Consider the following 72,089-nt stretch of genomic DNA (forward strand, 5'->3'; position numbering starts at 1 on the left):
AAACTATCTTCTTTATTTGTAGGTAGTTAGGTCACCTGTGTTTTGGTGTTATTAGGTTTTAGTGCATTTCATGTAGGAGCGTTATTATTTTTTGGGTAACTGTCATTTACCGCCATGTTTCTACATAACAGTCCTACGTCACTTTACCAACTTGTACCTTTTGTGCAGTACCTCTCCTTCCCCCCACCCCCCCCTGCTGAACATATGGCTCCCTAGTGGTTACGTAACCCAAGATGGCGGATTTGTTTACCGTTTACGTTTCTTCGCCCTGATGGCAAGCAACGGTTAGTGTGTAGTTGAGGTAGATTGTGGCAGTTGACGTTTTTCAGTGTTGCTTTGCTTGCTTTGCATGAGTTTAGGGTAATATTTTGCCCGTCGGCTGCAGCCAAACTGTAATTTACCCTTGAGCTGTATGCGCCAGTGCAGGGGACCCACAGTACCGGTGTGCAGTCTTCGAGGGTCAATTACGCTTTAGTTACAGCCGACCGACAAAATTTTACTTGAAATTCTTGTTCAGCAGGTCAAGTTCTATAGAAAAACGTCAACTGCCATAGGCTACCTCACCGCGGACAGCGGGCTTACAATTACCGCCTAAGCTTAGAGCTTATGATGATTGTACCAGTGGGAGTAAGCCACTACAGTACCTGTCAATGTACAGATTTAGTATAGTACTAAGTACCTCAGAAACTTTACAGTTCATAAGTAACATCTAGGCTAGTGATTACTTGGCTAACCTAGAGTAACCTACCTATTCTAATGTGTTCATTCACCACTGAATGAATAGTTCTGCTAGCCCAACATCACTTGTTGGATGAATGATCAGTCTTATGTTCTGTAGCTTGCAGTTAAAGGGTGGTTGTAGACTGATTCAATACAGGGTGATAGCAAGCACCACTGGAAGCAGTTGTTTAGCCTAGTAGATTGTATTCACCACATGGCCCATCCCAAGACCCAGGGGAACCTCCTCCTACAGCTCCTTCTCCAAAGAACTCCTTAAGCATTCCCTTCATCATTTCCTGCATCCTACTTACTGCAGACTCTAACTTCTTATCCATTGTTTCTTCAGACTCTTTCACCCCCTCTTTCATCTCCTCTTTCATTTCTTCTTTTGCACTCCTTAGCATTCCCCCCACCTCCTCCAACTCACTCCTCAACTCCTCATTCTCACTCCTCAGTCTCCCATTCTCCTCCTCCAGCCGATTACAGTCTGTTAGTCCGAAGGTCCGATAGTCGTAGGTCTAAGCCGGCATTCCGACGTGTTTACTGGTTACAATTTTGCCGTATTAGCTATGGAGGGGTGGGGGGCTGATTACAGTCCGTCGGACTATCGGGCCTTCTGATTTTCGGACTATCGGACCTGCTGACTTTCGGACTATCGGACCTTCGGACTATAGGGCGGTCACCCTCCAGCCTACCCTGGAGTTCCCTAGACACCCGGAGTTCCTCTCTCAGTTTCTCTATCTCACGCATCCTGACCTCTTACTCTCACTCTACCCACCACAAAACAATCCTAACAGTAAATACACAACAGCCCCACGTTGGGCGCCAAATAATGTGGCGGGATTTCACAGCCACACACTCACCCTAACAAAAAACAGCACATACACTCACCTCGTACTAGGCTAGGCCTACGAATTCCGGACGGGAACTTTTGCCAAAGCAGGAGGAGGTCACGGAGTCACCACAACCGCCGATGATGCCAACGCTCACCACCACCAACAACAGTCCACAACCAAGAAAACAACAAACCAACCAGTACACAAACACGACCCAAAACAAGACTCAACAACGAAGATTCAAACTCACCTCACTAGGAACACAGCTGAAAAAAAAACAACCAGGCTATTACACGACACCGATCACGCAACCAAAACCCAAAACCCGCCCAAAGTACAAACACTCCAACCACAAAGCCTCCAAACACCAAATCACACAAACTGAACATAAAAAAATGCAACCGAACTCCGATCAACTACTGGGAAAACCATCCTTTTTGCACAATATCTCTGTCAAGACTCCCGCCACGATCACGATCACAGTCCCGCGCACTCCCAAAACAACGGAACACGACACCTCACGGACAATCAAAACGTAAACAAAAGAAAACTACACTCTCTAACGATATCATTCACCAATTATGTACGCCGTTGTTCTTTCTCTCTCTCTCTCTCACACACAAGCCGTCGTCAAATGCAATAACCTCATTCCTCCATAGCATGCGAACATTTGCGAACACTGAGAAACCCTGCAAAAGTGTTTGTTTAATTTTTTTATGTAATTTATAAGTTTTCAAGCTTTTATGTGTAAATTAAATAACATTAAATATTATTAAAAGTAATAATTTCTCTCTCTCTCTCTCCCTCTTTTAGTGAGATGAATTTTTATGGTGCATGTATACAGGTATGTTTATTGGTATGATAAATAAACTTTTTACCTAATAATAAGTACTGATTTTCAAATACTATTAAGATTAATAAATTAAATAATAATAATAATAATAATAATAATAATAATAATAATAATAAAAACTGTAGTTACAAAATTTGTATTATTTTGAACAAACAAATTCTTCCCTCGTCTTTTGTCGAAGGTAAAAGCTGTCAGACGTGTCATTTAACATGACAAGAAGGGGTGTTGCTAATCAGTGGTCAAATTTTTCTTGTAATTCTGTGTGTGTGTGTGTCCGTAATAATTCATAAAAAAATTTCTCTCTTAAGGACAACTTTTATCTCTCTCTCTCTCGTTTGAAGTTAGCCAACCAACGTATTACAGCACTGTTTCTCTGTATGTCTTTAACTGTACAGTAGATAATTTTGAATTGATCTAATTTTACCTGTACCGTTTACAAACTGTAAATTCGCCGTTCTAAAACATGGAGATGTAGAGCATTTTAGAACAAAGAGAAAGTGACAGAATAAAGAAGTTTTCAAAAACAAGGTTGTGAACACTTCTAAAAATAGATAGGTGGAATGGGGAGAGAGTCACACACTCCTATATTCTTAAGTCAACCATTTATTTCTTTTTTTAATGGTAATGTATTAAGCTAACTTTTAAATGAAAATACAGTAACTTTAATTTCATTTAAAAGTTTAATACTTAATTTCCATCTTTTGATACCTAACATAAGAATAACTTTCTCTCTCTCTGTAATAATTCATAAATAATATAACTTGATATTTCAAGTAAGGACACCATCTCTCTCTCTCGTGTTATTCTCTCAGTCTCCGTAATAATTGATAAATAATTTCACTCTCTTAAGTAAGGACAACCCTTATCTCTATCTCTCTCTATTGTTCATAGTTAGCGCTCACACATTTTTACATATTAATTCTCTGTACGTCTTTACCTGTACTGTAGATAGTTTAAATTGATCTAATTTGACCTGTATTGTCTACGAACTGTAAATGTGCTAGTGTTGCAAATACGTTCTAAAACATAAAGACATAATAACTAAGAGTTGTATTAGTCAAAATATAAAACACTGTTTGTTCATGAAAAAGCATTTCAGAACAAAGAGAAAGAGATGCAGAATAAAGAAGTTGTTAAAAAGAGGTTGAGAAGACTTCTAAAAATAGATCGGTTGGAAGGGGAGGGAGAGAGAGAGAGAGGGGAAAGAAATTCTCTTCCAGCTCTCAGTTTTTATGTCAACCATTTATTTATCTTTTTAAGGGTAATGGTTCTTCATTGGATGGGTCGATATTGTACTCGCCTAGCATTCGCCAAGGCCTGCGTTCGATTCTCCGGCTGGCCACTGAAGAATTAGAGGAATTTATTTCTGGTGTTAGAAATTCATTTCTCGGTATAATGTGGTTCGGATTCCACAATAAGCTGTAGGTCCCATTGCTAGGTAACCAATTGGTCCTTAGCCATGTAAAATAAGCCTAATCCTTCATGCCAGCCCTAGGAAAGCTGTTAATCAGCTCAGTGGTCTGATTAAACTAAGGTATACTTTTTAACTTTAAGGGTAATGTATTAAGCTAAATTTTAAATGGAATTAGTAACTTTAATTCCATTTAAAAGTTAACTTAATAATTTGGGAGCAGGATTAGGGTCATGTTTAGTGTTTAAACTTTAGAAATAAGCATTTATTAGCATGTTTTGAGACCATGCCAAACTTACGTGAAAATTCACCCTGCGCGAGGGGTTCTGGAACCTAACCTTGCGTAAGTTCGGAGTATGAATGTATAAATACGAGGTATGTTCAATAAATAATGAGAAAATGTCAGAAGAGACACTATTTATTTTCATAAGTTTACACAGCTTTGTCTCCTTCAAAATAATTGCCTCACGCAGCTACACACTTCTGCATGCGTCTCTCCCAATCCTGGAAGACCTCCTAAAAGTCCTTTTTCTGTAGTCCCTTCAGGTAACTTTCCGATGCCTCTTTCAGCTCCTCTGTTGACTGGAATCTGGTTCCCCTGGGGCTGTCTTTCATGCGTGGGAACAGGAAGAAGTCACAAGGGGCTAGGTCAGGGCTGCAGGGTGGGTGTTGTACCACTTTCATTCCCCTGTCGGCCATGCAGGTGGTCACCAGCGTTGACTTGTGGCATGGGGCATTGTTCTGGTGGAACCATCACTGACCACTCCTCCACTGCTGAGGCCTCTTCTTCCTCATCTTCTCCCTGAACCTTTTCAGAACAGTAAGGTAATATTCCTTACTGACGGTTTGACCCTGAGGAACCCATTCAATGTGAATGAGCCCCTGGGAGTCAAAGAAAGGAATAACCATGGCCTTCTCTTGCGACCTGCTCATCTTTGCCTTTTTGGGTCTGGGAGAGGTCGCGTCCTTCCACTGAGCACTCTGATGTTTGCTCTCAGGGTCGTAGGTGAACACCCAACTCTCGTCGCAAGTCACTACTTTATTCAGGAAACCTGAATCAGCCTCTATCATTTCGATAATGTCAGTGCAACATTCCACACGAAACTGCCTCTGGTCGTCGGAGAGGATCTTTGGCACGAACTTGGCACAGACTTTGTGGAGCTTCAGATCTTTGGTCAGAACTGTCTCAACTGTGCCAATACTAATACCAACAGCTTCAGACAGCATCCTCACAGATATTCAATGGTCTTGCATCACTAACCTTTGCACTTCCTCAATGTTTTCCTCCTTGTGTGCACTTTTCGGTGCTCCAGATCTGAGTTCATCCTCAACCTGTTCATTTCCGTCAGAAAATCTGTTAAACCACTGATAGAAACTTGCTTGGCTCATCTGTTCATCCCCATAGGCCTCCTTTAACATTCCATAAGCTTCTTGTTTGGTTTTCTTAAGTTTAACACAAAATTTGATGGCGTAACATTGCTCCATGTTTCCCTGCATTTTGACAAGTGTTCACAGATCGGCAAACCGGATCAGACTGGTTCCACCACGTTCACCGCTGCACTCAGACCTACAAATATAGAAAGTTGCCAGTTTGTCATTTTATAGAATATATGTATGTGTACTTCACCATGAAGTAGCATTTTGATCAAATCATATTTAGTGTCTCGCCTGACATTTTCTCATTACTTATTGAACATACATTGTATATATATATATATATATATATATATATATATATATATATATATATATATATATATATATATATAAGAATTGAGGGCAGTGGAAACAGACTGGTTTCAAGGCAGCTACTAAGGGATTCAGAGCTGATGAAACAGTTTTTCGGCAACAACCTTTTACCAAAGCATCGGATAAAGGTGAAAGTTGGCAAGTGTATATTTTATAACCCTACCTAATTTTTGTAAGTTTTATTTAGTACCTAAGTTCAATAGTTTTGATATTTATAGAGTAAAATTAAGTCACCGATGCTGGATCCAAGAAAATCACAGAGAAGGATCCTAAAACAATTCGTTCCATAAACGTACAGTAATATGACGTCGTGAGGCTTCGCCGATCCACCAGGTAGGCTGTGAATGGATATGCTTACAATAAATCATGCACTGTGCTTTCCCTCATTACCCCGTCGATGTGGTTTGAGCAGTGGCTCCTGTTAAGCAGTACTAGGGAGTGTGAGTGGGGGAATTTTGGATAACTTGAGTTGGAGCCTAGCAGAGCTGAGTGAGAATATAGAAAAGATGATAGAAGCCATTTCATGTGTTAGTGAGGTTGAAGCAGACTTAAGTCTCCAGAGTTTGAATGAGGTTGGTGTGAATGGTTCAGAGCCAAGGCTGGGTGAGTCTAATGCAGTTGGAGCAGAAGTGGTTAAAGAAGAGGTGGTGAATGAGAGGCCATGGACGCAAAGTCAAGGGCCAGTTCTGGAGTAAGAATGGGTAGTGAGAAAGAGATTTTGAAAAGGAAATAAGATTTCCTTTATTTTAATAAGGGGGAGTGTGGTGGCATTTAGAAGTTTGGGTTTGTGTGACTGAATTTTTGTTTTTACCATTGTGATGTTTTTTATTATTATTCTTATTTTGTGTGTTTGTCAGTGTATGATTGTCTGATTATTCATATTGGTTTTTCTTTTTTTACTTAGTTTTCTTGAGCAAAATAGTATTTAGATAGGCTCCACTCCCCTTCAGCTGAACTGTATGAGCCTGAAGCTACCATAGGATTTCGATTGGCAATTACCAAATCAGGCAAACAGCTGGAGAGGCCAAAACCAGCTGATTACGTTTACAGAACATCACTTCCTTAGCCATTGTAATCAGAAGGCATTGATGGAGTAAGCAGGCATAAGATAATAATTTTCCAAAGGCTCATCTGTGGTTCAATTCGGCTTTTATACTCCAATTCAGTTTCTGCAAGAAGTGTAATGCTTAGACAGAATAATCAGAAAACTTTTCCAGAGAATGCAGAAGCCTTAAGTACAAGGGCAAGAGAACATCTCAGGTGGCTCAGTAAGCCCAGCACAAAGGGAACACCTGAGAGGCCCAGAGACAGCCACATCTCCTGGATTTCCTCAGTCTCTTCTGAAGACGCAAAAGTTGGGTTAGGGGTGGCACTCTCCTCCCGCTCCAAAGGGGGATACCTCCCCCACAGAATGAATGGAGACCACCGAGCAGAGGTTGTCCTGATCACCCACCCCCAACGCTGACTTCCACTTGACGAAGCAAGCGAAAACAACGAAGGGGGAGATTGCTCCCGTACGAGTGACAACAAGGCGAGGAAACTTCGCAGGAGGAAGGAAAGAGGAAGAATGGTTGGCAACCAACAGTGTCATTGGAGGTGTATTACCCCCGGACAACACCCTGGAAGCCTTCTTCTTGCATTTCCTCCTCTGCAAAAACTTAATCCACTGCACAGGAGACCAGAGACGATACTTGTCACACATAGAGTCTTGGTTACACAGTCATGCCCTCTGCAACTAGTGCAGAGGACATGAGGGTCAACACCAATGGGGTAGTGGTGATGGGGACATGGTTTAGAAGCGGTGCCTGGGCATACACTCTAGGCACTGCCCTTCCACTCAGGCTTGGATGATTCATGGGTTTGTGCTGCAATATTATAACAAATACACAAACACAATCATGCAATAATTCACAAATAAACAAAGAAAGATCACACCAGGAAAAAACAAAATGAAACAGCAAGCAGGGCAGAGAGTAGAAGTCCTGGGGCCTAGGCCAGCTTTTTGGATGGTCGTTGCAACCCGCCCTACAGGAAGCAACAGCTATGCTAGTCTGGTAGATGTGTCCCTTGGTAGCTTATTTAGGGTGCATGTAGACTTCTAAGGTGGCAGCGAGGCATGGCAAAGCCAGACTTTTGTACCTCTTTTTGAAAAACAAGATTCTGTGCATGTGAAAAAATTATGAATGTACCTTTGTTGTTCAGAGACTGCTAATAGTAAAACTAAGCAAATAAATCAAGATGAAATCTTTTTATTGCAAAAAATATCAATATCTTAAGCTTAAATTGTTTGCCTTGTTGAAAAAAAGGTATTATCAAGATTTTACTCAAGTTTTTTACCCACGTGCACATGGGGAGCTGAAGGTGTTGAGAACGCACTTCCTTAACCTACTGGATGATCACATTACTGCATATTCAAATGACTGATTCATACAGACAGATATCAAATTATACTCTTATGATAATTTATCATTTATGATTACCCTTTGTATTTTACTTTTAGCAGGTACCCTATTCACATGTTGACCTCATCAAGTGAACAAATTTAAAGGTTTGCAAAGGCATGCAAAAATACAATCTAGTATGCAGATGATGGCATGTCTTACGACCTCTATGAGGTCGTTTTAGACTTACCCCGAAGAGGTATCTCGGTAGCGTTGGCCAGCGCCAAGGCCAAGCGGAGCATCTCCCTTCTCTCTCTCTCTCTCTCTCTCTCTCTCTCTCTCTCTCTCTCTCTATAACATTGCATCGAACAAAGACTAAGGCTTATCGAATTAAAAATGCCGAGATATAAAAACTAGACTTCATCTGGAAATTCAACGAAAGCATAACTGCCATGCTTACTGAATTAAAAACGCCGATAAAAAAGCTACACTTTATTTGGAAATTCAACAAAAGCATAACTGCCAAAGCTAAGAGTTATAATCATTAAAGAAAACAAAGACTCAAAATTAGAGGAGTAACTATTTAAATCAATCGAATCAAAATTCCCAGACCAAAAATCACCAGTGACAGGAATTCCTGTCGCCAAATAATATATCAGTAAAATGGACTTGATCACTCTAAACATAAATGTCACATAGTCGAGTAAAATACACCATCCCCCAATATCCAATGTCCTCACAGGACCCAACCAGAATTCTTGTCAAGAGAAACACAGTTCTTGTTAAATCCTGGTTCATGGTGCATAAAAAATACATGTGAAAAACAAAATAAAAAAATGCATAATAATAAAATACTCAAAGGAAAGAGAGGTTCACTGCAATGGAAAACATGGACTCTGAATAATGTCTGAAAAAGAGACAATTGTTTGTAAGCGGACCTACTCATTTTCTATAGCAATTGGGAAGCCATCCCCTCACAGTAGCAGACTTATTTACACAACTCCAAAAGGAGCGATAACTATCAGGCCTTAAATTGAAGTGAACAGACATTCTATAGTTCCTCTTTAATAAAGCGCATGAGAACACATCAATGCACACATTCACTTGTTAGTATAGTCACGTTCAATGTTTGGTGCGAAGGTAAAAACCTATAATGACATAGGTGGCCTGACCGCATGTGAACTAGTCTCCTGAACACAGATATCGCGATCACGAAGTTTTCATCAGTTGATCACGTTACTCCTATGCTCCTGGTCATGGCCAGAAGCAATGTGTCAGGCGAGTTGAACATCCACTGAATGCTGAACTCAGCTTTCCCAAAATGCGAGTGAACTCTCACTGTCTCTATGTGCAAGGACTGTTAATGCCAACATAAAAACCACTTGCTATGGACAGGGCTTCTTGCACATGAAAAGCTACATTTTCATAGGGCAGCAAGTCAGCTTAACTAGTTCGTGCACCGGTATAAACGCTGACATAAAAATACTGCCCTGTGTATACTTAATACATGTATTGACAAATACACACATTATTTTTCATTAATAACAAACTTATACATTATAGAAAATTTAAGTATATCTTACTGCATAAATTCCAAAATATTTGCTCTTCCAACATTGCAGAATCTTTGCAGTGCACTATGCACATTCTTCAGGGCTCAGAAAAAGCTTCCATAAGGCTTGTAGGATTATTGTCTGACTGCATTTAGACACTCAGGAGCTTGCTATTGATGAAGTCTACATCATAATCTACCACCACACTGTCTTGTGCCCACTTGCTGAATGCCTGCCTTCTAAGTCCAGACAGAGCCTCCATTATAAGTTTGTGGGCTCTCACTTCACGATTGTATGATTTGCCTTTCAACAGATTACTTACTGTGTTACTACCATACATATGCGATTGTATGAGGATGTCTTCCAGGCCACTGTCTTCATATTTCTATCCAATCACTGCAAGAAATGTCTGTGCTATGTGGAAACCCCCCATATGCAAGACTGTCTTATCAAATTCCTCAGGGCATCTCCACTGAATCTCCTTGGCTTTGCATAGATAGCCTTATCAAACATCAGGATACTGAAATCTTGACTAAGTGATTAGACATCTTAGAGACGTTTTTCATCACTGAAAACTGTCCCCCACTCAATAGGTGATGCAGTCAGCATAGGACAGTACCCAGTGGATGTTAATGCAGGTATGATAGTTGAAATCATCACATTAAATGCAGTCCATCCTGGTATCTGCTGAGAAGTTGCCTTTTCAAACTCGACTTCAAATAGCTTGGTTGGAAAAAACCTCACAGATCTATGTTGGCAGCTACTTGGCAGGCCTTGGTATCAGTGTACCAATCACTCTTTACTTTACCCACAAAATCTGGGGTTGGGCGTTTGCTGTGAGGATTGTACTCCAGAATATTTTGACATGTTTCAAGTGATCATCTTCGAGGTGCTGCTTTCTTTGCTGACCCTGGGTCCTGACTTTGCCAAATATACCTTCAGGAACTAGAGGAGTCTGATGCTGATATACTACCATAGTCGTGGCGTGAGTTGTGAGCTTGCCATCCAAAGTCTCTTCATTTATATCACTGTTATCAGCTGCAAACTGAACAAAACCACCATGTTGTATATTTGATGAAATGATCATGCTGTCTCCTACAGCTTTTTCATGCTGGTACATTGCAATAGCAGTGTCAATTCTCTCTAAATCCTCATAACTGACACAGTGCACTAATCTATGCACCAGTGTTACAACTTGTTTTGATCCTGTCATGTCATATGGACATTGCAAGTGCGACATGTTTAGGCGTATGCTTTGCACCTTTTGATACTATATGAATGAAGTCTTGGCCCATCAATAATATCTGTCTGTGAAGTGTCCTATTAGCAGCTGGTACTAAAGTACTGCCGTCTTCAATAGCTTTGTTACCAGTATCTCCTTGGAAAACCCATTTCAGGAATTTGTGCACATTGTCAAGGAACTAAGTCCATTGCTTTTTCCAAACTGAGAATTGAATTATCAAATGGACTGATATCCAGTCCCTCACACACTTTGAGTTCAGAACAGAGGACCTCCGCTGCATGAAACAGCACCAATGCTGGGGAATAGTCATCTTTACCATCAGGGACTGAGAGAAGATTTTCTTCTTCATACTGTAGCTTTGAACGCAACTCGGAAGATACATTAATTACATCTTCCAAGGATGCATCACTGCTATACACAAGCTCAGGTTTGCTAGGATCATGCTACTGCTGAAAAACAATTTGCTCACCACAATGTTTTTTTTAGTCTTTTCTTCAGTTTTTCACCTGTTATTCTCACTGTTGGGAATTTTGTCTTACAAAATATCCCTAAATTGTTGTGTTAGATAAGACATGTTGAATGCGTTTCTGTTGATCAGGTCATTCTCTATTTCTGCAAGCAATTCTGAGAAACATATGTTGTGCACACACTCTTCGCCCTTATCAGCAGGCAATAAAAATTCTGCCTTTATATTGCTCTTGCTGATATAACTAGCATGGCAGCCTTTGTGGTATTTTGCTTCATATGCAATTACATCCAGGCCAGCTATTCCCTTTAAAAAAGTGTCATCTTGCCTAGCTTCAACGGCACCAACCAGTGTTTCTTGACCTTTGAATGTTAAAATCTGACAGACTTTTGTCCTTTCTGTGATAGACTGTCTGGCATACTATACATAACTCCCACCTAACAGGCTGACATGTTGAGCGTCGACTCTTAGAACTCGAACAAGAACCCGTTTCAGTCGAGGTACTTGGTTTCTCACATCTTTAGATGAGCAACCAGTACTTCAAAAGGTTCACATTTGCTCTGCTAGTGTATCTCTGATAACATCGTGGATGATAACATACCGCAGGCAGAGCTATTAATGCATCAGTGTCCAAGGGCTGCAACCGCTGATAAACATGGTCTTTCCTTGAAAGGGATACCTCATGAAATTGCTTCAGTCCATCAGAAGTTGCGGTTGTCAAGTTTTCCTGTACTGATCTTTGACAGACTACACACTTGGATCAGTCAGTAGTCAGGCGAGACTTCTTGGGCAGGAGGGTTAGAATCCTCACCCATCTTGATGCTTCTCGATTGTTAGTACCTAAAATGAAAATAAAGATTATATCACCACCATCACAGCAAATCATAACCAAGCTGCAATTCCATCATTCATACTACTACTACTACTACTATTACTAATGCTACAAAACACTTTAATGCTTTTTAATTCAACCTCATTCCTAGCAATGATAAAATTGGCACCTGCCTCACTGGTATTCAATTGCGATGGCAGCATTTTTTCTGTCCACAAAGATCTCCAGCCTCACAAATCAATTTGTAACATTACGTCAAAAAATTGATTCTTGAAGTTCTCAAAATACACACACAAAAATAAGCAAGGTATACCGAAGGTTAAAGATAACACTGCATTACGTATTTTACAGTTGCACAATACTGTATTATCCCTAAGTTCACCATTTTCTCAACTGCTGGAGGTGCCACTGATATAATTAAACAATTACAGTAATTAAGCAGAGAAAATATTTATAATTGTTTAATGTAAATTATAACAGATTAGGATGCAAAAAAAGATTAAAATTATATGAATTTGAAAGTTGACTGAAGTCTCACACCATTTCAGCACATTTACCAGGACAAGTATTACATGATACAGAAAAGCGCTCACATTTCCCTGATGCTGTCACTGCAGATGACCACATCCCTCTTGAATTTACTTCTTAGGGTCCATTACTTCACATAAAATTGTCAAACCTTTTCTGTAGGGAGGGTGCTACCAATTTCAAAATATGGTGGGGTCTTCCATTTGGGCCCCAGGACTATAGGTAGACAGCTTCTCATCGCACAGCAGCTGAAAGCAATGTGGATGCTTACCGTTGGGGCAGGCGGGACTCCTGCCAGTTGGACGGTAGTTAACTACCTAACCACCTTGTTTGAAAGTTAAACGGCCATTTTGAACTGAGATGAAGCATACTCCTTATGTAAAGAGTTTAGTCAATCCACTGTGTCCGGTGGGCTAACACAAAGCATTAGGATTTACTAATGCTGTATCACAATCTTTGCAGAATATTAACACAGAGAACATATCAAAAAGTAATCAAATAAAACTGCACCTAATTTTTATTGTTTAATGAAAAAATAAATCTTCTTTTATTTCCACAATGCATGACATTTCATGGAAATATTCAAGCTTACAACTACATATACAAGTGCATATGCATATTGCTGGATAACAAAAGGAAGAAAAATTAGTGTCAACCAATGACAAAACTAATTCTTAATTTAGAAATCATACAGAAAGTACATGGGAACAAGAATAGTGAAGTAGACACCAGAACATTTCTTAACCTACTGCTGAACAGTGTTCAATGAGTACAAATGTCAAAAAAAAATATTTATTTTACCTTTGTATAAAGGTTGTACAACCATTTCACAACAAATTCACTATGGTCAAAATATTCTGGTTCTGCCTTGACTTCTAATAGGGATCTGCAAAGAAAGAGCCTTCATCTGTGTTTTCAGTAAGATCCTCCTCCAAATTCTCCTCTTCTTTGATTAACAGCAATGATAATGAATTTTCAGCTTCCATTTTCACAGGATATTCTAAGTACAAAACTCAATTCTAGTGAGAATCTGATGTAATTTTCTTCAATTTGGAATACTCTTGAATAAAATGAAATATCACCAGTGAAAAAAAATGCTCTCAACAACACTGTCTATAACGCAGAATCAGAATAACTTCTCAGTAAAAACTAACGGGACCCTAAAAATATAAATATGGTTTTTCCTTTTTATACTCCCTTAAGTTGCCTTTTTTATAGATTTTGCATATAAGTTCACAACAATTATCTCCACATCCAGTACAACTTACTCTGAGGTGCAAAAAATTAACATACCTATCAGTGCAACTGAACATCATCTCTGATGAATGACTTTGCTTTTGCATTTTGACACTTGAAATTTACATTTTTGTAATAAAAAAAATGTTATATATACTTACCAAATTACACAGCTGTAGTTTCTATTAGCCGGCACCTAGAATTTTTGAAATTCGCAGTAGCACTACTTTGTTTTGGTTAGGCAACTAACCCCACCCACTTTCAGGGTAATAGAGGAACTAGTTCAGCAAAATGAGCTCAATATGTTTATGCCTTCCTATCCATGCGAGGGGAGGAGGGAGGGCTCTCATCATGTAATTACTTGGTAAGTACAGTATATATAAAATTTTATTTTATTATAAAAATGTCAATTTTATATAAGCAACTTACCAAGTAATTACATATCTGAATCCCACAATGAAGGAGGAAGGATGCATGGCTCTATCTATTCAAACACATTAAAAATTATAATGAAATGAGAATAGAAGAAATGCTAACATTGGTAAAATGTTTGCTAGTTCCTTACCTGGCGAGAGAGCTGCTGCAGGAGAGTTCTGCCTCTGGTTGGCGCTCATCTCAACCAGTAGCAGCGTGGCAATATAGCCAGGAAGAGCCTGCTACTTAGTGGGATTCTTTACTGCAAAGGAGTTTTCCAATTGCAGATAAAGAATTAAAAAGTTGCCCCTGCCCTGGGCTCAGTACCATACACATAAAAACAACCAGAGTAATCAACGTAGTCGCCTAGACCGTGAATTAAAAACCACTTCCCAACAGAAAAAACAAACTGGAGGGAACTCCACGTACATAGTCTCCCCAGGCTCCCCTACAGCTCAACGCCCTTATTTTAAGGCAAAGAAAAAGAGGGATACTTCCTACACTCCCTCTCCCATCACCATTCCAGCAACTGAAAATGGACCCAAGGTACTGCAATTCTCTTATATAGTTTTGACTTCGCTCAAGTAATGAGAGACAAATACTGACCTACACTTCAATATGTCGTCTGGATAATTGAGAAAAGCAACAAATTATGTTTAAAAGCCATGGACGTGGCTACCGCTCTCACTTCGTGTGCTTGCACTTTAACTAACGGTAAGTCATCAATCTTAAACTGCAAATGAGCCTCCAGGATAAGAACCTTAAGAAAAAATGCCAGGGCATTTTTCGAGAGAGGACACAAAGGATTTTTCACTGAGCACTTAAGGTTGCTCGATGCACCATGAATCTATTCAGTTCTTTGCAAGTAGAATTTAAGTGCCCTTACAGGGCAAAGGGTCTTTTCCTCTTCCTCAGGCCCTAAGACATCTACCAGACTTTTGATAGAGAAGGAACGAGGCCACAGATTGGAAGGGGTCTCATTCTTCACTAAAAACCCAAGAGTAAACAAACAAATAGCATTACCCTGAGAGAAACCAATTCTCTTATCTAATGCTTGCAACTCGCTAACATGCTTAGATGTAGCCAATGTTACCAGAAACAGTCTTCCTTGTTAAATATCTCATAGAGATTGCACTCAGAGGTTCAAAACAGGGGTCTGACAACCATTTTAAGACCATGGCCATGTTCCAAGCTACTAATTTCTCTTCCTTACATTTGGTCGTATCAAACGACTTTATAAGATGGGACAAATCCTTATTAAAGGATAGATCCACCCCCTGTGTCTCAATACAGAGCTCAACATTGCTCTGTAACCCTTAATAGTTGAGGAAGATAGCACCCTAGAAGATCTTAAATAAGACAAGAAATCTCCAATTTCAGCTACACTTGTCTTAGAAGATGAGATGTTATGCGGTCGGCACCATGAATGGAAGATTGTCCACTTGGCTTGATAAACACTGCTCAAGGACTGGCGTCTGCATTGAGCAACTGCATCTTAGCTGACCTTGAAAATCCCTTCGACTGCACCAGTTTCCTGGACAGCCCTTGGTGGAACTGTCTGAAATGCGGTTGTTTGAGTAAATTAGTTTCTGAGGCAACAGCCTTGGAAAGTCTGTCAAAACCTCTAACAAGTCTGGGAACCACTCCTGGGTTGGCCAAAATGGAGCTATTAGAGTCATTGTTACATTTTGATGATTCTTCCCTTACCACAATGGAGAGCATTGCATCCACAAGCATTGCATCTGTCGCCCATGCTTGCAGATCTGGGGCCAGCGAACAATGCAGAGGAAGATGAAAGTTCTTTGCGGTTGCGAACAGATCCAGAACTGGTTTTCCCCACAGTTTCCAAAGTTTTAGGCACATTAGAGGATCCAGAGTCCACTCTGTAGGGAGCACTTGTTTTTGGTGGCCTGGTTCGTCTGCTACAACATTTAATTTCCCTTGAATAAAGCTGGTTAGGACCTTCATCTGGCCTCGATACGCCCTCAAGAGAAAAGCTCTTACTGCCTTGCAAAAGGTAAAAGTGTGTGTCCCCCCTTGCTTCTTGATGTAAGACAGTGCCATGGTATTGTCCGAATGGACTGTCACAATCTTTCCGAACACGTCCAGAGCAAACTCTTGTAATCCTCAGTGAATTGTTTGCAACTCCTTTATGTTGACATGGCATTTGCTCTGTTCTGGAGTCCAAATTCCAGAGGCCTCCCTGTCTCCCAGGAGAGCTCCCAACCTAGGTCTGAAGTGTCTGAGTAAAATGCTAGCTCGGGGCTCAGAGGAAGGAGAGACTTCCCTTGAGACAGTCTGTCCCTTGATTTCCACACAGCAGGTCCTGTTTGATTTCCTGAGTTACTGGGAAAACAAGTGTCCAGAAACTTCTTCCTGCTCCAACTGGCTCATAGATAAAATTGAAAGTTCCTCATGTACAGTTTTCCCAGAGACACGAATTGCTCTATGGAAGAGAGGGTCCCTAGAAGGCTCATCCAGTTGTTTGCAGAGCTAGACTGAAGGGAGAGGAATTTTTCCACTTTCTGAAGGCAGGCTTCTATCCTCTGGGGGGAGGGAAAAGCCCAAAAAGTTAGAGTTTATCCTCATCCCCAAATATGCTACCTCCTGAGAAGGGGTCAGCTGTGACTCCTGAAAATTTATCAACAGGCCCAAATCCTGGGCTAGAGGAAAGATCTTTTGCAGGTCCTCTGTACATGCTTCTTTCGACCGAGAATGAATGAGCCAATCGTCCAGATAGAGTGAAATGCTGACCCCCACCAGATTTAACCATTTCGCTAAGGGAGTTAAAGACTCGCGTGAAAACCTGGGGAGCCATGGCTAGGCTGAAGCAAAGGGTTCTGAACTGATACACCCTGTTATTGAAAACGAACCTTAAAACTTCCTAGAGTCCTGATGAACTGGAACATGGAAGTATGCTTCCCTCATGTCCACTGAAATCATCCAATCACCCTGACGAATGGATGATGGGACAGACTGGCTCATTTCCATTTTGAATTTGGTTTTCTGGACAAACAAATTCAGGGGGCTTACATCCAGGACTGGCCTCCAGCCTCCTGAGGCCTTGGGGACTATGAATAACTGATTGTAGAACCCCAGAGAGCTGGTATCCTCGACCACTTCAATGGCTTCTTTCTCGAGGAGGGAAGACACTTCTTGGGAGAGGGCAGAAAACTTCTTGGAGCCTACTGAGTAGGTAGTCAATATGACTGGCGAACTGGTCAAAGGAGACTTCCGTATGAACGGGATAGAGTATCCCTCCCTCAAAACTTCCACAATCCAGGTTTCTGCTCTTCTCGCTTCCCATCATTGCCAAAGGCGAAGGAGCCTTGCTCCTACTGGCGTACAGAGGACGAGGGTCTCACTTACATGAGGGAACTGGACGAGGGTCTCACTTACGTAAGGGAACTTTAGAGGAGGATTTCTTGACTGTTCGAGAGGCGAACCAGGCATTAGCATGCAGTCTGAGAAAGCCTCTTTGCCTGCCCCTACCACGTAAGGGGAAACCGTTCTAGAGGAGAATGTTCGAGTTTCTCTAGGGCGCTTCGCAGACTGAGCAAGGAGGTCCGAGTTGATTTCTTCTGAAGGTCAGAAGAAATCTGAAGAACTGTAGCCTGTGGGGACAAATGTTTATCAGGAGGGGAATAAAGAAGAGCAGACTTCTGTGAAAGGGTCACACCTATAGTGGTATAAGAACACCACAGCTCCCTTTTCTTTAAAATATTTATTGCAAAAAGGGAAGCCAGCTCCAGAGATCCGTCCCTTATACCCTTGTCGAGACAAGAGATAACACCCAAAATATCTGAGGTGTAGTCCTCTGGGACATGAGGACAATCCTTGATCTTATGAGCATGGGCAACCACTGCCCAATCTAAAAAACTAAGCACCTCGAAAACTTTAAACAGGTGTTTGATCCAATGGTCTAGCTCCGAAGTCGAGAACAGGATCTCTGCAGAATTGAAAGCCAACCTCTGGGACAAATCTATCAGACCGGAGAAGTCCCCCTGGAGGGAGGCAGAAGCTCCCAGGGATGGGGTGTCTCCAGTTGCGTAAGACAGATATCTCCTTTGAGAGAGCCTTCTTGGCAGAGGAAGAGGCTCTTCCCTGTCTCTCTTCCCTGAGAGCCGACCATCTTTAAAGCCTTCTTAGCAGAGGAGTCTCAGGAGTCTAAGAGAATTAACAGTAGTTGTCCACTAAATATGTAGACACTGGGGAAACCGGAGCTGCAGGCAAAAATAAATTAGGAAATGCTGCCAACAAAAACCTTAGCAACGAAGCATAAGCAGTTGGCAGAGTTACAGGGTCTACTTCTTCTTCCTTCTCTGAAGAAATGGGGACATCTCCGCAAGAGGTTGAGGTGTTGAAGTGGGTTTCTTAATTAACCCCAAAATATTATCTAACTGCTGCTGAATGGACAGAAAGGAAGGGTCCACTACTGTGGGAGCTTGTTGAGCCAAAGCCAGACACTGAGGATGAAGGGGCAGCTGGGAAGTGGCTGGATCGAAAACCCCCAAAACAGGTGGTGTCAGGAGCTTAGACAAAGAAGCAACAGGGAGCACAGGAGCCTGGGTAGGCTCTGCAGACATAAGGCACTTAGAAGACAAACAAGCTCAGGAGCCAACTGGTGGCCATGCACAGACAAAGGCTTGGGCGCCAACAGGCACTAGGAAAGAACCAGACATTCTAATAAAAGACGTTCCAAAGTCAAGGGGAGCTCTGGCACCACTGGGTGCTCTGGCTCCAGTGGGCGCTCTGGCGCTGATGGGTGTTCTGGCACCAACAGATGCTCTGGCGCCAAAGGTCTTAACGTGGACACAACAGATTCGGGCTCTGTGGGAACAGAAGCTAACGGGCGCTCAGAAGCACGAGGGAGTCCCATGTCAATAATTGTAGTTGGAGCAGGAAGCTCGGGTGCTGAAGGTTGCTCAGTTACTTTCCTAATTCCAGAAGAACACTGTGGCGCCACTGATGGGAGATCGTCCACGATCCTAGCTGAAGATGAGTGCTTGCGAGAAGGGACTAGATGTTTAACTGTTGACAGCTGTCCCTCTAACTCCCAGTGATTCTGGGAGAAATGTTCAGGGCTGTCCCAAAAACTGCAAGACAGCTTTGCTAGAGAAGTTTCCTTGGGCTTCTTTACAGGAACTGCAGAAGAAAGAGACACATCAGTAGCATGTCTCTTCAAAGGATGAGATTTCTCTTTAAAATGCCATTGGAGTCTGGGACTTGACTCACTTGAAGAAAGACTAGAAGAAAGATGACTCATTTCCATAGAGATGCCTTTGCAGTGGTGCTCTGTCGTGACCTGGGAAGTGGCAACAGGACCAACTGCAGGGCGACTGCCTGTGGGCAGACCACACCGACCTCCTTTGGGCTACCAATCTGGCTCCTCCCAGGTTTAGGGGAGTTTGCCAGGGACCTTTGCCTAGGAGAATCAGTGGGACAGACAGCCACCTCCTCCACTGACCTTCACCAACACTTTTACACTGCATAAACACTTTCACTGTAGTGCCTATCTGTTCCATGATATTCACTAAGAACTCAAATTTCTTATTAACTCTTGACTCAAGGCTGGCAATGGTGCGGGACTGGGAGTAAGGGAGCCGAGGAGAGGAGATAGTGGAACAGGATGAGAACTGGGATTAGGAGGAATAAAAGGTAAAGAAACATTATCAGACACAAACTTAGCAGGAACCTGACTAGCTAACGTCTTTTTACTATTGGCTCTAGCAGCAGCTTTCCTCTTTTTGTTTCTGTCCAGTTTTGATAAGTGACTAAAGTTTTCCACATTTTGACATCCCAGTGTTCACATTCATTACAAGTCAAGTCTGGCGAACAAATTTTATCCCTACAAGATGTGCTGAGAGTGTGCGGGTCATAACAGGCTTTAGTTATCCTAGTATTACAGCCTTTGTTGCAATACCAAAAACCTTGGGAACCAGAATCAGACATGAACAAGTCAGACATGGTCAACAAGTCAAAAGTCAACAAAAATGATAAAACGCTTAGAATGTCTAAGATCATGAATTATAACAGTCATTATATTCAGTAGCTGGGTTAATGAAAATGAAAATGTTTTCAACCAGACACTGTCTAAATATGCCGATTATTAAATATCTGGCTAAAATTTCCATAAAAATGAATCCTCCTACTTCACCAGTTGCCGCTTGCCTCCTTTTTATGCACTTATGACCAACTGAGAAATTTCCTTTTGTTTGCTAAAGAAATCCAAAAATACAATGCTGCTTTAGGACTGAAAACCAGTTCGACAGCTATCAACCTTGTTACGCCGCCCCTCAATTATAACAGAAACAGTACTGAAATAGCTCTTTCTGCTGGACTAGTTCCTCTCTTACCCTGACATTGGGCAGGGTCAGTCACCTAACCAAAACAAAGTAGCGCTACCATGAATTTAAAAAATTCTAGCTGCCAGTTAATAAAAACTATAGCAATGTAACTACTTGGTAAGTTGCTTATATAAAAACACTATTTTGGCATTCAGAACCACTGTGATTTGGAGATTATAAGACAAAAGAAATAACACACACAGTGTAAAAGAACAATATCTATCCTCCATGAGTTCTCACATGTCATGAATCTGCAAGAGAAATACTATTTTAACACTGTATGAAAGAATGACATCTTTCTTCCGAGTTAACACATTCACTCTGTGATGGATCTAATGAAAAAAAAAACTTCTTGGGAACCAAGTGCACATACAGTATATATATGACTTCTTTCTAGTTTGCGTCTTCACACACCTTTTAAGACACCGATTCAAAATAATTCCTTTGGCATTCATGAGACATGAATGGCTTCTCTCCAATATGGGTTCTCATAAGGTTTTTGAGAGCAAAGGTATACAGTAAACCCCCCATATTCACGGGGGATGCGTACCACACCAACCCCCGCGAATAGCTAAAATCCACGAATACTTAGAACCCTTCTGAAAACACTTAGAACTGCCTACTTTGATAGTTCAAACACACACAAAAAAGACTAAAAATACTTATACAGGTATTATCCTACTTATGATGGGGTTAGGTTCCAAAATAACCATTGTTTATTGGAAAAAACCTATCTCGAATACACCCTAGCCTACACTAGGGTATTCAGTACCATGTATACATACTGTATATGTAGCCTAGCCTACACTATAAGTATACTCTATACATACACGGTATACTAATTATTAATATCAGCTAATCCTGGAGGTTCATGCAGAGTGACTTATGATAATTCAATACAAAGAGAAATTGAATAACAAACAAGAATTAGCTTACCCTACAATATGGTATATTGTATACATATACAGTAGTCTAGCCTACATTATACTGTACTCTATATTCACATGTACTATACAATCATCAACATAATGAATATGCAGCTTTTTCATGGATCTTTTAAAATGTTATGCCTTAATTCATTGTATCCAATCTTCTTCTTTTAACGTGCTTGTTTCCCATTTTTATATTGTATATATTCTTATATTGATTTGTATTATAAATTGTGATCATAGAGATCAATGTTTTGGTTTGGAAATCGATTACGCTGTAAGTTTATTTCACCGCATTTAACTCACTTCAGAGCACTTTTTTTGCTTCTAGTTAGCGTAAATGAATCTCTAGCTACTTTATTTATATGGGGCAAGGTTATTTTCCATTATACGAAGTGTATTAAGTCGAAATATAACTTAAATATGTCTCGTTGTGAACTTAATTTAGCTATTTTTTCGTTAACAGATGACAGCCGTTTGGAGGCATTTGTTTCATGTAAAAAAAAATCGAGATTCCGTTAGCTATTTTCATTTGATTTCATCATAATATGAGCTTTAAGTATTTATCATTTATCAGCATAAAAATAGCAGTAATGTGTTCTTTCATGCCCAGTAGTTTTGATTAATATGCTTTCTCTCCAATTTTAATTATGGTTGAGTTTCATCATGTTGCCGATGCACGATAATTTATAGTCATTAGCAGCTTGAACATTGTTTTCTCAGCTTCAGCTACACCTTTCAGCTTAAATTTAGCAGTATATTTTCTTTCCAATCTTTTATCCATACCGAATAAGGGTATAATGTAAAAATATATCAGTCCTATTCTACTTAACGTCATTTGTACTATAACTACGATAATGGTTTACTACTGTACGATGGTTGAAGTACAAGCAAAACTGGCTGTTGCTATCTGATTTTTGGTTATAAGCAAAACAACAGTTTCTCGTTCAGTTGTTTATGGCTGTACACATTTATACAAGTGTATAACATTATTAACAATACTTTTATCATTCTCTTTTACTTTTTTAACTACAAGATCGGATAAAGAGATGGAGGAAAAGAAGTTGGTCTATTGTAATTTGGTCTCTCTCACTGCCTGATTGTACGCTGCTGCCTGCGCCCACGTGAAATTTTAAAATATTTTATAAATACTGTTGTATCAGTATTAACTGTTTACCTCATTGCAAAATCGAATTATCGTAAGGCGAATTATCATAACTCGAGCACTGCCTGGGTACCTGAGTATATTAATAGTTTTATCACAAAAAGTGCATTTAGTCATGAAAATGAGATGAAAATACAGTAATTAGGAGAATATTTCTCAGTGAAATATACTGCAAATGGGAGAATTTTCAGTGAATAATGTATATATATGTTCCACAGAGAAATCCGCGAACAGGTGAGTCCACGAATCATGAAACCGCACATACGATTGGCCTCTCAATACGGTGGACCCCTGCCTATTTGTGGTTCAAGATTTGTGAATTTACAGATTAGCGGATTTTTCTGTGGAACATATATCCACATCATTTGCAGAAAATTCACCTATTTGCAGAATTTTTCAAAGAGAAATATTCACTAATTACTGTATATTCATACTTTTAAAACTAAATACAGTATATTTTTTTATGATAAAACTATTAAAACAGGCAGTTATAAGGGGGGATTTTGTTCTCTGAACTATTAAAATAGGCAGTTATAAGCATTTCTAGAGGGGTGTCAAGTATTCGTAGATTTTAGTGATTCGCAGTTGGTTGTGGTCCCTATCCCCAGCGAATCCCGGGGGTCAACTGTACTATGAATTTTCATATGTAATCTCAGCGTATTTGAAATTGTCTAATCTTTTTTACATCAGGACCAGAGAATGTCCTCTCTACAATGATTTCCAATGTCTACTTTGAGAATTTCAGAATTAGAAAAACTACTTGGGAAAAGATCAAGTATACAGTTTCTGTCTAATATGAATTCTTGTGTGTTTTGAGGTCACTTGAACCAAGAAAAACTTCTTTGATATAAAGAGCAACTGAACAGTTTCTCTCCTATATTAGTTCTCATGTGTTTTTTGAGATTGCATGATTCAGAAAAACTGCTTTGACATACAGAGAAAATTAATGGTTTCTACCTTGTATGAGTTCTCAAGTGTTTTTTGAAAGCACTTGATTGAGAAAAACTTCTTTGACATATGGAGCAAGTATATGGTTTCTCTCCTGTATGAGTTCTCATATGTTTTTTCAGATCACTTGTTTCAGAAAAACTTCTTTGACATACAGAGCAACTATAAGGTTTCTCTCCAGTATGAGTTCTCATGTGTGCTTTGAGATTACTTAAGACAGAAAAACGTCTTTGACACACAGAGCAAGTGAATGGTTTCTCTCCTGTATGAGTTCTCATGTGTGTTTTGAGACTAACTAAGACAGAAAAACTTCTCTGACATATAGAGCAAGTATATGGTTTCTCTCCTGTATGAGTTCTCATGTGTGTTTTGAGATGACTTTGACAATAGAAACTCCTTTGACATATAGAGCAAGTATATGGTTTCTCTCCTGTATGAGTTCTCATGTGTGTTTTGAGATGACTTGAGAAAGAAAAACTTTTTTGACATACAGAGCATCTATAAGGTTTCTCTCCTGTATGAGTTCTCATGTGGGGTTTCAGGTTGCTAATATGTGAAAATGTCCTTTGGCATTCAGCACATCTTATTTGTTTCCTAGCTGTGTTGCTTCTCTTTGAAAATACTTCTGTTCTACCCAAATGTCTATTTCCTTCTGCAATACAAATCTTCTTTCTGCTTTCTTCATCACAGCTTGGAGAGCTGTCCTCACACTTAATAGATTCAGATAACCAGTTCACATCAAATTCACTATGGTCGAAAAATTCTGGTTCTGCTTTGACTTCTAATAAGGGATCTGCAAATAAAGAGCCTTCATCTGTGTTTTCAGTAATATCCTCCTCCAAATTCTCCTTCTCTTCTTTGATTAACAACAATGATAACGAATTTTCAGCTTCCATTTTCACAGGATGTTCTATGTACAATACTCAATCCTGTTTAGGATCTGATGAAATTTTCCTCTGCTTCGAATACTCTGAAATAAAATAAAAAAATCTGAGAAAAACATCTTCTGAATAGCACCATTGATAATAAACATACAATGAGAAATTCACAATAATTTCATGTTTAACAGTACATATGTGCTTTTTTAACTCTAAAATAAGCATTCTCTGGGAAAACAAATATCACAATGCAATGATCATTTGGACACAATTTGTCTCAAAAGAAAAAAAAACAGCATCCTTGGATTCTGTTTGGAATCAACACATTTATTCGGGCCAGAGTTGACTGACAATTCAACCAGCTTCGGCCTTTACCACATATTCCAGACTTACTCTAATTTTGACAATCAAATGAACAGCATCTTTCCTTCATGAGTATTATAAATCTATTTACAGAAGAATGGCTTTTTTTCTTATATGATCTGCATTTGCATTTTGGGGTGGTTCTAATGAAATGGCTACTTGGACACTCAGTGCATATAAATAATTTCTATCTAGTATGAGTTTTCATGTGCCTTTTGAGAACATGGGATGGAGAGAAACTCCTTTGGCATAAGTGAATGGCTGCTTCTCTCCAGTATGGGTTCTCATATGTACTTCGAGAGGAGAGGAATGATAAAACCCTTTTTGACATTCAGTGCTAGTGAAAGGCCTCTCTCTCCAGTATGAATTTTCATGTGTAATTTCAGGCTGTTCAAAAGTGTATAACTTCTTGGACATTCAGAACAAATGAATGGCTTCTCTCCAGTATGATTTCTGCTGATGTGTATTTTGAGACTTTCCAAATGAGAAAAACTTCTTGGACATAAAGGGCAAATGAATGGTTTCTCTCTTGTAAGAGTTCTCATGTGGATTCAGAGATATCTTGAAAGAGCAAAGCTTCTTTGACATATGAGGCAAAGTAAATGGTTTCTTTCTCTCCTGTAAGAGTTCTCATATGCATTTAAATACAGAGCAAGTGAATAGTTTCTCTCCAGAAGGAATTCTCATGCCAGTGTTGAGATGATATAGGTGAGTAAAAGTGGTCTGGCATTCAGTGTAGGGATATGGTCTCTCTCCAGTATGGATTCTCATGTGGATTCTGAGATGACTCAAGTGAGAATATGTACTTTGACATTCTGCACAAGTTACTGATTTCCCCACCATGTTGGTTTTCCGTAAAAAAATATCCATATTTTTGTCATTACTTTCATCAATATTATGAGATGATTTCTCATGAAATACTTCTGCAAGACATAAGTACTATGTGAGAATCATCAGCAGTTGCAGTAAGTCAGTGGTATATTGTCTTCTCTAATACTCTTCTTTCAACATCCCATGTCAGAACTTGTATGGTCTTCACAATTTATAGGCTGGCGTGTATATTTTACATCAACTTCACCACAATCAATATATTCTGGCTTGCCCTTGACTTCTACAGAAGAATCTACAAATGAATATCCATCAACTGTGATTTTGGTATGTTCATCCCCCAAATATGACAAATGTTAAAAGTAATTTGTATTTTTTCCTAACTTACAAACCTTGGGTCTTTATTATTGGAATTACCTTCAGCGCAGCTGGAAACCAGCCATCAAACTTTTAACAAGGTGGTATGGTAGTTAACTATCAAACGACTGGGTGGGAGTCCCAGGTAAGCTTGGTGTCAGCTTGACAGGTGGTATGAGGTGGGCATTTAACTATAAAGACCTCAGGTTTGTATAGTTAGGAAAATACAAATGACTTTTAAAATCTGTCATTTGTTCCTACATACTATACAAACCCTTGGTCTTTAGTATCGGAAGACTTATTTCTTGGAGGGAGGAAGCTGAGTAAGTCTCTGAACTGATGGGTAGTTCACCACACCTAAGTCTTCTTGGTTGAGAGATCAAGGAAGAAGACCGTGTCTCTGACATAATGAACGAAGTATTGGAACTACATGTTCAATTGTCAGACTTCTGGGCACTTTCTCCAACAGATGGGTATAAAAGCAGCATCATTCGAGAAAATGCTAGTCTGAATTTTTGTGTCAGGACAATGGTAAGGCCATGTACAGGCAGTCCCCACTTATCACAGTCCTGTTTTACGGTGCTTGTCTAGTGATAACAATAACAGGATTTTCGGCGCTGATATGCACTGATCTCTGGTTATCGGTGCTGATAACTGGGGATCTCAGCGCTATTATCACCGATTTTTGGTTATTGACAATTTTCGGTTATTGCCAGACCGTCGGGGACGGAACCCCTGCCGATAACGGGGTACTGCCTGTACAAGCAATGGGATCACATTGTCTGCCCCTCTCTCCCTTTGCTAGAGAGGGGGAAGAATTTGCTTCTATGTATTCATAGAATAAAGAACAGGAGCTCAGTTATATAAAACTCACCTGCATTGAGGCCTGTTCCAGCTTAGTGACAGCTCAAAAATCTACCCTCTGCCCGCAAGGGAGGTTAAGGTTGAGGAAAGAGGGAGGGGAGAGGACCAGTCACTCAAACACACACTCTCTTTCGCAACCGTACACATTAGGCGAGATGCTACCCGTCCTCTTAGAGGAGCTGGGTAAGCTACACAACTTGTTGCGCAGCTACCACTACCACAGGACCCAAGGGAAAAGTGTCCAGGGACTTGTGGGCAATATCCAGCAGGAAGAAGGAGGTGAAAGTGGTCTGTCGCGACCACACTTAAGCCTTCAGAACCTGAGGAACAGACAGATTCTTCCTGAACGCTAGGGTCAGACCAATGTCCGACTTTGTGAGCCCTCGCCCGGAACGTACTGGAGTCCTCCTCGCCTGATGCAGAGTACATCCGTTTGATTGCCTCACGAAGCCAGAAAGAGATAGTGTTCCTGGACACCTATTTCTTGGTCGAGCCAGTGCTAACAGAGAGTCGTCAACACTCAGGCCGAAGATGGTGAGTCCTCGTCAGATAGCACAGCAGCACTCTAACAGGATCATTACCAACAAAGTCCTCTAGGGAGGGGATCGTAAAGGATTCCAATCTGGCATCAGGGACTGATGGATTCTGAGTCTTTGCTACAAAATCGAGCGTGACCGAACTCCATCCCCTCTGAGTGTTTCACCTCCATGGAAAGTCCGTGCAGTTCACCTACTCTTCATCCATGCCAGGGCTAAAAAGAAAATGGTCCTGACGGTCAGATCCCTGTCTGACAACTCTTGTAAGGGCTCGTGCACTGCTAAAAAAGAAAATGGTCTTGAGGGTCAGATCCCTGTCTGACAATTCTCATAAGGGCTCGTACGGTGCACGAGTCAGGCTCCCGAGTACGAGAGTCAAATCCCACACAGGGGTCCTGAGTTCCCTGGGAGGGCAAGACCTTTCAAAACTCTTCACTAGCAATGAGATCCCCAACGAAGAGGTGATATCCATGCCTCTCAGGTATCGGGCTAGGCCCAGGGCAGCCCTATAGCCTTAACAGCTGAGACATCTCTATTGCTGTGCGGTGAGAAAGACCTCTTGTTTGCAAGAGATGCTGGATAGTCTCCAGCCATGAAGTGCAAGTGACTCCACGGACTAATGGAACTGTTCTATGTGCGGCTGAGACAGCAGGTTGTTCCAGGGGGGGGAATCTCTCTCGGTGCATCTATGAGAAGAGCTAGCAGGTCCAGATACCATGCGGCATGTGGCCATTTGGGAGCCACTAGTGTCATTCTGAGATTCCTAGTGATCATTACCCTGTTGATCACCAGACAAAGCAGACAGAACGGTGGAAAGGCGTAAGCATCCAGGTTGTCCCGTGGGTGTTGGAAGGCATCTTCTGCTACAGCTCATGGGTTGGGGATGATGGAGCAAAACACCTGGAGCTTCCTGTTGTGGTGGGTGGCAAACAGGTCAATCGATGGGAGCCCCAAGAAGATTGAATAGCCTTTTCACGACATCCATATGAAGGGACCCTATCACTTGACCCCGCTGACTGAGCTTGTCTGCCACTACATTCCTCTTGCCTAGAATGTATCTGGCTGACAGGTCTAGCAAATGGGCTACCACCCACTCGTGCACATGCATTGTAAACTGGTGCAGTGAAAGAGACACTAAGCCTCCTTGCTTGCTGATGTAAGCCACTACTATGGATTGTCACTCAACACCACCGAGTGTCCCATCACTCGATCCTGAAACTCTTGGAGGGCCAGGAAGACTTCCTTGAGTTCCAGGATACTGATGTGAAAGTGCTTGTTGTCTCAGTCCCACACACCTGAAATCAGCAACTCTTCCAGGTGTGCACCCCATCCCTCGGTCAAAGCGTCTGAGAAAAGAAGCACCTCGGGAGGAGTGAGCAGGGACACTCCTTTTACAAGGTTCCTGTTGTCCAGCTACCTGGCTAAGTCCTGTCCCACCCTCTGTGAGAGGGGGATGGGAAAAGATGGAAGATCCCATGTCGGAGACCAGAACTCCATCACTGGAGAGAACGAAGGTGAAGCTGCCCATGAGGGACCAGCTTCTCCAAGGATGACAGGTGACCGAGAATGACTACCACAGCTGTGCTGGTTGTTCCTGCCAGGACAGGATCATTTGCACTGCCTTCCTGAACCTGCTGGTATGTGAGTCCGAGGGGTGGACTCTTGCTGCTGCCGTATCTATCAGCATGCCCATGTACTTTACCCTCTGCTTGGGTATGTGATCGGACTTCTTGAGGTTTACCATAACCCCCCCGGTTGCCACATAACTCAAGATGACGATCCCTGTCTTGGAGCAACTGTGGACGAGACTGCCAAGACCTAGCCAATCGTCGAAATACCTCAACAGACGTATCCCATGTGATTGGACCCAAGCTGACACAAGGGTGAACACTTACATGAACACTTGGCGAGCAGTCAAGAGCCTGAAACAAAGTACCCTGAACTGGAATGCTATCTCCCCGAGGACAAAGCGAAGGTTCTTGCGAGAGGACAGATGAATGAGTATTTAAAAATGTGCATCCTTCAGGTCCACTGTAAGCATGAAGTTGTTCTCCCTGATGGAAACAAGCACCAAATGGGCCATTTCCATCTTGAACCAAGTCTGGCGAACGAATCGGTTCAAGGGAGAGAGATCAATGACTGGCTTCCACCTGCTGATTCTTTCTCCACGAGAAAGATTCGGCTGTAACAGCCTAAGGACCAATCTGTCACAACTTCTACAGCGCGTTTTCTCAGTATCACTGTAATCTCCTCCCAAGAGCGAGATCCTTCTGCGAGCCGAGTACGTAAGAGCGGAATCGGACTGGAGTGGTGGTGAAGGGTGGTTGAGACTCGCAGGGAAGTAGATAGCCCTCCCAAAGGACATCCACTACCCAGGACTCGGCTCCGTGTCACTGCCATGTTGCCCAATGGCTCAACAGGCAACATCCCACCCCCCAACCCCGACAGTAGCTTGTGCAGGGGAATGCAGACCCTAGCATTTCCCTCTCTTCTTCTTTCCCTTGCCTCCCTTCCCTTTACTGGGCTGGAAGGGTAGAGGAAAGGGGTGTGATTGTGCACTTTTCTTAGCAGGGGCAGAAGAAGGCTGGGTGGTTCCTCAAGCGCCCTTCGAAGCCTGGGACTTCTTAGGGCCTGGGAACTGCTAGCCAGACCCGAAGGTCGGGCTGTAGTGACGTGAAGACCCAGAGGCCTTTGTCACTACTTGGTGGACGAGTCAGTCGTTATCCTCAACACGACACTTGTCCATCACAGCATCTACCTCTTCTCGAGAGCAGAAAGGGACAGAACCAAGCACTGGTCCGTTCCAAAGAGCCAAAGCCAAGTCCAGCCAACATGCTTGGTGATCCGAGTGAGGATGGTGTCCCTCCTATTTAGCACCAAGTTTGCCCACAGGTTTGCCATCTGGTGGGCAAGGTAGGAGATAGCCCTACCACCAGATTGGCAGTCTCCCAAAGGTTGAGTCCTCTGAGGGGTTGATGGACCACCCAGCGGCAGCAACCTTGACACTGTGAGAGACCACAGGTCCAGCCTGAAGACTGCCAACCTGATCTAAGACTCCTTGGGGAAGCGAGGACCAAGTCAAGCCTACAGAAGCTCTGGGTTCCTTCTTAGGACCCCAGGAGACTTCAAGGCCAGAAAGATGGTCGGTGGATGTAGCCATGGTCCCTTTCCTGAGATCATTAAGTTGACGAATCAACGCGACATTCTCAGAAAAGGTCCTTTGTATCTCGAGAGAATCTGCATCTCTGGGCAGAAGACCCTCGAGTCCTTCCAATCCGCAGTCCTCCCTCGATACTCTCCCTGCAGATGGGAAAACTTCACCAGAACTCCCAGCTCCTGCTCAACCACTTGGGCATATGAATGGGTAGGTCCGAGAACCTTGTCCACTTCATAAATCCTCATGGTAGGGCTGTGACAGGATACAGCATCCCAATCATGGGCCCTTCTGTCCAACTCGCGATTCCTAGAATACCCCCAGGAAGTCAAGGGAACAGGAGAGAGGGAGTGGGTACCCTTACCTGTCCTGTCGGAACAGATGGTCCCAATAGGAGAGGCAGGCCGATAGCAATCACCAACTTGCGGTGGTGATGGCTTCATAGGGCTAGGAGAGCACCTCCTGTTGCACGAACGCAGAGGGGAGCTGTCTTAAGGAGAGAGCAGAGGCTCAAGTGAACACAAGCGGAGGCTCTTGGAAGACAAGCGGGGAGCCAGCATGGGAGAGCGGTCATGCACTCTCAGGCGTGAGCTTGCTCTGTCCTCACAATGTACTCCAATTGCCTTCAAGGATGAAGCCTCATGACGAGAAGGACAACTGTAAGGGGAACCTTCTCAAAGCAGTGAGCAGACCCTTGAGTCAGCAACACCTTCACGGGACCCAGGCTGCATACTCGGGCAAGTGGCAAAAAGAGGAGGGGAAGCACCTGCATGCTTGGACCCTGTCCTCTATCGCATGCCTGAACCAGAACGTGGCACTGACTCCACGTTACTGGTCAAAGGAACTTGAGGTTTCACTGAAACCTGAGCACCCTGAGATACGCTCACCTCCTTGGAGGTGCATTTACTCGAAGCTTCCACGGTACGTGAAGGCCCAGCGGAAGACCCCTCTGCTCAAATGTCCGAGGCAACTTGAGCAGAGGCAGGTGCAGCACTGCACTTGGAGGCAGAGCTCCGAGCAGAAGTGCCAAGTGCTTGGACCTCCTCGAAGGCCTGCATACCCTCGGCTCCTGAGTCGACAGTCCTCAAAGAGACTCATGATGCGGCCCCCAAGTCCGAAGACGGGGAAGAGCCAGCAATAGATCTGGGTCTTTTTCAGGGAGACATCCCTTCAGAAGACCCAGTGCAGGACTTCTTCCAGGTGGGAGAAACCACTTCCTTCTTCCTCAGATTGTGGGCTTAGGAAGAGGGAGTAGAGGAGGCGGCAGCAGACGAAGATGACAACGAAGACGATACCTTCCTAGACCTCTTCGTGGACTTCTTCGACTTCAACTTCTTCTTCTTCTTCTTCGTTTCTTCAAGAGGATGTGGAGGATCTGCTCCCAAAGGTTGGAGGAAGGCTCCAGAACAGACATCTGGGGAGCAGGGATGGGTACAATGGAGGACACAGTATGATCATGAGTCTTGTGGACTACTGCAGGGGTTGTCAAGGATGCATGGAAATACTCAAGGGCATTAAGTAACTCTACTGTCATTGTGACAGTATGAGTAACTGGAGCAAGAGCAGGTGTGAGCAGCTTGCAAGTGACTTAGAATGCCCTGTATCAAGGGAACTCCTTCGAGGCCAAGAGACTGCCAGGTCTCCTGGAGTTCCTCCTCCTCCACAACCGGAAACAAAGTTGGGCCAGGGGGACAGTCTCCATTTACACTGAGTAGGATTTCTTTCCCCCTCCCCAGCAAATGGAGGCTACCAAAGGGTGGTCGCCCTAGCTTCCAGTCCCCCAACGAGCGAAGATGACGAGGGGGAAACCTCTCCGAAGGACAGGTAGCAAACTGGGGAAGTTTCGCTGGCGGAAGGAATGTATCTGAAGGATCAGCCACCAAGGGAGTCCTCAGGGGAATGTTACCCTCAGATGACAACTTGGGGAGTCTTCTGATACTTTCTCCTCAGCGAATACTTCGACCATTGCTCTGGAGTCCAGTCACGGCACTCCTCACACACAGAATCAGGATTGCACTCACACACCCTGCACGATGTGCAACGGGCATGAGTGTCTACAACAAAAGCCGAGCAGTAATGGCTGCAAGCCTTCTCTGTGGCACCAGGGCACTTTCTTTTACGAACAGTCTTATGCTTGGTTGGCTCAGGTGATTTGTGGGTTTGCTTATCCATGTTTACTAAAGCAAACATACAAACACATAAACACAAGGAAAAACAGATGAAACAATCCCACCGTGAAAGAAAGTGATGTTCACAGAAGTAAACAATGCGAAACAACGGCAAGCAGGGCAGAGGGCAGCATAAAACAACCTCACCATGATACTGCCATGGGTAAATTGACACTCTACCGACCTGGAGGGCAGGACTCCCACCTGGTTATTTGGTAGTTAACTACCGTACCACCTTGTTAAAAGTTAATGACCGGTTTCCAGCTGCGCTGAAGGTACTTCCTATAATAAAGACCGAGGGATTGCATATTGTGCAGGAACAATGTCCTTTTGTTGTTTGATTAAAAGCAAAATTGAGTTTTCAGCTTCCATTCTCAAAGGATGATAATATACAGCTTTAAAACAAAGTCAGTTTTATGTCAATAAATATTCAGATTCATCCAAGAAAAGCTCTCAATATGAACCAATGACTGTAGTATTGCCAAACCTTCAGAAAATAATCCTAGCTCATTTTCAGTCGGCTTTTAATGATACTGCACATCAAATATTCTTATACACAACAAGACTCCCTCTGCCACAAAAGAATCAATCTGGCACAGACATGAAACACAATTATATCAGTTAAAAACCAGAATATTTCATAAGACCAACTACACTTTTTAGCATCACAAATTATTTCTAAATTAACAATGTTACATAGTGGCAAACAAAATATTCAGTCATTAATGCAAACTGTTCATATCTTACATTACTGTAATTTATTGCCAAATATTTACAATATCTGATCTCTTTTCTTCGGTATAAAAAATCCTATACTGTACATCATATTACACTGGCAATATGATGTAAATAAAAAATGCAGTCAAATCTTCTCAAAACTACAAATTTTGAAAGTAATTTGTATTTTTCCTAAAATACAAACCTGAAGGTCTCTACACAGGATTTAGCTTGCGAACTTTCAGACAAGGTAGTTAGCTACCGATGATATGGGTGGAAGCCCCGCCCACTTTGCCTCAGGTATCAAAATGAGGTGGCTGAGGTGGGCCATAAATGTAAAGACCTTTAGGTTTGTATGTTTCAAAAAATACAAATTACTTTAAGTTACCTGGGCCTCTCTTCCTGGTCTCGAAGAGCTGATTGGGCCTTTCAAATTAATGAGTTTGTCATATCAGTATAAGGAAAACAATAACTACAATCATATACCATAAGTATCGACAAACAAAAACAAAATAACAATTTTTAAAGTAAGTTGTATTTTTCCTAACTATACAAACACGAGGTCCTTTACATTAGGAATTACTTTCAGGCGTAGGCTGGAAACGGCCATTAAACTCTTGAGCAAGGTGGTTAGGCAGTAACTACCGCCAGGTAAGCGGGAATACCCACCTGCCCAGATGTAAAAATTCCAGTTTGCCTTTCGGTCCAGGTTCAGATTGAAGGATGGCATGAGGTGGGCATAATATATAATGTAAAGGACCTCCGGTTTGTATAGTTAAGAAAAATACAATTTACTTTCAAAAATTGTGATTTGTTCCGACATGGTATACAAACCCTCGGTCCTTTACATTAGGAAAACTCACTGGTTGGAGGGAGGAATCTGAGTGAGTCTCTTGAACTGACTGGAGTTCTGCACACCTGGGCTGCTACTCCTGGTCGAAAGAGCGAGGAGGAGTACCCAAGCCTCTGACATATTGATCGGAGTGCAAGATCAAATGTCAGATGCTGGACCTTTTTGCATGAGTGAGGAAGCATGACTCATATGAAATAGGCTGGAAGAATCTTAGGGTCGGAGGCAGTAAGAAAAAGCTGTGATAGGGTTTCCCTTATTGCCAGACTCTCCTTCCCTCCCAGCTAGAGGAAGGAGTGGAATTGCTTCTATGATTCTAGGAGAAAAAATAGAACAGGTGCTCGATGTGTAGTCTTACCGCATAAGCACCAAGTCCAGCACGTGTTGGTTCGAGTCCTATTCTCATCCCTAAGGAGAAGTAGAAGGACGGGGAAGGAGGAGGAAGAGAGGCCAGTCACTCTCGGTATCCTTCTCACATCCAGAACCAACACCTTAGGCGAGATGCTACTCGTCCCCTTTAAGGAGCCGGTTAAGAAAACGCAACTTGTTGAGCAGCCACCACAGGGTCAAGGAAAAAAGGTTCCAAGGACCTGTGGGCAAGAACATAGGAAGATAAGAGTGAGGTCTATGAGACCACGTCTTGCTTCCAGCCCGACAGAAACTTCTGGAATGCGAGGGATGGACCAAGCCATCGGTTTCGTGAGCTCTCAGGTGGAAGGTACCAATATCGTCGTTGTCAGCTGCCGAGTACCTCCTTCGATCACTTCACGAAGTCAGGAGGATGTGTCCTTAGGCACTTCTTCCTTGGGAGAGAGAGTACTAGCGAAAATGTTGACAGCATCCAGGTTAGGAGTGTCGAGCCTTTTCGGAAAGTACCACAGCTGCCAAAATGATAAAGTAACAAATGATCTGGATCATCAATACAAAGTCCAAGGAGGAGGGGAACAAGGACAACTCGAACCCGACAACACATGCTGAAGGATTCGGAGTCCACCTACGACATCCGAGGAGTCGAGGTATTGATCCCCTTCACCTATTCTTCCATCTTCTACGCCAAGGCCGAGCAAGATGAGGGATGGTCCTACGAGGGCACATCTCTATCCGATGACTCTCATAAGGGCGCGTTCAGCATGGGACAGGAACCCTAAACGAGAGTCACATGCCACCCAGGGAACAGTTCCCTGGGGCAGCAAGACCGAAGAAGCATCTCATCTGTAGCTAAATCTTGACTGAGGAGAAGGCTACTTCAGATAGGAGACTAGGTCGCAAGGGCCTACGTTCTTCACAAATGAAAGGGAAAGAAGCAAACCTCGGCAGAGAAGACAAGGAAGTCCAGACTTGAAGAGCAACTCTGACCCGAGAAGGAGTTCCGTAATGATCCCCACCAGTGAAGACGGCTCCAGTCCCTGGGAGTGTTGCAGAGGTGTCAGGTCTTGAATTGTCAAAACACAATTTACAGTTTCTGGTTTATTTATGTTCGGGCCGATGACCAAACGGCGATGATATTAACAACAAGTACAGAACAAGGAAAAATATCTCCAGGAGCTCCAATGGGTGAGGAGTGTATCCTTAGGGTAGATGTGGATGAACTCCAGACTTCTGAATTCGAAGGAAAAACAAAAACTCAGTTCTGGAACTTCCAGACGACAGCAACATCGCTGCTTGGTCACCGGTCTTCTAACTACCGTGATTTTGGGAAACTGGCAATTCCTCTTTTTTACTCTGACATTACTCCCTCCTAGGAAAGCCTTGTTGTCCCGAAATCATGGCATCCATCATCTGAAATTATACAAATATTTGAAATAACTGACAATAAAATAGTTTATTTTTCACCTAATAAATATACACAAATTCTTACTCTCTAACATACATGAAACTTTCAACAAAACTTCTAGTTTAAAGAACATTGAATAGGTTTACCATGGAATATCTAATTAATTTGAGACTAACAAAACTTTCATACATCTAAACTTGTTCACAACAGGCGATGTTGTAAAGCTAAAATAGCATTGGAGACATTCATAACGTTGAATATCTATGCTCCCTAAGCAACAGAGTTTCCCCTGCAATTAACCTTGGCCAAGATTACGTGTTGCAGCAATGGGTCTACAGTTACCTCAGTGGGAACTTCAATACTCCTTCACATCTTTTACATACCTGTGTAAACATCAAACTGAACAAACTATCCAAACACTACACCTGGAACTGCTATCAGTTTAATTTTCCTTCATCTCAAATTATAGGTATGTCCAAAATAAAACGTTCTCCTCCTCACCACTTGAAGAATCAGACCAAACTTCTGTCTCTGTGAACCATTCTTTCCTGTGAATAAATCTTTTTAACTTTCTGGCATGTTTCTCAAATACTTCAGTTGGGTTAACAGGGTCAATTAATTTATACACTACATCGCCTACTTTTCCTACTACTTCAAAAGGACCTTCCCAGTATTTATTTAATTTACGACTATTCCTAGTAATGAAGATTTTAGCTTCATTACTTCCACTAAATCCCTGATATCAAGGTTGTCTTCTTTAGTAAGTTTCTTATCGTACTGCTCTCTGTATCTCTGCATATTCCTCTTTGAAGATTCTTTAATTGCCTCATGAGCTCGTTTAAGAGAATCTTTTACTTCAGACTCTCAAACTTGTAATGTAACAAAAGGCCAGCCACTCCCATTTGCCTGCGAACAGTCCTAGAATAAAAGGCCATAAAAGGTTTTGTATTAAGGGTGGAATGGACAAACAGTTCAATTTCTCCTACTTTCATAATCCAGTAAACTAGGCCAAGTTTGAGGATTATCTCTACAAAAATTGTCAATGTAGTCTTGAGAGTACCAGAATTCTTTCAGTTATTGCATTACTCTGTGGACAGTAAGGTAACGTCAATAGCAGTTTTAATTTCTTGAAGATCCTCACAAGCCTGAAATGAAAAATATCTGGAAGAAATTCTTTCCCCTATCAGAATAAAACAAATTTGGAGCACCAAATGTCAAAACATACTTTAGCATTGCATTTTTCCTTACAGCAGTAGAGGTTTATTTCTTAAAGGAGTAAAAATAACAAATCTACTGTAAGCATCAACCATTGGCATTACTGCCATATAAATCCGTTAAATCTAATGATATTCTTTGCAAAGGCAGATCAACTTCCGGTAAACTTTGAAGCTTAGACTGAAGACCCTTTGTACCTTTCCTTTCTTGGCATAACTTGCAAACCTTAGCATACTCACAGCAGTCCTTTAACATAGAATGCCAATAAAATAAATCGGCTGCTTTTTGCAAATGTCCCACGAGGACCTGGATGTCCAGAAGACCTTTGCATCATGGGCCACCTTCAATGCTTGATTTCATAGGTGCTGAACTGCTATTACTAACCTCAGTAAGAGGGAACCATCTTCACTAACTTTTGTGCAGTAAAGGACCCATCATACATCTGGAAATTCTGTAACAGAGATTTGGGTTATTTCTTTCCAGGTAACTCTGCCACCTTCCAAAAATACAATCAGCTCTTGCCAAACTATCTTTCCTTCATCTGCTCAGCTCTCATTTCCATTGCACTAAATCCTTCTGGTAATTTAACTTTGTCACTATATGAAACTTTGTGACTACCTGAAAAACTGGTCTAGATAAAGCATCAGGGACATAATGAGGATTTCAGTTTTATAGATTATATCAAAAGAATAATCTCTCATCTCAAAACTCCACCTTGACATTCTTGGACATTTAATTTTGCGTGAACACTGAAACCAAAAACATGATCTGTAACTATAATGAATTATGGATCCCCAAAGAAAATGATGATATTTTCTTACACTCAAAACTACTGCCAGCGCTCTTTATCAGTAGCTGAATACCTCAGCTCCCACCATTTAATTCCTATGATAAAAATAGGCTACAGGTCATAACTCACCTTTGTGTCTTTGCATCAAAACACTACCCACTACTAGTCCACTTGCATCTGTATACAGTTCAAAATGCAGCTGTAGATTAGGTGCAGCTAACACAGGACACTTTACTAATAGCTCCTTTAAGTTCTTCAAATGACCTTAACAATCATCACACCATTCAAATTTAACAGTTTCCTTTGTCATATCTGTCAATTATTCAATGCTAATTGGGCAAAGTTGTTAATAAACTTTACGATAAAAACCTACCATTCCTAAAAACCTGCTGGAACTTTGTTTAATAGAGGTAGGGGTTTCAAATCTAGAATGGCTTTGACATTATCTGGACTGGGACTTTATCTTTTGATACCACATGGCCTAGAAATTTAATTTCTTCCTTGACAAAGAACATTTCCTCAGACTTAATTTTATACCAGCTTTGTTTAGTAAATTCAAAGTTTCACTTAAATTAACTAAATGTTCTTCAAATGAGTTCAAAAACACAAAATATATCAATCATCTAAGTACACTCTTGTATGTTTATTATTTACTGGGGCTAAAATCTTATTGACTGTTCTGAAATGTCTTGGGGCAGATACCAAACCAAAAGGCATTCTTTTGAATCTATAGAGATGTTCACCATCACTGAACAAAGTCTTATCTCTATCAGATTCTCTGACAGCAATATGCCAATATGCATCTTTAACATCTAAATTTGTGTAATATTTAGCACCAGAAACAGAATCCAACAACTCTTCTAGCTTAGGGAGAGGATACACATCATCCTTTTTACCTTATTCAGAGCACGAAAATTCGATTTAAAACCTTTTACCACCACCTGGCTTTGACACAATGAATCACAGGGCTCAGCCAAGAAGCAGAACTACGCTCAATAACACCCCTTTTCAGCATTTCTTGTGTCATTTCTGTTAACAATAAACTTAGCTTTTCAGGTATTCTGTAAATCTTGCTTCTAATCTTTAGTGTCTCCTGTATCAATGCAATGTTCAACATCAGGTATAAGACCAAGAGGATTATCATCTACAATAAAGGATTTTGACAAAGGAAAATCTATTTCTGGGAGAGGCCCGTGTCACCCGGTGAAATAATCCATTCAGCACTTATTTCTAGGTAATTCCGTTGCTAGATACCAGAGAAAAGCTAAATGTAAAGCTGGGGTTACTACCCCAGAGCGAAAGCTCAAGAAATGGAGTCGTATATGGTAAAGGGTGAGATTGTCACAATCAGGGACCCTGCCTATAAAGATTCCCAATGTCAAAAGTCCCAACGAGAGGTGCCGATACAAACCCATGCACTACTACTCATGGACTGTACACAAGGCAACACTAGTCGCATTCCATGTTAGCACCACCCCACTAGAATGATGTTTACCATGGGAGGAGAGAATGAAAAACTGGGTGGGTCACCGGGTGACACGGGCCCCTCCCAGAAATAGATTTTCCTTTGTCAAAATCCTTTTTCTGGATTGGGGTCCTGTGTCAGCAGTGAAATAATAACAGAGAAATAAACATCATTCTTATGCTAATAAAGACTTAAATAGAGATGTTGAAAACTAGGAGAATTCTACCCTGAACATTAGTAGGGTCCTCTAAATTCATGTAATGAAAATAATGTAAGTGGTCACCGTCTAAGATCATGAGCTTTAGAATTGAACCTGAATAGGCTTGTATTAAGAAAATACTTTCTGCCTAATAGCAGACACAATGACAGTACCTGAGAGACGGGAGTTTGGCGGAGAAATCGATAGCGTATATGAAACCTACCGATCCACCGAGAATCTCGCCCGGAGAGCTCAAACACCGAAAGAGTGACTATTAATAAACCACATGAGGCGGAGCTTGAGCGGAGGTAAAACCGACAGGTGTATATGAAACCTACGTTCATCAGGTAGCCTGCTCGGAGAAGCATAGCGTACAACGCAACCTGCCGGGTACCAAGCGACTAAAAATAAGCCATATGAGGCGGCGTTTGTGAAAGATAAAACCGACTGGTGTAAATAAAACCTACGGATTCATCAAGTAGCCTGCTCGGAGAGAGCATAGCGTACTTTACAACCTTCAGAGTCAAGAATAAGCCACATGAGGTGGAGTTTGGCGGAGACGAAACTGACGGGTGTATATAAAACCTCGGGTTCATCAAGAAGTCTGCTCGGGGAGAGCATAGTGTACTTACAACCTTCCGTGCCAAACTATAAATTCTCCAAAACAGACTGCGACCGGAATGGGAACTATAGACTCCGTGACACGCTGGCTTGTTGCAGGATAGCGGAGCATTCCTGCACTCGACAAAACCAGCTGAAAACGTATGAGAAGTGGGCATGCTGGAATGGATGCCGGAGCAGAGTACCGTAGCAGCGACTTAGCCTAGTCAGACCAGGAAAACCCCGGAAAACCGGAGAGAAACCGGGCTAACAGGACAAAACTCATAGACATAAAACAGAGTCAACGGAACATTCCGGGCGACCATGTTTTAACAATATGTGACGGATACAAACATAGTGGGAAGGTTATGAACTGTTCGGAAGTAGCGCACTCAGAGCCAAGAGAGGAAAACCCGGAGGAGGATATCCTGAACAGTGATAGCGGTGGAGTGGAATAAACGCCACCGCTAAACACTAAAATCGCCGAGCAGTAAGCAAGGAGAGCGGCCCAACAAGATAACGAAAACCCGAACAGGTAGTAGCAAAATGGAGGGGGGAACGCCGAAAGTAAATAAAACAGAAGACAGTTAGGTGGAAAACGCTAACTGGCCTCGTATGAGATCCCAACAGTGAGGTGCGAACATGTAGGAAGCACCACGAAGGAAAACAGTCGGCGTAAAAGGAAGGGAAGGATAGGCCAGGAGGTTGGTAACCCAAAGTAGCGACCAGGGGTGGGACAGCACTCCCGGGCGCCCAGAGATCTCATAGATCCCCTGGCTATGTGAGCTGTGTTGCACGACAAGAGCGAGAGAAAAGGAGAGGAAGGGCAAAAACCTCTACGGCCAGGAGAGCAAAGAAAGGTAAAAGGAGTGTGAACAGGAGTGGGAGAGCACTCCCAGTCACCTCAGGTCCAGGTGGAGTGCCAACCAATAAGGTCAGACACACCGAGGGACAACCAGTCAATGCAGAGGAGGGGATGTAGGCTACAGCACAAAATAAGGATAAATTGCTCTCCAAGCCTTGGAAAGTTAACAAACCTTGAAAACGAACCAAGGGGAGAGAGAGAAAACAGGATAAAAGGGGAGAAGGGGATTCTCGATACCACAAAATAATATATATATAGTCGGTAAAAGGAGCGTGAACAGGAGTGGGGAGAGCACTCCCGGTCACCATTGGTAACAACCCAAAGAAGGATTGAACTAGGATAGGCTCGCGCAGGTAAACCCTCGCTATTCCAGCTTAACTTACTAGGAACATTAGCCTAAGTGAAAAGCCGAAACAGGGAGAGGGTGGGCGTAGGCAAAATATCAAGCCAAAACCAAACAAAAGGAAGCACCAGACATAAAACACATATGTACAGAAGCGAGATCACAGACATGAAACTCATGCATTGCAGATCGAGATCGCCCCTCCATAACGATTTTTCCCGAAGGAAAAAGTGCTATAGCCAACCCCTAGGCTAACCTAACTGAGGCGATGCAAAGAAGGGCCTAGGAGAGAGGTAAAGGCTAACTAATAACTCAAATAATGCATAATAAAACAAAAATTTTCTATAAGGTACATGTAGGAGGATAAGCAGGCCCAACACGACATGAACGTGAAGGGAAATGGCCGACCTCCAGTTAAATGAAAGTACCCAAAATAATTAACAAAATTGAAAAGCATCCGAGCACAAGGTCAAAACTAAAATGTACCAATGAAAATCATGTTCCCATAAGCTTAGAGAAGTGAGAGTCTAAAATAAGGCAAAATAAAGCCAAAATAATAAGCGAATAGGCCAGAGGGGGAACCACGAGACTAAACAGCAAGACAGCACTTGACCAAGAAGGGAACATAAAATTCACAAAATAAACAAAATTATAAAAACAAAGTAAAACCAGTAACAGTACCAATGAAAATAAGATCCCCAAAGGCTAAGAAAGTGAGGACAAAATAAAGGCATAATGAAGCCCTGATAATAGTGAATGGGCCGAGGGTAGCTCGTAGCCTAAACGCTAAACATCACTTCTCGTAATGAAGCCATGATAAAGCGAATGGGCCGAGGGGGTAGCTAAGCCCCCTAAACGCTAAACATCACTTCTCGTAATGAAGCCATGATAAGAGCGAATGGGCCGAGGGGGTAGCTCGTAGCCTAAACGCTAAACAGCACTACCGTAATGAAGCCATGATAAAAATGAATGGGCCCGGTGGCTGAGTAGCCCAACGCTAAACATCACTTCTCGTAATGAAGCCATGATAAAAGCGAATGGGCCCGAGGGTAGCTAAATAGCCTAAACGCTAAACGTAGTAAAGGGGTACAGAACAAACATAAAATTAAACAAACCCACTAAAGTTAGGGAATCATTAATTGGGAAAATATCCCAAGCAAAAGGTATACTAATAAATAACACAAAACAAACATGCCGACCAAGACCAAGAGAGGTCAAGAGACGCCGTGAGAGGAGATAGAGACAGGCGTTATAAATCCTTTAATTATTAAACTAAAGGAAAATAAGGAGCCTCAATCGCCTAAAAAACAATAAAACACTGGTACTCAAGTTGTTGAAGAACCTTGCGAGGATGCCATAAAAAGCCAAAATAGAGCACAAAATAAGGATCACAACGAATTACGTGAACGAAATCGCGTGCTAAAATGGAATGCGACTAGTGTTGCCTTGTGTACAGTCCATAAGTAGTGCATGGGCTTGTATCGCACCTCTCTCGTTGGGACTTTTGACATTGGGAATCTTTTATAGGGCAGGGTCCCGTGATTGTGACAATCTCACCCTTTACCATACCGACTCCATTTCTTGAGTTTTGCTCTGGGGGTAGTAACTCCCAGCTTTACATTTAGCTTTTCTCTGGTATCTAGCAAACGAATTACCTAGAAATAAGTGCTGAATGGATTATTTCACCAGCTGACACGGGGACCCCATCCAGAAAAAAAGGTTATCATATTTACAGAGAAGTGGTCTTAATTTGCTCCTTTGGACCTTATCTAAATAACTCCAGTCTTGGGTTTTTAAGAGTCTACTTAATGCATGTTTCCTACTACAACTATAACCAATTTCTTCGTAATGTGGTAACATTTCATTTGTTATGTTAAAATTATTATTAGTAATTAGTTGACATAACCGCTAGGGTTTTTAATAACAGGTGCATCAACGTTTTACAACAGTTCTGCATTTTCGAAAATTAGGTGATTCTGACCTACTTCTGCAGTGAGAAGGTACAAAATATGGATCAGTGATACCATCATCTTCCACAACATATGCTTTAACCACATGCATACCAGGCAACAACCATTACTCCTGAACCCCCATTATAAACTGGAATCCAAGTAAACACTTTATCATTTTTATCTTTTAATACACTAAGTAGCATAGGTTGTGGAATTTGATTTTCAAGAACAGGTTGACAAACAATATAACCAGAAACATTATCAGAACTCCTAGTTTCACATTACCAACACTGCCAGGTTGGATTACAATATACTTCATGCACTGAATTTGAGAGTTTTGTCTTGAGAGTCGGCTCTATTCAGCACCCTAACATGCGTGCAACTGTCAATTTTTCTCTTGGGGACAGTTACTTGTATGCCACATACATTGGGGAAATAGCAGTTCTGGGCTTCTACTGGATATCTTGTACCACACCAAAGAAAATTTCATACAATCTTAGATAACGAATAATTGGTACGTTCCAAAAGCATCCATACCACAAATAATCAGTTGATAACAATCATCAGGAACAATAACAACAGGATGAGTAATCTTATAAAATGGTAGATTTGTATATCAACGTAATTTCTCCTAACGTCTGTATCTTCTGTTTTGTTACCCCAAATAGAGACTTCCTACATTTTTAATTTTACTAGATTTTTCAATGCTTATGGCACTACTCGGCTATTGTTTGACATGACCCAGTATCAATTACAGCACTTCGCAAAACATTGTCAATTTTACAAGGAACAATTGGAGATACAACACCAAGATTCTCATTTGCTAAGTTTAATATGCCCTGCATCATTTTTAGATTGCTCTCGAAAAACTGATACTGTGTGCAGGACTTCATCACATGACCCTCCTTCTTACACGCCCAACAAGTCCCTGGTGGGGGTTTATATTTACAATTATCAGTGAGATGAGACGATGCATAGCATACATGACAATTCCACTTCCTTTTCTGTTTAACACTATGATTATCATTAGCCCTTAGTATTAATAACAGTTTCATCCCAACATAGTTTACCTTATTAACAAAAGCATGGCTAATAGAAGGTTGCTGCAGTGAAGACCAATGAACTTCTAAGCTCTTCCCAAAATCTGTCAAAAGATATTTTCCAGTCTAGGAAGGTTTGCATATACTGTAATTAGAAATTTCCTTAGGGTTCTAACCAACAAATTCCTCACAGTCGAATGTAAATCCGGACATCATCAAACACTTGCTTAATTGACGCATGTAAATTCATTACTTCAATAAAATATTCCTGGAGGTCGCGAACTGTCATATCGCTTGTTCGTCACCCAACCATGCTGTATGGAAAGTCTGCTTAGTAATAATTTATTTCTGAGCTGAGTTTTCATTTGATCCCACCGCTGCCACCATGTGTCAGGTCTTGAATTGTCAAAACACAATTTACAGTTTCTGGTTTATTTATGTTCGGGCCGATGACCAAACGGCGATGATATTAACAACAAATACAGAACATGGTAAAATATCTCCAGGAGCTCCAATGGGTGAGGAGTGTATCCTTAGGGTAGATGTGGATGAACTCCAGACTTCTGAATTCGAAGGAAAAACAAAAACTCGGTTCTGGAACTTCCAGGCGACAGCAACATTGCTGCTTGGTCACGGTCTTCTAACTACCGTGATTTTGGGAAACTGGCAATTCCCTCTTTTTACTCTGACAGAGGACTTCAAGAGATATCCAGCTATAGCCGCTGCTGCTCGGCGAGAAAGCCTATGCTTCCAAGGGAAGCTGGAAGGTCTTTCAGTTCCAAACACACCAAGATGTACTGCCTGAAGAACCGCTTCTTGTGTAGCTGCTACAGGAGGTTGGGCCAAGTAGAAATCTTCTCGGTGCCTCAGCTATCAGGTTGGGCGAGAGGCGAAGTCCGGCATTTGCCTGTAACTCGGGGTGAGCAATGCTAGAGAACTCCTAGCAAAACAGACATATACAGAGGGAAAAAAGTAGATATCAAGTTTTCCAGAAAGACAGCATGCCTCACTGTAGTGGCCCCTGGGTCTGGTATGAAGGAGCGAGAAAAGACTACCGACTTGTGCAGGGAGGCAACAGAAAGACGGTAGGGATTTCTCAGTTGAGCAATCTTTTCGTGAATCTTCGAGTGAGCAGCACGTTCCATCCTGATCGCTCAAACACGAGGCCAAGCTCGCCTGCCAATACATCCCCACCGGAGATGCATTTGGCTAATTGAGATGTTGAGTGCGCTACAGAACACTCGAGTACCTGCAAATGTCGACAGATGGAACAGGAGGAAAAAACGATTCCCTCTTGTTTGTCGACAAATGCCACTACTGTGGTTTGTTGTTCAACAAGCCACTGAGTGGAGCAAAACTCATCCTGAAATCTCGGAAGGCCAGAAGGCTGCCTTGAGCCTAGGATGGTAATGAGAAGGTACTAATCGTCTGGGTCCCACACCTTCAGGACAAAGTCTTACAGGTATGTGCCTATTCCTTGATTGGTGAATCCGTAAGTAGACACACGATGTGAGGGGAATAGCAAGCATATTCGAAGGTCCCTTCAATCAAGCATTAGCCTAACTCCTTCCTCATACTTCAAAGAAGAAAGAAGGATGGAGGAATGGAAGCAGCCTTCCATTCTCCACCATGGGGAAGCTTCTGCAAGATGACAGGATACTGAGACAATTAGCTCTCGCCGGGCTGGCATTTCTGAATCAGGAGCACGGGAGAGGAAGCGGGATGAAAAGATTTGCCGAGACCTAAGGGAAATAGATACGTCTCCTGAAGGAATCCATTCTCAGGTCTCAAATGTCGCTGCTAGCTCCAGAGAGTTGATAAGTATCATTTCATCCAGGCATCTGCAGTAGAAGAACTTCTTCCCAGTCGATACTTCTTTCTCTCTTCCCTCCCCCGTTATGGGAAAGAGGGTGGAAAGAAACACATTCATGCGCACTTTCCTAGAAGGGTAGGAGAGGCTATGTTCCACAATCTTCTATCGAAGCCTAGGACTTCTTAAGAGTTGAGGGAGGGCTGGCTTGAACTCAAGGTCAAGTCGAGATGACTAAGACCCCAGGGTCTTGGCCACTGTCCAAAGGACAAGGCAGTGCCCTGGTAAGAACCTTGATTACCGAGGTATCTCGCAAATCTCTGCAAGAGAAAGGCAGAACCAAGTAAGGTTCGTTCCTAAGGGTTGAGCCAACTCGGGACTTATGAAACCGGAGATCCGAATTGGGACAAAGTCCTTCTTCTTAGCACCAGAATTGTCCACAGAACTGCAGTCGGCCAGACCCTTCGAGGCAAGAAGAATTTGTATTCTGTCAAGGCAGGGAAGAATCTTGGTGTCTTGACCTGAATGAAGTCCTTCTCTGAAGAAAAGAGTTCATCCGGTCGAGAACGCTCTCAGAAGCAAGGACCGCAGCAGCCCCCACCACTCTCGGCCCCTCAGGAACTGCAAGGGTTGTGAGTGGTGAAGATTATTCATTGGGGGAGTCGCAGTCCTGTCCGGGGGATCCTTGCACTGACGAATTGGCACGAAGTCCTCCGAAAAATGAGGGCGATCGCAACTTGAAAGACCCTTGCTGTTTCTGAAGCGTGAAACTCCCGTGTCTCTGCCCTTGGAGGGAGCCTTGACAGATCCCATGAAACCCTCCTCGGCTACCTGGTTGTACTACGAGACAATCGGGGGACCGACACCCAAAGCACACCAGGAAGCCGAACTCCGAAGAGCTCTGTCTCTGTCTCGCGCCTCTCGGAACAACCAAGAGGAAAAGAAAACAGGTGAGGAGAAAGAGTACCCCGACCTGTCCTGCCAGTAAAACCAGCAAGAGAGGCGGACTGTGAGCGATAATCAACCAGAGATTACTGCTACACGAGGGAAGAAGAGCGCTTGTGCAGTGGCAAAGCGCTTTCCTGGGAAGCCCAAAAAAGTTCAATCGAACAGAGCCGAGAACCCGATTCGGAAAAAACCTAGTGGGGCCAAGCCAAACAGCTGATCGCGGAGGTATGCGGTGGACGGGAGGCAGGCGGGGCGAGCCGAGTCGAGCTGACCCAGTCTCACAAGCACGACCAAGGGCTGGGCGGGGTGAGCAAGCTGAGCGAACCGAGCTGAGCCAGTCTTGTAAGTACGATCAGGGGCAAAGCTGAGCCGAGCCGATCGCACGAACACAATCGGAATGGGACAGGGCAAAAATGGTCTGCTGTGAACTATTGCTAGTTTCCCGAACTCTAAACTCCAAGGCCGAGGCCCCTCAAGAAGGAGGTTCAAAGGGGAATTCTGTGTCTGCTATCCTGCATGCTCGAACCCGAAGGTTCAAGACACAAGAATGAAACCCGGCCGAGCAACCGAAGCAACTGGCGGGCAGTATCGAGATACCTGGCATCTTGGCACCCAGACACCTGGGTGTCTCGGCACTTTCTCTCGTCAGTAGAGCGCTTGTGATTCATAGAATTCGAGCTACCCATGAGACTCCCAAAAATTGTGAGTGGCTGGTTTCAGTTTCCTAACAGATTGAAAGAGCCAGGCACAGAACCAGTCTTAGACGCAGACTTCCAAAACTGGCAACGAGGGCGCGGCCTCCCGAGGCCACGCTCTCGCGGCCCCCGAAACGCCAGACGAGAGTCAGTCCCTTAGAAGTCCCACAGGAATCGCGAAGGGAATCTCTTCCCTGCTTCTTCTGGTGTTCGAACCGCCAGGATCGAGACACCAGGCTGGGAACCCGACCGCGCACTGGCAAGCACTCGGAGTGTTTGTGGTGCTGGCGGGAAGGGCTGAGACACCTGGGTGCCTTGGCCCTTTCTCTCGCACTGCTCCCGAACTGGGCTGAGGAAATATTCTCCAGACCAGATTGGGATACTCGATATTCCATAGAATCTCAAGCACTCGGCGCGGCTTGCGAACAAGCGCCCGAAGCAGCCCCCCGTCTTAAAGGCGGAACCTCTAGGACTGGGAACGGGATCACAGACCGAGGTCTGCGCACCCACGGCTCCCGAAACACAAAACCCAGCGCTATGTGAATCGGTTTCCTAACCCGAAGGTCGGGAAGAGCCAACAAGAGACCCACTGCCTCTTCGGAAGGAGGCAGTCCCTAGACGTCCAAGGGCATCAAGGGGAAGAAGCAGTCTTCCTCTCCTTCGGCCGACGGAGGTCTGTCTGATTCCCGGGACCCCCTTGGACCTCGGGAGAGGAAGGGAAGGCACAGCAGAAGACGAAATCGAAGATAAGATGAAGAAGATGGCGGCTGCTTCCACAGGGCGGCTTCCTTCACCTCCACTCTGACATCTTCTACAGGATGGTGGACACGAAACATGGTAACCTCCAGGGCAGTCAGGCAGGAATACAACGGAAGAGGCCCAGGACACGACTACCAGGAGAAGCAGCAGGCATGATCAGGACAGCTGATGCAGGAGCTACAGCAGCAGTTCGGAAGGCAGGAGCTACTGCAACAGCCAGGAACGTCACTTTCCACAGGGCGACTTCGTTCACCTTCACGCCGACATCTTCTACAGGATGGCGGACATCGTAACCTCCGGGGCAGCTGGCAAGAACACAATGGAAGCAGCCTAGGGCACGACCGCCATGAGACGCGGCAAGCATGATCAGGACAGCCGATGCAGGAGCTATGGCAATGGTTCGGAAGGCAGGAGCTACTGCAACAGCCAGGAACATCACTTCCACAAGGCGACTTCCTTCACCTTTACGCTGACATCTTCTACAGGATGGCGGACATCGTAACCTCCAGGGCAGCTGGCAGGAACACCACAAGCGGGCCTGGGCACGACCACCAGGAGAAGCAGCAGGCATGATCAGGACAGCCGATGCAGGAGCTACGGAAGTGGTTCGGAAGGCAGGAGCTATTGCAACAGCCAGGAACGTCACATGAAAGTCACCAGCAGTGACAGGAACAATCAGGACGGCTGCGGCAAGAGACCAGGAAGAGCTGCCCAGAGACTGTCATTGAGTTAACAGGAGCGCAACACAGGGAACAGCAGGGGCAGATGGACCACAGATATGCCAGAGACATTGCTACAGCATACATGAAGGCCAGCAATGGCAACGATCGATTTACATTGGTGGAAAAGAGTCAGAACAATCCCAACATTGAATTATGTCATCCAGCCAGGTATTGTGGTCGATCCCAAAGCAACACTAATGAACGTCAGGACTCCTTCATGCGAGATATCCCCTGAGATATCCAGCCAACTGCTGCTGTGTCTGTGATGCTCACTGTCAACCTGAAAGAAAAGCAAAGATGACTAGAAAACTCCTCGCTATGAAACTTGCCCTCGCTATGAAGAAGAGGTGCCTTTCCCCGCCTCGCGGTCTTTTGCCCGACAGCGAGCTGAGCTCTACTGAAGGAGAAAAAGGAAGAACCTACGGGAGAGAAAAGGACAAAGGGGAGGCCACCAAGGGCGCCATGGAGTGTAACTTCCCCTGCAACCTCCCACCCGTCCCCCAACTGTCTAAGGAAGGCACATGTAGGAAGAAAGTAGTCATGCCCTTGTACATGGAGGGCGGAAACCCTAGAAGAGAAGCGAATTCTTATGTTCCAATCAATGTACGGGAGCGAAGATATTACGTCCCAATCTAATATTTCTGATTGTACAGGGAAACGCCTTCAGTATCTAAATAAAGGGCCAATGGAGAGAAGCATTACCACTTGGTTACGCTCCTTAAATACGCCCTTGGCTTTCAACCCAAGACAGTGCAGAGGAACGACGGCTATGCAAGGTTATCACAAATCGTGGGTTTGTAATAATAAATATCAAACACGTAATATATACACAAAAATATGTTAAGATCCCACTGGGATAATAAGAGGTTAACGACAGTCAGGCAAGGAGATCTAAAACCCCGTCTGCAACCCATGACGGCCGAAAGCAAACTGGAATATTTACATCCGGGCAGGCGGGTATTCCGGCCTACCTGGCGGTAGTTACTGCCTAACCACCTTGCTTAAGAGTTTAACGACTGTTTCCAGCCTACGCTGAAAGTAATTCCTAATGTAAAGGACCAGGGTTTTGTATATCATGTCAGAACAACTGGAATGTTTACATCCAGGCAGGCGGGTATTCCTGCCTGCCTGACGGTAGTTACTGCCTAACCACCTTGTTCAAGAGTTTAACGGCCATGCCCAGCTTCACAATAAGTAATTCGTAATGTAAAGGACCGACAGTTTGTATATTGTGTCAGAACAATCATGGGTTTGTATTAATAAACATCAAAACACGCAATATATACACAAAAATACAAAAAGATCCCACCGGGTTAATAAAGAACTTAATGACAGTCAGGTAAAGAGATCCGAAAACATGTCTGCAATGCATGATGCCCGAAAGCAAACTGGATTGTTTACATCCAGGCAGGAGGGTATGCCCACCTACTTGACAGTAGTTACTGCCTAACCACCTTGTTCAAGAGCTTAACGGCCATGTCCAACTTCGCCGTAAGTAATTCCTAATGTAAAGGACCAATGGTTTGTATATCATGTCAGAACAACTTTATTTTATGTTTTCTATAAACCCTCGCATTCAATTAAGGCAGCCTACTAGGTTAGGTTCGTTAGGTTATTATGATAACCCATGCAGAACTTTTTATTTGAGCTGCTGTAATGTTTTGTGTGTGTGTGTGTGTTACAACTTTTTGACTCTTCAGGCATTACCGCTCTCCGTTTTACGTTATCGCTTGGAAAGTTTCTGACAATGCGTTGAATATTCCCTACTTTCCTACGAAGTTTCTTATATAAACCCCTTTCACTCCATTTCTCCTTAACGTCATTTCCCCCCAACCCCTCCTCTCTCAACCTGCTGCAAGCCTTATCTTCGACGAAGGCGTACATATTAAAGATCTTCACTAACTGTGTATTTCATTTCAGTACAGTGGCTGAATCCTTGACTTCAGCGCTGTGCTCCTCTAAGCCTATAACTCACCACATTTCTCGTTACTTGTGAGATCTGTTACATTAATTACCATGAATTTAATGTATATTGTTACGGCAATTACAACAGGTTAATTCAGCTGTGTCAAGATCATGACCTGTTAAAAAAAAAAGTGTTTTTGCCCCAGTGCAGTAGTGAGTGGAAACTGGATTTACAGAGAAAAACATTCAGGTGTGACAAATAAGGTAAGTCTGTTTGTGCTTTACAATTTCTGAGCAAAGTTTATAGTTTTTTTTTAGCATTTATTTTTTCATTCTGGAACCACTGTGAAGTGAGTGGTGCCCTGGAAATTGGTTTTCCTTATACTTTTAGGGCTGTAGGTAAAGGAGATGACGTTTTATTTTTTGCCGCCCTGTTATTCTCTAAGCCTCTGCTTGTTACTTGGTAGAGTTTTCTACCTTCCTAATGTATTCCTACCTAACTCCTGCTGTTTCGTGGCTTCCCTCACTATGCCTGTGCACTCTGTGTCTGTGCAGAACCTTTTGCCTACCCCTGCTACAGCTTCTCACCTTCCCCCGCATTTGGGGGGCGTGAGGAGCTCTCCCCTGCTCTCCTTCCCTCAGTCCTCCCCAACTTGGCTCCTCTCCTTCCCATCACATGTCCACTCCCCCCTTTACTGCAACGAATGGCTCCTGGCAGATAACAAACAAACGCATCTCCTTCACACCCTGAAGAACACTTTCCGTAAAAACAAAGGCAGTAAACATGTCTGCTTCATTTGTGGACTCAGGATCATTCTCCCCAACTGGAATGCAAACCCGAAGGCTTCCCATAGTCTCTTTAAACTGCTGGGTTAGAGATAAGAGGTGAATATAATTCTTATTAAAAGAAGCTAGACAACAAACAAATGCATCTCCTTCATCAAAGCCCTAAAAGTATACAGTTCTGAACCAATTTCATTAATAATTTTTCCTTTCTCAAACCTAAGGAAATGGTTAATTTTGTCTTAATCAGGGAATCTGCCCTTTAAAATACCTAATCTTGTAACAAGGCCTACTTTCCTTTACCTTTGGTTAGGTTGTCCTTGTCGCAGGTTAATCAGGCTCCGCACGTACTTGGACTTAGTATTAGGTTCCTTTTATAATAGATTTCCTTAGCCAATCCCTTCTCAAACATATGGCTCCCCAATGTCTCCTGTATTCCCGGAACCATTCCATACAGTCCGTGCAGAGCTATTACTCAGAAATATCCAAATCTTAATTAGCAAAATTCAACTTGAATCATGGATTTAACAGAAAACGTTGGCAGAGCTAAGTATTAGCTCCGCATAAAGTATTACCTTGGAAATTGACTTTTTCCATAGTATTTTGGTTGATTATCAAGAATTTACCGTTATTTCCTGTTGCTCGACTGTAATTAACCTATAGGCCTAATTAACCTTAAAACTGATTATATTTTTGCTATGGGACATGCGCAGTGTTATAGCGTAAGGGAACTTTTGGTAAAAGGTGGTTTCCTTCACTGGGGGTCTGGCCCCGATAAGTAAAACAGCCTACTAGGTTAGGTTAGGTTAGGGTACGTTAAGTTCGTAGGCTGTTTCCTTTTATATTTCCTTAGCCTGGCCAATCCCTTCTTGAATATTGCCTACGGCTCCCGAATACATGTCTCTCGTATTCGCGGAACCGTTCCATACAGTCCGTGCGGAGATAATACTTAGAAATACCTTAAGCTTCATTTAAATGACGGAATTAACGGTACAAATAACGCTTAATGAACATTGGCAATCGTAACCTCAAGCGCCTAGAGACCAAATATGTATCTCTTAATTCACCCATATTTAACTAGAAACTTAAATTTAGACCAAATTTCAACTCACGTTTTCAACTTCAATCATTGATTTACATCGGTTGACCTTCAATTCGATCATTCAGTCAATATTTCCAGTGGAACTTGATTGATTTTTGTAACTAGTTCCACCAAAACGACATTTAAATCTACGAGGGAACTATTTGTTTACAAGATTACAAGACCGTCGTCAACATAGTTGTAGTAGTAGTAGTAGTAAGCGGAATTTGTCTTTGAAACGGCTCTCTTGTTCGTTTTATTCCTCCTTTGTGTTTGTATAAGTTTTTTTTATTGTCTCCGTAAAGCCACAATTCTTTTGTAAATTCTTTCCTATTTTCAATTTCCCCTTATCAGCAGATCTGTAAATAAAAGTACGATAGCTATCAATTCCTCTTTATTTTCCTGATATGGCTGTTGCACAAAACTGTATCTGTTTCTAATCTCATTATATGCTGGGCAGGAGAGTAAGAAATGTTCTAAATTTTCATTTTTTCCCCACAGCACAAACATTTTGTATCTTCCTCTTTTAGCCTCTTCCTATCGTTTAATTCTAGTGTGCCTAATAGTCATACCACGTTTCTTCTCTTACGTTTTCTTTATTTTTTCTGTGGATTCTTACTTTTGTGTTTTCATTCATTTCTCTCTCAAAAGCTTTTTTGTTACAGTTATTTATCATTTCTTTTAAGCTGTGTATTGCATTGTGGGTAGCGGAATCTTCTGATGTGTCATCATGGATCTTTCCCAGGCGAAGTGTAAATGTGCCCGGAAGTAAGTTTGTGAGTTGGTTACGATGAGTTTTGCTAGAGAGAAATATGTGAAAACTAGGTATTGGGCTTTGAACTGCTGTAGTGTTCAATTTGAGCACTGCATCTGGTTTTCTTTGGAGATGGATCATCGGGTTTGCTGAAGTGTGTAATGAGCTTTTATTAGAATGTTCTTTTTATTTTACAGGTCTGAGTGAAATTATGTTTCCTTCTGCTACCTGATTTTACGGTTTTTGTGCTCATTTATTTTTATGTGATTCCTTTTATTGCCGGTTTACTCATGTCATTTCAGCGAACTCTTCTTGTTATTTATGGGATGATTCTTCCTTTGCAGTGACGAGTCTATGTGAACTCATGTCTATGGGCACAATGCCCTGGGTTGAAGGGCATAAGCGAATGGAGTGGTGATCATGTCGACTAAAGACTCATTCTAACTATGTTTTGACTTGACTTGTTCAGTGGTGATATGGTGCTGGGACCATTTGCTATGTTCAAGTTTTGACTTTGGAAGTCAGAGTGTGACTTATTCATTTAACAAATTAGTGCTTTGTTAGATTTTCAAAATAAAATCTATTTTCGTAACTCGACAGTAATTTAGTGGCCTTTAGTTGTTTATGAGTTATGCTAGAGAGAGAGAGAGAGAGAGAGAGAGAGAGAGAGAGAGAGAGAGAGAGAGAGAGAGAAAGCTCGGTTCGGCTTGGAGAAGTGTTGATCAAGTCCACCAAGGTTTTCTTTTGTGTCCTCTTCGAGGTAAGTTGAAACATACCGCCCTCTCCGAGGGAGATAACATATATATAGAGACTTAAGACTAGTTGGGGTCCAAGAGGCCCTTGGCTTAGAATATTACTGGTTACTGTCCTTCGCACACAACAGATTCGATTTGAATGGCAGTAAGGGAAAGATGAGATTTATTCGTCGCTAGTATATGCAGCATGGTAAGTAAAATAATTTTGTGAAATATAAATATTTCTATATATCGATAGAGATAAAACAAAACTAGAAAATATCTTCAAATGCATATATAAGAAAAGAAATGGCTGTTTTGAGAAGACAAAACATATATTAATAGTAATTGTAAATTATATATATATGCATATATAGCTTTCTCTTTCAAAGAGCTGGGTAAATATTCCTTTCAATCAATCAAATCTCTCTCTCTCTCTCTCTCTCTCTCTCTCTCTCTCTCTCTCTCACACAGACACACACACACACACACACACACACACAGACACACACACACACACACACACACACACATATATATATATATATATATATATATATATATATATATATATACTGTATATATATATATATATAGGTATATATATATATACACACACACACACATATATATACATATATATATATATATATATATATATATATATATATATATATATATACATATACAGTATATGATATATATATATAATTGGATATACTGTATGTATGTTCCAGCATAACTCTGAAATACATTGAGCAATTTCAACCAGGCTTGGTTTACATATCACTTACTATCTGGAAAAGAATACTGTGGGGGTAAGACATCACTAGCACCAAAGGGCACCAAATGGGAAGGAGGGCTTCCCTGAGACAGGGCTGGTCCTGCCTGTGAAATGGGGCTGCTTATTCCCGTAGACTTAGTAATTTTACGAATTTTTCATAACTAATTTCGGCATACATATGACTTACTATCTGGAAAAGAATACTGTGGGGCAAGGCATCAATGGCACCAAAAGGGGTGGAATTTAGGAAGGGGGTGGCAGAGAAAGTGTGTGAGAGAGAGAGAGAGAGAGAGAGAGAGAGAGAGAGAGAGAGAAAAGAAACAACTACACAAGTATTGTAAAGTCCCCGCTAAGCAAGTTTTCTTTGATGACGGCCCATTTTCTTTGTACCTACGATTCGTCACGGTGGACGGGCTAGGTCACGAAAATTCAATTGTTTAAACTGTGTATGCAATTTTTTATCTGTTCATCAACTGTGTACCGTGTATTTCTTCTTTCGCAGACATCAAGATTATACTCAACTTTAATTCTGTCTATTGTTGCATTGTATATTGTACTTGTTCACTGTATTTATTTATTAATTGTTATCGACCTCAGGTCACCCTTGCTTCCATTGTCTTCCGTGGCCCGACGCCAGTCGGCCGCTATATAAACTGCCTGGACCTTGAATAAATCAGCAGTAACTTTTACCTGCTCGTTTCTTTAGCACCTCTTATAGTGGTGACCCCTGGCGTGGTTCCTGAAGCCATTAGCGGACCCATACGGCGACTCAGTCTTGGTTTCAGGAGCTTACTTTCGCCCTTAGTGGACTAATCACGGCGCTGAACCAGTGTTTGGGCGTGCTGACTCTCGTTGGCAAAATCACCAGCGTCATTAGCAGACTCACACGGCGAGCTCCCAAGTGCGTTTTGACACAAGTACCCTACTCCATATAAGAGGGCAAAGAGCGAGTATGGACATGGACATCCCCTCCCTCTTTCAATTAACCGCTGACCTTGTGGATTCAGAGGTCTACCTCTGTCCCATATCACCCGCGCCCGTCCCGTGCTGAGGCTCTCACGCTCCTCCACACCCCTGCCTGCACCCCGCACTCTCCCCAGCCCAGCCAACCCAGGGCCGCCCTGTCCATAAAACTGCCGCCGTTTACGCAGGGGAATCCGTCGGCGTGGCTTTACAGGGTCAAGAGCCAGTTCAGGATTGTAGATCTTCACGAGGAGGTGCTGCAGGTGGATATAGTACTTAACTCCCTGCCGGAGGAGATCTACAGTAAGCTCGTCCTGTGGGTGTCTGAAGCATGCCCCCTTACCTACCACCTCCTGAAGAAAACCCTCCTCCAGACATGCTCCCTGCTGGTTGCCGAGCAGGCCGCCCGCGCCCTCGACCTCACCATCAAACCGCGGCAGGATCAGAGCATCATGGAGTCATGGGGCATGATCCGAAACCTCCTCACCATCCCAGACACCGACGGCAGTAAAAAGAAGCGCTAGATAAGCCTGTCGCGGGAGATCCTCCTCTGTTAGCTCCTCCCGGAGGTCCGCACACAAATCCTGGACCCCTACGCGATGCCCCTTGAAGACCTGATCATCTCAGCACAGCACTTGACGGACTCCGTAAAGGCAACAAAGCAGGTACCAGCGCCCAAACTCCCAGTCAGCGCCATCCAGCAGGAGGAGGGCACAGAGGAAGAGGTCAACGCCGTCACCAGGAGGCACCCAGCGCCTCCCAACAGTTGGAATTCCCCTGGTCTTTGCCATTACCACAGGCGGTTCGGCAAAGACGCCCGGAACTGCCTGCCGCCCTGTTCATTCACCCGTTCAAAAAACGGGGGAGGTGGCGGCCAGCAGTACAAGCCGCCATGGCAGCAAAAGAACCCAGGGGCCCAGAACCAATAGGCTTCTACATCCTCGACACTGTCTCCGGCAGGATGATGCTGGTCGACATGGGGGCCGTTAGATCAATCTTCCCGGCATCTAGAGAGGACCATGGCGGGAACCAGGCCTGGCTGCCTCCTGACGGCCGCCAACGGGTCCCCATCCTCTCCTACGGAACCAGGCCCCTGTCGATCTCCATCCTTGGCCGGAGGTACTCCTGAGACTTCGTCATCGTGGACGTTAGGACCCCACTCCTGGGTGCGGATTTCCTGGCGCACTTCGGGCTGGCAGTTGACATCGTTCGGAAACGCCTCCTAGATACAGACTCCTGCCAGTCCCTCCCGTTGGCAACGGGACCCAAGGCGCCCACCATCTGCTCTGCTGGCCGCCCCTCCAATACTCGCAGCTGCTGACGGAGCTCCCTGACGCGTTCAGGCCTGAGCTCCGCCAAAAGTCCGGGACCCCAGCCAAACATGGCATATATCACCACATAAAAACAAAGGGCCCCCGCCACATGCGAAGTTCCGGAGGCTTCCCCCTTGACGCCTTCAGGAGGCCAAGGACGCATTCGCCAAAATGGAACGGATGGGAATCTGCAAGAAGGCCTCCAGCCCATGGGCCTTCCCCTCCACATGGTGCAGAAACCGGACGGTTCCTGGAGACCCTGCGGCGACTACAGGCGACTCAACCTGGCAATGGAACCTGACCATTACCCCCTGCCAAACATGCAGGACCTCACGGCCTCCTTCCACTGGGCCAAAATATTTACTAAGTTGGATCTCTTAAAATCATATTTTCAGGTACTGGTCGCACCAGAGGATATACCAAAGACTGCCATCATCATGCCTTTCGGGTCCTATGTGTTTGCCTTCTCTACATTCGGCCTGAGGAACGCTGGGGCGACTTTCCAGCGGCTCACGGACAGCATCCTGGGGGACCTAAAGTTCTGTGTCTGCTACATAGATGATATCCTTATATTTTCCAGGTTCCACAAGGAGCACCAGAAACACATCAGGGCAGTCCTGCAGTGCCTGCAGGAGAATGGCCTCGTTGTACGTTTTGACAAATGAACCTTCGGCGTATAGAAGGCCGACTTCCTGGGCCACGAGGTATCCCCAGATGACGTCTGTCCACTCACATCCAAAGTCGCAGCCATCACCAAGTTCCCCGTCCCCACCTCCGTCAAGGCCATCCAAGAATTTCTCGGGATGGTGAACTACTACAGGAGTTTCATCCCTGGAATCGCACACCACCACGGCGGAGGCCCTGAAAGACCAAAATCCTTGAGACCCTGTCAGCAAGGCCTTCTCCCTGACCAAAAACCTTGTTACCAGGATCCCAGCGCCCCCTCCAGCTGACAACGGATGCCAGCAACGTCGCCTGTGGTGCTGTCCTGGAACAGGTCATCAACGGCGCCTCCCAGCCCATCGCCTTCTTCAGCATGAAGTTCAACCCTGCAGAGGCCCGCTACAGCACCTTCGACAGGGAACTCTGCGCAGTGTACCGTGCAGTCCGGCACTTCAAGTTCCTCCAGGAGGGCACGCCCTTCACAATCTATACGGACCACCAACCGCTGGTCCACGCCTTCCCCAGGGGATGCAGGCAGGCAACAACATCTCTCGGCCATCGCTGAGTTCACCTGCTCCATCAAGTACCTCCCCGGCAGGAAAAACCCTGTGGCGGACGCCTTCTCCAGAGTCGAGCTGAATGCAGTGCAGCTGGGAATCAACTACAGAGACCTCGCCAGGTAGCAGGCCGCCGACCCAGAGACCCCAGCCTACCGCACCACCATCATGTCCCTAAAGTGGAGGGATGTGGCCCTCGCCCCAGGGGCCCAAATCTCCTCTGCGACGTCAGCACCGGTCAGCCCCGCACCCTAGTGCCAGCCTCCCGCTGCCGCCAGGTATTCGACATCATCCACGGCCTGTCACAGCCCTCCGGCAGGAAGACGGCCAAGCTGCTGTCAGAGAAGTTCGTCTGGCACGGAGTGCAGAAGGACGCAAGGACCTGGGTGAGACAGTGCCTGCATTGCCAAACCAGCAAGGTGGGGCGGCACACTGAATCCGGGGTAGGTGAGTTCCAGCAGCCAGGGCGGCGTTTCGGCCATGTGCACATTGATGTCGCCGGGCCCCTTCCCCTGTTGGGTGGGTCCAGATATCTCCTGATGGTGGTAGACCGCTCAACAAGGTGGCCCAAAGCCACGCCAATGCAAGAAGCCACCGCCAGCGCCTGCGCCGAGGCCCTACTCTCCAGTTGGGTCAGCCGCTTCGGCGTCCCGACCACATCACGACCTGTCCGAATCGTGGTCCACCCTGGCCCAGCTGCTGGGGACAGCTCATCACACCACCACGGCCTACAACCCAGCCGCCAACGGCCTGGTCGAGCGTTTCCACAGGTCCCTGAAGGCGTCCCTTATGGCCTGCTGTACCGCCGAGGACTGGAAGTACCAGCTGCCGTGGGTCCTCCTCGGGTTGAGAACCGCCCCCAGGGCCGACGGCGCCCCTTCCGCAGCCGAAAAAACCTACGGCGAGCCCCTCATGGTCCCGGGTGAACTAGTGACAGAGGATCACCACAACCCATCGGTCCAGAGGCTTCGTGAAATCATTGGCAAGTTCGCCCCCTACAAGAGGACATATACTGACAGGTCGGCCACCTTCACACCGCCCAGGATGGCCTCCACTACCCATGTCTTAGTCAGAGATGACGCCGTCCGCCCGCCACTGACCAGGCCCTACGAGGGGCCCTTCTGCGTGCTGGAGTGGAACAGCAAGGCATTCCTGCTCACACTCCACGTGAGGGACAATTGGGTGTCAATCGACTGGGTCAAGCCCGCCCTCCTGGAGGAAGACACAACTGTCAGCACACCGCACCCTCCACCGGCACAGCCACCGTCGCAACTGGGCCCTCGCAAGAAGCGGAAACGCGGCCACCCCCGAAAAAGGCCGCCCACACCCACATTCAGCCACCCCCACACACAGGGCGTCCATCTGTTGTCATCACGCAGCCGGGGCACCCTTCAACGCCCCAGCAGATTCGCCGATTAATCAGACGTTACCTACTTCTTGTGGGGGGAGTATTTGTAAAGTCCCCACTAAGCAAGTTTTCTTTGATGACGGCCCATTTTCTTTGTACCTACGATTCGTCACGGTGGACGGGCTAGGTCACGAAAATTCAATTGTTTAAACTGTGTATGCAATTATTTATCTGTTCATCAACTGTGTACCATGTATTTCTTGTTTCTCAGGCATCAAGATTATACTCAACTTTAATTCTGTCTATTGTTGCATTGTATATTGTACTCGTTCGCTGTATTTATTTATTAATTGTTATCGACCTCAGGTCACCCTTGCTTCCATTGTCTTCCGTGGCCCGACGCCAGTCGGCCGCTATATAAACTGCCTGGACCTTGAATAAATCAGCAGTAACTTTTACCTGCTCGTTTCTTTAGCACCTCTTATAGTACCATACAGCACGGTGCAGGTGCAGAACATGATCAAAGTCACTGTTGTTAAGATTTAAATATCACGATTCTCGTTAGGGTCATTTAGGTTGCCATCTATTGATATCTTTTATTTGATATAAGTTTACTAAGTATATATTATGCATGCTAATACACACACTGACCCAAGGGGACGATCCCTTATCTAAAGTGCATTGTGGGCACTGAAAAAGATAATTCTTGCAGCAATAGTGCAGTGGTAGGACTGCAGCGGCTCAACACCTTTAGCCATTGCTATCACGGACACGGTCAGTTCTGTAGCAGTACAGTAATGCAGTTGACTAATGACTGACATGTCCAGTTCATCTAACATTTCTTTTTCAATGGATAGTAACATGGAAGATTCCAAGTTTTCCTCAGACATCGAATTTCTTAACCTTGTCTTTATAATCTTCAGTTTTGAATATGCCCTCTCAGACTTCCTTAAGACGCGAGTTGCATTGATTTTCCATAACCTGTCCTCCGTAGGGGGGTAGTGCCGTCAGTGCACCTCACGAGGTGCACTGTAGGCATTACTAAAGGTTCTTTGCAGCGTCCCATCGGCCCCTAGCTGCAACCCCTTTCATTCCTTTTACTGTACCTTCATTTATATTATCATTCTTCCATCTTGCTATCCACCCTCTCCTAACGATTATTTCGTAGTGCAACTGCTTTGAGGTTTTCCTCTTGTTACACCTTTCAAACCTCCTACTCCCAATTACCTTTTCAGCGCTGAATGACTTCATAGGTCCCAGTGCTTGGCCTTTGGCCTAAACTCCATATTTTGTTCCATAACCTGTCCTTTTGGTCTTTCAGCATCTGATAGATCTTGTACACTGAACTTTCTAGCTTCCAATAGACTTCATGACAAGGCATATGATAACCTTTATGAACTATATAAAATAATTTGCACACTAGCTGTTACCCAAGTACAGTGCGAGAGGGCATTTTCAAAACTGAAGATTATAAAGACAAGGTTAAGAAATCCGATGTCTGAGGAAAACTTGGACTCTTACATGTTACTATACACTGAAAAGGAAATGTTAGATGAACTGGACACTGAAGTAATTGTTAACAATCCTCCAATGAACTTAAGCGATTGCTCCTAATATAGTGAGCTGCATGTAATAGGTTTTTGTAGGTTTTAGCTGTCTATATATAAATTGTGCAGTACAAGTATGCTTAGATATAACCAAGTATTATTTCAAAATTCTAAATAAGTTAGTATATGCATATTATACTTCTGTATTGAGAGTATACTTTAATAATTTTGTGTGTTTTGCAAGGGTCTCATGAAAAATTATGAAAGTAAGTAATCAAAACAAATATAAATCTAGTCTTTTGTTGGCTAGACCAAATAAAAGGGAGGTAATAAAATTTGACATGTGTATGATTAATGATAAATGCTATATATGTTTAAATTATCTGAAAGAAAACTTCTATGTTAGTAGAAAACTTACAAAGAATGCAGGCTATATATATCTTCTTGATATTTCACTGAAGATATTTAATTTTCTTTGCAGGTTTATTGGACTACATTTTTAGTTTGCAAACATTTCAAAATAACACTACTGTACATGTCATTAAACTTTTGATTAGAAATTCAACTAAGCAATTGTGTATCTATATTTGGTATTATTTTGTACTATCAATCATATATCTAGGTGACTTGCACTTATTAGTGAAAAATAAACAATCCAGTAATTTGTCTTCTGAGTTTCCACTTATGCATTTTCAAATATTTTATAATATTGTGACTGAGGGTTGGAGTGGGCCCACCTTTTTGTTACCTGGTAACCACAATTTCTAGACCCAGTGTTTATTGTGGCCAGAAGGTAGCCTGTGTCAGTGTAGAGCACAGTTCACGCCCTAGTAACTGATGAGACCAGTTACATGAACAGGAATGTTGGGTCATTGAAAGCTGACCTCTCTGGTGTTGGTTTTGGATTTCAGACTTGAATAAAGAAGCAGGGTAGACTCGAGATCAAGTAGGAGGAGTATGTAGTTGGTCGCATCACTGTGCACCTGTGCACTTCAGATTTCTACCACAAAACCAGGAATGGTCTTCCATGTAACACCGGCGCTGTTACCACTGTCGGAACCTATATGTGGAATCATAAGAGGTCCTCTGGTGGAGAAAGAAACAATTTTGTTGGGTTTCTTTGACATCTTGTTAGCATTATTCGCATTTATGCATTGGGTGTTTCCTTGGGGAAGTTGGAAATCTGATGAGTTCTCTCCATTCTCATGGGATTCATGCATTTTGTGCCTGAATTCACACGAGGTTCATTTTTCCAAGATCTTAACATACCTCTCTGAATTAGAGACTCAGTGGAAGCCCCAAGTTTTGAGGTTCATGTGTTCTCCTGTTGAGAATTGGCTCATGGATTTTGAGCAGATTTTGATGTGTGCTTATTGTAGTGGTGTATATTTGCACAAACACCTTAAACATTTTTGTCAATACTGCTCTGATGTAACAATGAGTTAACAGTTTTCATTTTACTTTTGTAGTTGTTGAAAAAATCTGTTTATTGCAGATGGTTTTAGTTTTCTCTTCCAGTCTTGTGGCTAAGCAAAAATTGTGATATCTCTTCAAAGGATATGGAACTGATATTGTCATAATGAAGTGTAGTGCAGTTTGAAATGTGTTTTGGGCCTGTTTGTCTTGGTCGTCAATAAAGTCGTTGAACTGTTGTCTTTTCTTGCTTGCAGTCCCCTTTAATTTCACATTACACCCAATTCTGAAATTGGGAGAAAACAAGTACAAATCATCATATAAATAAAGTAGGAAGTAGGCCTTGTATTCCAGTTCTCTTTGCGGTGTGTGTGTGTCTCTTGGAAGAATGAGTGGACCGCATTAGCTGTCATCTGAAGTTGCATACACACACACACACACATGACAATGGAATTTAGTGAGGCTCCTTTATGCCTAGGCCTATATCGTAGTATCTTTAGATCCTTTTAGAAACTGTGAAGCGCCTGTGAACTTTAGTGTACCAGTATTCCTAATGGTGTCCTTCAAGGCCGTGCTTCTGTCTAGCTTGGTTTTGTGAATGCTAATTGCATGCTACTCCCTTTGAAATTGGTTTACATGTATGTTGTCACAATGCACAGTCTCAGAAAATTTTTATTCCTTTTGTCTGTAAGACTGTGGGTAGGTCTTCTGGCAGTAACACTGATGCTGATTCTTTCCGTGCTGCTTTGTCCTCATTACTTGTTCTTTTTTTTGGTATCTTCACAATTGGACATTCTATCCTAAGGCAGCTTTCTTTTTTTTTTTTTTTACACTCCAGTGACCTTAAAATCACCACTTTTGAATGCTTGTTTTGAATCAAGTTATCATAGTAAAGTAAGACTAATCTTCTTCTAATTTCTGTATATCACAATCTGTGAGACAATTAGGGAACGTGACCCCACAGATCTGCCAATTTAGAAGGGAATGATTGTGGGGTATTAACAGTCGCTTACAAATAATCTTGGTGGAGCTGATTCAAAGGCTTTCAGTTTTGTCTGTGACTAACCTCTCACTTTCAATTTTGAATTCTCTTCAGCTCTGCCACAAGGCCACCATCCTTTGCAATGGTCAAAATATTCAAGATGACTCCTGAATGATTCCTGCAGCACCGTTTCTTCAGTTAAGGTGAAAAGTTGAAAATATTTGCCATGTTAGCGGGGTCAAGTTTATTTACTTATATTTAGCTTTTAACCAGTAATTGTATGATTTCTCTGCATAGAGGCATCTATGAGAAGTTGTATATCTCTCTCTCTCTCTCTCTCTCTCTCTCTCTCTCTCTAATCTCTATTCCTATTTTATCTCTCTCTCTCTCTCTCTCTCTGTCTCTCATCTAATCTAGATTATATTCCTATTTTATCTCTCTCTCTCTCTCTCTCTGTCTTATACAATCTAGATTATATTTGAATTTCTCTCTCTCTCTCTCTCTCTCTCTCTCTCTCTAATCTCTTATTTTCTCTTTTATCTCTCTCTCTCTCTCTCTCTCACCCAGCACCAGAAGAAGCAAGCAGGCATAAAAAAGTCTGTAGAATGGTGGACAAATTAGTAAGAAATGCAAAGATAAATGAGGATAAGGGAGTTGCATCAGTTTGTAAGGAAAACCTAAAAGAATTCTTTGCACATGTTAATAGTATGAAGTCAATAAAAAATAGCATAGGTTCCTTAAGAGAAAGTAGAGAAAACCTAGTGAACTCAAACTTGGAAAAAGCGTATTTATTGAATAAGTTTTTTACTAGTGTTTCCACAATTGAAGACACTACCTCAATCAGTGAACCAGCTATTGAGCATGAAGGGAAGAACCGCTGGACAATATAATATTTACAGAAGAAGATGTTAAAAAACAAAATAGAAAAACTAAACAAGTTCAGATCACCTGGTCTGGATGGGATTCATCCATGAGAAATAAAAGAGTTAAAAGAGGAGATAGTTCCTCACCTGTATAAACTCTATAGAAAAACTGCAGAAGAACGAAAGGCACCAAAAGGATGGAAACTGGGTAATGTGCCCCAGTTTACAAAAAAAGGTCCAAGAGAAAGAGCCAGGAAATTATAGACCAATCTGTCTAACGTCAGTCCCTTGTAAGATTTTTGAGTCCATAATTGCAGATCAAATTGTGGATCACATTGATAGAAACAACCTGTTGTTAAACAGTCAACACGGCTTCAGACAAAACAGATCGTGCCTATAAAACCTCTTGGAGTTTTTTCATAACATGCTTGGTATTTACGACAGTAGTAGAGCAACAGATATACTCTACTTAGATTTACAAAAGGCCTTTGACAAAGTTCTACACAAGAAACTAATGATAAAAGTTAAAGATTTAGGAATTGTAGGAGAAATAGCAGACTGGATCGAAGACTGGCTAACTAATAGAAAGCAGAGTCGTAATAAATGGTGAAGAATCAAAATGGGAAGATGTGACAAGCGCAGTTCCTCAGGGTTCTGTCCTTGACCCGCTCTTGTTTTTGATTTACATTAATGAACATTGATGTAGGCTTATCTAGCAGGATAGCCAAATTTGCAGATGACACCAAACTACTGTAGGTGTAAATGCAGCAGATCCAGATACAGTGGAAAGTTTTAGAAATGATTTAAGGAAAATAGGAGAGTGGTCAAAGAGATGGCAAATGCCATTTAACTTGGATAATTGTAAAGTGTTACAAATAGGAACAAGTAACCCTCATGCCAACTACGTGCTGCTTGGGAATGACATAAATAGTGTAGAACAAGAAGAGGACCTTGGAGTCATTATTACCAAGGACTTAAAATCCACAAAAAAGTGCATAAAAACTGAAAAGAAGGCACAGAAACTAGTGGGATACATAAAGAGGCAGTTCAGATACAGAAACAAGTAAACGGTGCTACAGCTTTACACATCAATAGTTAGACCTCATCTTGAATATGCAGTAAAGTTTTGGTCACCAACACTAAGAAAGGACATAAATAGATTAGAAGGGGTACAAGCAAGAGCCACAAAGTTAATTCCATCCATCAGGCAAATAGGTTACCAAAACGACTAGAGTCTGAACATGTATGGCTTAGAAACACGACGATTGCGAGGACAACTAACAGAAACATTCAAAATACTGAAAGGCATAACAAAAGTAGACAGTAACCTCTTCACATTAAACGAAAACCAGACAAGAAACTGAAGAGATGCAACACATCTCATTGTGGGAACTTCTCCACATACAAGATATGTGACACATGGAATAAACTGCCACTAGAAATTGTAAACAGCAACAGCGTGGAAGAGTTTATGAGAAAGCCAAACAAAATCATTAGAACACTTTGAATGAACAGTAAAACCTGCTCCTAGAGATGGACTTTAAGTCTCTTGAGGCATCCTAATCCTTGTACCTCCTCGTAACTCTCTCGTCTAATTCAGATTATATTCATTTCTCTCTCTCTCTCTCTCTCTCTCTCTCTCTCTCTCTCTCCCATCTAATCCAGATTATATTCTCTCTGTCTCTCTCTCTCTCTCTCTCTCTCTCTCTCTCTCTCTCATCTACTCTAGATTATATCCACCTCTCTCTCTCTCTCTCTCTCTCTCTCTCTCATCTACTCTAGATTATATTCGTATTTCATTCTCTCTCTCTCCCGCCCCCCATCTAATCCAGATTATATTCGCTTTATTTCTCTCTCTCTCTCTCTCTCTATCTAATCTAATATTGATTATATCCATCTCTCTCTCTCTCTCTCTCTCTCTCTCCCTCCTCATCTACTCTAGATTATATTCGTATTTCTCCCCCACCCCCACTCTCTCTCTCTCTCTGTAGAAAAGTCACTGATGATTGTGAGAAAAAGGGTGTAAGCATATTAAAAAAAAATATTAAAGTATTTAAAAAACTAGGAAAAATTAATAATTCACCAGACAAGTTAATAAAATTTAGATGGAATTACCTGAAACTAACTTGAGAGCGAAACTGATTAAAAATCCATTTTCTAAAGAGTACTGACTGGTATATTAAGGAACAAACTTAAGATGTGTGAGTATAAGGATAGAGAATAAGGTTTAGTAAAACGCTTAGAATACCACGTAAAGCTTACTATTCTGGATAAAACTTGGTCTTAAAATGACCGCTTAAAGCTTACGAGTTAAAACATTGTCTTTCCAGAATCCCTGGAAGCTTACGAATATAGATAGGAAGTTCCCCATAAGAACAAGCCATGAATAAGGTAGAGCTTAGCGTACAAAGAATGTCAAAGAGAATGCCCGCGTATAAGGGCATTAGTGTATGCGATGACGTTATGTATGGCGACACTAGTAAAATGACGTCATAGGCAGTAGGCCTACTATATCATTTCAGTCTTTCAGTTTAATGGGTAACTATAGTCAAGTTTGGGACTTCATAAATACATTTGTGAAGGTAACTTGACAGAATAAAGAGAGGAAATAAAAACAATGGAATAACCGGGCGGTTTTTTTTATTTAAATCCAAGAATTGATTTTATAGTTTGGGTTACTTATAACACATAAAAATCCCATATTCTTTTTTACCCCGTGGAGCTAGCATTGCAATGCCCCGAGGGAGGGATTGCCCTCAGCAGAGGTATAAGCAGTCAGCTGCCAGCACTGAAACCAACTCAAAAGGGCTGTTTTCTAAACTGACAACAGCTGATTGCGGAGGTGAGAATAACCGTGTATACTTCCCTTGTGCCTTCCCAGATTTATTCCAATTTTCTTTGTTCCTCAAGAGTGTTAAGAGACACTTTCAGATGCCCAGGACTCCAAGGGGGTGGGTGTAAGGCTATATATACAACCGAGAAAAGCCTTGCCTTACGCTCACTCTTATAGCTGTGGTATTTTCATATCCAGGTAAATGTTGACCTGACGTGTAGCCTCTAATGAAACACGGCGTGAAAAACCAGGGTTTCGTTCCGAAGTGTAATGGCCCCTCCTAAAGTAACCCCGTGGAGTTTTCTACTTTTCGTTTTCATAGGGATTCGAAAGCGTAAGTCTCCCTTACATTTTATTATAGAAAATGGATCTTTAGGTATAGATTGAAACCTCACAGAAAACGAAGGAACAAGTAATGAAAGACGTTGACTGCGATTAATGTATTTCGATCGTCTTCGCCATTTGACATCGACTTTATGCTTGACAGAACACTTTACCTTGAGACGTGAAGGATAATTCATTCACAAATATTGATCAATACGGCTATTTAATCTTCATTTATAAAGATATTTATGTATAAAACTAACCTTATTCTTTTCAGTACGGATTTGACTAAAATAACTGATTACATTTCAAGGTTCTCATACAGCCTGTTCCCTGGCATCTGTCAGCTTTTTGCCGTCAAATTTATCGCCAAAATATCAATACTGGCGGCTAAGTTAGTGCTGTGCCATGTTCACAATCGTGTTACGAACACGACACTTCAATTTTGTCAAAAGCACTGGCCACCTGATGTAAAATCTGACGGCAAAATACTCAAGTATGTCAATGCTGTTGTTACACCCACCAGATATATCAATACTCTATAAGACTGCCTTCAAATTCTCTGATTATTTTTCGGATTAGTCCCATTTAGTTGAACTTTTTAAAACTGAAATGACCAAATTTCACTTGACACTCCTATCATTAGATTTCGTTCCTTCAAGTACCTTTGCCTGACTAACTTTTTCCAAATAAATTTGATGACACAATGCTTTCGGTTCCAACTCGTAAAAACACCATGTTCCATTATTAGAGGGAAATTTTCCTCCTAACCATTAGAAGACTTCAGTTTGGCAGAAGTTTTAGCTAAACATTGCCCCAAATATTTTGACAAAATTAGCAGGAAAGAATGAATTCAGCTGGTAGCCTACCTAAATGAATGGCTAATCCGGGGGCCCACCAGAAAAGAGTGCTTACGAAACCTAAGAGTGGTAGTTGACAGTCTTCAGTTGAAAGGTTTTCTAATAAATTGGAAAAAATCCAGCCTTACACCCAGCAGACGTTTTCAGTGGCTGGGACTTCGTTGGGATACTCTTCACAGCCTGTTGTCTTTCCCCACCAATACCCAAAACAGAATGAGGAAGGACCTCAAAAGGTTCCTTGCACCGCCCAGCATTTCCAGACAGCAGTTGGAATGTATGATGGTCCTATTACAGTTCGCATCCGTGATAGATCCAGTCCTCAGATTACAACTAAAAAATGTAAACAAATTTTGGCTGTTGCTTGCAAAAAAAAAAAAAAAAAAAAAAAAATCACAATGGAACTCATCAAAAGGAATGAAAAGGCTGGAAGGAGTCTCTGGCAAAATAGGTCACCCTGACTCCTCCATCTGTATGAGTGATAATATACACAGATGCCTCCTTGACAGGTTGGGGAGGTCATTGGGAGGATAGTCAAGTAGCTGGGAGGTGGTCACCTGCTCTGAGGAAATGCCATATCAACTTCCTGGAGCTGATGGCTGTCTTTTTGTCTCTCAGAAAACTGAAACCTCCAAAAGAGACACATTTTGTTAGTCCTAGACAACATGACTGTAATGTCCTGCATCAAGAGTTCGGGTTCACATTCACCCCCTCTCAATACAGTAATGCTATCCATCCTTCAGATGGTCCAGGCGAAGAAGTGGCACTTGTCTGCAATTCATCTCACAGGGTCTCTCAATGTAATAGCAGACTCTCTATCAAGGGAAATGACAGCCTCAACAAAGTGGATGTTAGGCTAGTCACTCTTTTCAATGAAATGCCAACATGCTTCCACACCAGAAGTTGACCCATTTGCCACATGTGAGAACCACCAACTTCTAATGTGTGTGTGTCTCCAAACTTGGACAATCAAGCAATAGTAAAAGGTGCACTCCTACAGGACTGGAACAAATGGAGGATGACATACCTTTTTCCTCTATTGTCCCAGATTTTGAAAGCTTTGAACAAACTTCTAACCTTTAAAGGAACCACTTACTTAATAGCCCCAAATTGGCCAAACAGGCATTGGTTACTACCATTTCAACAATGGGCTAAGAACTCAATTCCATTACCTTCTGCTGTCCTATCCCAGACATTAGGAGGGAATGTCGTCTATGCATCCTCCTTTCTGAGCCGAGATATTCACGTGTGGATTTTTAAAATCTTGTCTTTCATAAAAATTACTTACCGAACATTGCTAGGTACCTAGTGCAGAAACTATAGACGTCATCTATTCGGCAATACCCATCCATATGGAAAGTATGGTTAGATTATATCAGTGCTGAGAACCCAATTAAGATTTCTGTTGAAACACTTTTATATTTTCTGATATACCTCTTTTTACAACAGTCATGGCATAAAGGCTTGAAACCCTTGCTTTTGGATTTGGTATTGTACTAGTTCTTAGGCTTCTGTCAACCCCTCAATTCATATGCAACTCATATTCTGCAAAAGGCGATCTTCTTAATTGCTTTGGCATCAGGAGCTTGTATTAGTGAACTGGGCTCTCTTAGATGGGGACGTTACATCATTCAAACAGCTAACCATCAATTATTATTGTCCCCTGGCCCATCATTCCTGTACAAGAATGAGAACCCTTTAAAGAGGAAATCTCCTATTTTGCTTAATTTGTTAGACAAAACATTATGTCCTTGTTCAAGCACTTAAGGTTTACCTAGAGGTCACAGCAAGCATCCCAGAGGGTCTGATTTTCCTACACCCTAGCACAAACACACCACTCTCTCAACAAGGGCTGAGAATAATTTTAGTGTCCCTTATTAAAAAGGCAGACCCACACTCCTTTCCTAAGCCACATGACATTAGGAAAGTAAGTACATCATTGGCTTTCTTCAGAAATGTCTCTTTCAAAGAAGTCTCCGAGTGTACAGGGTGGTCATCAGAGACAGTACTCTTGAAAACATTATTGCCACGAGCTCGAACAAATTTGACAACGCTGTGTATCAGTAGGTGGTATGGTTAGTCCTGACCCCATAGATGCTACAGCGGAAAACCAGGGGTCTTCTTGATGTGGTGGGTATGCTAAGATATTGCTGGGAAAGGTGCAACATTACTATGATCAAATGCAACATATTCAGGTAAGTCACTGTAGAACTACATCCTAATATTCATAAGTTCGTGTTTAGTTTCATGTCCTTTGTCACCAAACCCTATGGGTATCTGGCATAAAGAATGTGGTTTAAAACTTGTGGCTCGACCTTGGACCAAAATATTTTATCTGGGTTGTTGGGATTGAAATTTAAGAGCTTAAGCCATTTCGTCAGCTGTCAATTTCTTTGGCAACTCCTTTGAGGACGAACAGGGGCTACGCTATCAAAAAAAACAGGCTTTGATGTAGGAAAAACCTATTTTTGTAGCTGCTGTGACGAAAAGGCACGGGATTTGGTAAATAATCATCCTGCATAGACCTAAAACAGAGTAACGAAGACCAGGTCCCGCAGCAATACGTGGTTGACAAAATGGAGACCTATGTAAGATGAGCTGCGCTACATCTTGCAGGTTGATTTTAGGAATGGAACTAAGGTAGTCACTGTAGACAAGAAAAAGAGCCCTCTTGTCTGAATCCTATATTCTATCAATGTCAACGTGCACTATACTGACCGCAGTTAACTAAAAGACAATTCTTTGAAATGAGTTTGTGTCTCTTATGGAGCCTCTATGGACCATGAGAGGGTAACTCCTTTGAGGACTCACAGCGGCTACCAAAAATTGGCTTTTCTTATGTCAAAACCTATTTTTGGCCATCATACACCATTTGATACAAA

The 72,089-nt window shown here is 42.8% G+C and overlaps 2 protein-coding genes across 2 annotated transcripts; one reads left to right on the forward strand and one right to left on the reverse strand.

Annotated features, from left to right (window-relative positions):
• Nucleotides 1-22,437: 22,437 nt before the first annotated feature.
• LOC136846451 (zinc finger protein 248-like) lies at nucleotides 22,438-53,444 on the reverse strand. The gene is made up of 2 exons (XM_067117226.1): nucleotides 53,304-53,444; nucleotides 22,438-24,581 (listed from the first exon to the last, which is right to left on the reverse strand). Exon 2 carries the CDS (start codon nucleotides 24,505-24,507, stop codon nucleotides 23,617-23,619), a length of 891 nt encoding a protein of 296 aa, XP_066973327.1. The 5' UTR covers nucleotides 24,508-24,581; nucleotides 53,304-53,444; the 3' UTR covers nucleotides 22,438-23,616.
• Nucleotides 53,445-59,952: 6,508 nt separating this feature from the next.
• On the forward strand, nucleotides 59,953-60,459 carry LOC136846279 (uncharacterized). Its single transcript, XM_067117085.1, has one exon. The coding sequence runs from the start codon at nucleotides 59,953-59,955 to the stop codon at nucleotides 60,457-60,459; it is 507 nt and encodes a 168-aa protein (XP_066973186.1).
• Nucleotides 60,460-72,089: the final 11,630 nt, after the last annotated feature.

This window comes from Macrobrachium rosenbergii, chromosome 15 (assembly GCF_040412425.1).
Source record: "Macrobrachium rosenbergii isolate ZJJX-2024 chromosome 15, ASM4041242v1, whole genome shotgun sequence".
In the NCBI taxonomy this organism is placed as follows: domain Eukaryota; kingdom Metazoa; phylum Arthropoda; class Malacostraca; order Decapoda; family Palaemonidae; genus Macrobrachium; species Macrobrachium rosenbergii.

Excerpts from the sequence above, each read along its gene's own strand:
- LOC136846279 (XM_067117085.1), top strand. The coding sequence starts at position 59,953 with ATGGTCCCGGGTGAACTAGTGACAGAGGATCACCACAACCCATCGGTC.
- LOC136846451 (XM_067117226.1), bottom strand. The coding sequence starts at position 24,507 with ATGGAAGCTGAAAATTCGTTATCATTGTTGTTAATCAAAGAAGAGAAG.